At 30.9% G+C, this 72,089-nt stretch overlaps 1 protein-coding gene across 2 annotated transcripts; it reads right to left on the bottom strand.

Moving 5' to 3' along the window:
- Positions 1-27,144: 27,144 nt before the first annotated feature.
- On the bottom strand, positions 27,145-52,057 carry LOC132952865 (protein dissatisfaction). 2 transcript variants are annotated; one of them, XM_061025339.1, is made up of 9 exons: positions 51,905-52,057; positions 50,836-50,925; positions 42,685-42,765; positions 42,438-42,599; positions 37,518-37,954; positions 35,715-35,831; positions 31,661-31,744; positions 30,655-30,895; positions 27,145-29,914 (listed from the first exon to the last, which is right to left on the bottom strand). In XM_061025339.1, the coding sequence occupies exons 2-9, from the start codon at positions 50,843-50,845 to the stop codon at positions 29,661-29,663; spliced, it is 1,386 nt and encodes a 461-aa protein (XP_060881322.1). In that variant the 5' UTR covers positions 50,846-50,925; positions 51,905-52,057; the 3' UTR covers positions 27,145-29,660. The 2 variants fall into 2 exon arrangements, with proteins under 2 accessions (XP_060881322.1, XP_060881323.1); XM_061025340.1 differs by having other exon boundaries at positions 51,901-52,054.
- Between the last annotated feature and the right edge of the window lie 20,032 nt (positions 52,058-72,089).

Genomic DNA, 72,089 nt, shown 5'->3' with positions numbered 1-72,089 from the left:
ATAATCATTCTTTAATTAACTAAATATTTTGAATAGTTTTTTCTGTTTAATATTCTGGGCATTTTAGTTTGAACTTTGAAATGTATTTTTCATCCGTAAAATTTTATCCAAATTTTTTTTTTGGTTTCTTAAAATTCATTTGCCTGCGGGTGCCAATACTTTCCTTCAATTTTTTATTTATGATTTTACCTTTTGCCAATTTTTTTAAACATTGACAATCGGGTACCCTTGAATAATCCTTGTTTTATGAAATAAATATTTTAAATAGTTTTTTCTGTTTAAAATTCTGGGCATTTTAGTTTGAACTTTGAAATATATTTTTCATCCGTAAAATTGTATCTAAATTTTTTTTTTGGTTTCTTAAAATGCATTTGCCTGCGGGTGCCAATACCCTCCTTCAATTTTTTTTTATGATTTTAACTCTAGCCAAATTTTTTAAACATTGACTATATGGTACCCTTGAATAATCCTTATCTTTAATGAACTAAATATTTTAAATGGTTTTTTCTGTTTAATATTCTGGGCATTTTAGTTTGAACTTTGAAATGTATTTTTCTTCTGTAAATTTTTTCCAAATTTTTTTTTGTTTTCTAAAATGCATTTGCCTGCGGGCGCCAACACCCTCCTTCAATTTTTTTTTTAGTTATGTAACTCTAGTTGAATATTTTGTATTGACTTGAAAATTGAGAACTCGGTGCCCTATGAATAATCATTCTTTAATTAACTAATTATTTTGAATAGTTTTTTCTGTTTAAGATTCTGGGTATTTTAGTTTGTACTTTGCAATGTGTATTCCTACAATTAAATTTTTTCAAATTTTACAGAAGAAAAATACATTACAAAGTTCAAACTAAAATGCCTAGAATATTAAACAAAAAAAACCATTTAAAATATTTACTTCATTAAAGATAAGGATTATTCAAGGGTACCCGATTGTCAATGTTTAAAAAGTTTGGCTAGAGGTTAAATCTTAAAAAAAAAATTGAAGGAAGGTGTTGGCGCCCACAGGCAAATGCATTTTAGGAAAACAAAAATAAAATTTTGAAAAATTTTAACAGTAGGAATACACATTGCAAAGTACAAACTTAAATACCCAGAATCTTAAACAGAAAAAACTATTCAAAATATTTAGTTCATTAAAGAATGATTATTCATTGGGCACCAAGTTATCAATTTTCAAGTCAATACAATATATTCAACTAGTTACATTACTAAAAAAAAAAAATTGAAGGAGGGTGTTGGCGCCCGCAAGCAAATGCATTTTAGAAAACAAAAAAAAATTTGGAAAAAATTTTACAGAAGAAAAATACATTACAAAGTTCAAACTAAAATGCCAAGAATCTTAAACAAAAAAAAAAACATTTAAAATATTTAGTTCATTAAAGATAATGATTATTCAAGGGTACCCGATTGTCAATGTTTAAAAAAATTGGCAAGAGGTAAAATCATAAAAAAAAATTTGAAGGAAGGTGTTGGCGCCCACAGGCAAATGCATTTTAGGAAACCAAAAATAAAATTTTGAAAAATTTTAACAGTAGGAATACACATTGCAAAGTACAAACTTGAATACCCAGAATCTTAAACAGAAAAAACTATTCAAAATATTTAGTTCATTAAAGAATGATTATTCATAGGGCACCAAGTTATCAATTTTCAAGTCAATACAATATATAGTCAACTAGTTACATTACTAAAAAAAAAATTGAAGGAGGGTATTGGTGCCCGCAGGCAAATGCATTTTAGAAAACAAAAAAAAATTTGGAAAAAATTTTACAGAAGAAAAATACATTTCAAAAATCAAACTAAAATGCCCAGAATCTCAAACAGAAAAAACTATTAAAATATTTATTTCATAAAACAAGGATTATTCAAGAGGTACCAGATTGTCAATGTTTAAAAATTTGGCTAGAGAATAAATCATAGAAAAAAATTGAAGGAGGGTGTTGGCGCCCGCAGGCAAATGCATTTTAGGAAACCAAAAAAAAATTTTGAAAAAATTTTACAGAAGAAAAATACATTACAATGTTCAAACTAAAATGCCAAGAATCTTAAACAAAAAAAAAACATTTAAAATATTTAGTTCATTAAAGATAAGGATTATTCAAGGGTACCCGATTGTCAATGTTTAAAAAAATTGGCAAGAGGTAAAATCATAAAAAAAAAATTGAAGGAAGGTGTTGGCGCCCACAGGCAAATGCATTTTAGGAAATCAAAAATAACATTTTGAAAAAATTTAAATGTATTATTACACATTACAAAGTACAAACTAAAAAAAAACCATTTTAAATATTTAGTTCATTAAAGATAAGGATTATTCAAGGGTACCCGATTGTCAATGTTTAAAAAGTTTGGCTAGAGGTTAAATCCTAAAAAAAAAATTGAAGGAGGGTGTTGGCGCCCGCAGGCAAATGCATTTTAGGAAACCAAAAAAAAATTTGGAAAAAATTTTACAGAAGAAAAATACATTTCAAAAATCAAACTAAAATGCCAAGAATCTCAAACAGAAAAAACTATTAAAATATTTATTTCATAAAACAAGGATTTTTCAAGAGGTACCAGATTGTCAATGTTTAAAAATTTGGCTAGAGAATAAATCATAGAAAAAAATTGAAGGAGGGTGTTGGCGCCCGCAGGCAAATGCATTTTAGGAAACCAAAAATAAAATTTTGAAAAAATTCAAATGTATAATTACACATTACAAAGTACAAACTTAAATACCCAGAATCTTAAACAGAAAAAACTATTCAAAATATTTAGTTCATTAAAGAATGATTATTCAAGGGGCACCAAGTTATCAATTTTCAAGTCAATACAATATATTCAACTAGTTACATTACTAAAAAAAAAAAATTGAAGAAGGGTGTTGGCGCCCGCAGGCAAATGCATTTTAGGAAACCAAAAAAAAATTTTGAAAAAATTTTACAGAAGAAAAATACATTACAACGTTCAAACTAAAATGCCAAGAATCTTAAACAAAAAAAAAACATTTAAAATATTTAGTTTATTAAAGATAAGGATTATTCAAGGGTAACCCGATTGTCAATGTTTAAAAAAATTGGCAAGAGGTAAAATCATAAAAAAAAAATTGAAGGAAGGTGTTGGCGCCCACAGGCAAATGCAATTTAGGAAACCAAAAATAAAATTTTGAAAAAATTTAAATGTATTATTACACATTACAAAGTACAAACTAAAAAAAACCATTTTAAATATTTAGTTCATTAAAGATAAGGATTATTCAAGGGTACCCGATTGTCAATGTTTAAAAAGTTTGGCTAGAGGTTAAATCTTAAAAAAAAAATTGAAGGAGGGTGTTAGCGCCCGCAAGCAAATGCATTTTAGAAAACAAAAAAAAATTTGGAAAAAATTTTACAGAAGAAAAATACATTACAAAGTTCAAACTAAAATGCCAAGAATCTTAAACAAAAAAAAAAACATTTAAAATATTTAGTTCATTAAAGATAAGGATTATTCAAGGGTACCCGATTGTCAATGTTTAAAAAGTTTGGCTAGAGGTTAAATCCTAAAAAAAAAATTGAAGGAGGGTGTTGGCGCCCGCAGGCTAATGCATTTTAGGAAACCAAAAAAAAATTTCGGAAAATATTAAATGTAGGAATACACATTACAAAGTACAAACTTAAATACCCAGAATCTTAAACAGAAAAAACTATTCAAAATATTTAGTTCATTAAAGAATGATTATTCATTGGGCACCAAGTTATCAATTTTCAAGTCAATACAATATATTCAACTAGTTACATTACTAAAAAAAAAAAATTGAAGGAGGGTGTTGGCGCCCGCAGGCAAATGCATTTTAGAAAACCAAAAATAAAATTTTGAAAAAATTTAAATGTATAATTACACATTACAAAGTACAAACTAAAATGCCCAGAATCTTAAAAAGAAAAAACCATTTTAAATATTTAGTTCATTAAAGAAAAGGATTATTCAAGAGTACCCGATTGTCAAAGTTTAAAAAAATTGGCAAAAGGTAAAATCATAAAAAAAAAATTGAAGGAAGGTGTTGGCGCCCACAGGCAAATGCAATTTAGGAAACCAAAAATAAAATTTTGAAAAAATTTAAATGTATTATTACACATTACAAAGTACAAACTAAAAAAAACCATTTTAAATATTTAGTTCATTAAAGATAAGGATTATTCAAGGGTACCCGATTGTCAATGTTTAAAAAGTTTGGCTAGAGGTTAAATCTTAAAAAAAAATTGAAGGAGGGTGTTAGCGCCCGCAAGCAAATGCATTTTAGAAAACAAAAAAAAATTTGGAAAAAATTTTACAGAAGAAAAATACATTACAAAGTTCAAACTAAAATGCCAAGAATCTTAAACAAAAAAAAAACATTTAAAATATTTAGTTCATTAAAGATAAGGATTATTCAAGGGTACCCGATTGTCAATGTTTAAAAAGTTTGGCTAGAGGTTAAATCCTAAAAAAAAAATTGAAGGAGGGTATTGGCGCCCGCAGGCTAATGCATTTTAGGAAACCAAAAAAAAATTTCGAAAAATATTAAATGTAGGAATACACATTACAAAGTACAAACTTAAATACCCAGAATCTTAAACAGAAAAAACTATTCAAAATATTTAGTTCATTAAAGAATGATTATTCATTGGGCACCAAGTTATCAATTTTCAAGTCAATACAATATATTCAACTAGTTACATTACTAAAAAAAAAAAATTGAAGGAGGGTGTTGGCGCCCGCAGGCAAATGCATTTTAGGAAACCAAAAATAAAATTTTGAAAAAATTTAAATGTATAATTACACATTACAAAGTACAAACTAAAATGCCCAGAATCTTAAAAAGAAAAAACCATTTTAAATATTTAGTTCATTAAAGAAAAGGATTATTCAAGAGTACCCGATTGTCAAAGTTTAAAAAAATTGGCAAAAGGTAAAATCATAAATAAAAAATTGAAGGAAGGTGTTGGCGCCCGCAGGCAAATGCATTTTAGGAAACCAAAAATAAAATTTTGAAAAAATTTAAATGTATTATTACACATTACAAAGTACAAACTAAAAAAAACAATTTAAAATATTTAGTTCATTAAAGATAAGGATTATTCAAGGGTACCCGATTGTCAATGTTTAAAAAGTTTGGCTAGAGGTTAAATCCTAAAAAAAAAATTGAAGGAGGGTGTTGGCGCCCGCAGGCAAATGCATTTTAGGAAACCAAAAATAAAATTTTGAAAAAAATTAACAGTAGGTATACACATTGCAAAGTACAAGCTAAAATACCCAGAATCTTAAACAGAAAAAACTATTCAAAATATTTAGTTCATTAAAGAATGATTGTTCATAGGGCACCAAGTTATCAATTTTCAAGTCAATACAATATATTCAACTAGTTACATTACTAAAAAAAAAAAATTGAAGGAGGGTGTTGGCGCCCGCAGGCAAATGCATTTTAGAAAACAAAAAAAAAATTGGAAAAAATTTTACAGAAGAAAAATACATTTCAAAGTTCAAACTAAAATGCCCAGAATATTAAACAAAAAAACCATTTAAAATATTTAGTTCATTAAAGATAAGGATTATTCAAGGGTACCCGATTGTCAATGTTTAAAAAGTTTGGCTAGAGGTTAAATCCTAAAAAAAAAATTGAAGGAAGGTGTTGGCGCCCGCAGGCAAATGCATTTTAGGAAACCAAAAATAAAATTTTGAAAAAATTTAAATGTATAATTACACATTACAAAGTACAAACTAAAATGCCCAGAATCTTAAAAAGAAAAAACCATTTTAAATATTTAGTTCATTAAAGAAAAGGATTATTCAAGAGTACCCGATTTTCAATGTTTAAAAAAATTGGCAAAAGGTAAAATCATAAATAAAAAATTGAAGGAAGGTGTTGGCGCCCGCAGGCAAATGCATTTTAGGAAACCAAAAAAAAATTTAGAAAAAATTTTACAGAAGAAAAATACATTTCAAAGTTCAAACTAAAATGCCCAGAATATTAAACAAAAAAACCATTTAAAATATTTAGTTCATTAAAGATAAGGATTATTCAAGGGTACCCGATTGTCAATGTTTAAAAAGTTTGGCTAGAGGTTAAATCCTAAAAAAAAAATTGAAGGAGGGTGTTGGCGCCCGCTGGCTAATGCATATTAGGAAACCAAAAAAAAATTTCGAAAAATATTAAATGTAGGAGTACACATTACAAAGTACAAACTAAAATGCCCAGAATCTTAAACAGAAAAAAACCATTTAAAATATTTAGTTCATTAAAGATAAGGATTATTCAAGGGTACCCGATTGTCAATGTTTAAAAAATTTGCCTAGAGGTAAAATCCTAAAAAAAAAATTGAAGGAAGGTGTTGGCGCCCGCAGGCAAATGCATTTTAGGAAACCAAAAATAAAATTTTAAAAAAATTTAAATGTATAATTACACATTACAAAGTACAATCTAAAAAAAACCATTTAAAATATTTAGTTCATTAAAGATAAGGATTATTCAAGGGTACCCGATTGTCAATGTTTAAAAAGTTTGGCTAGAGGTTAAATCCTAAAAAAAAAATTGAAGGAGGGTGTTGGCGCCCGCAGGCAAATGCATTTTAGGAAACCAAAAAAAAAATGTTGAAAAATATTAAATGTAGGAATACACATAACAAAGTACAAACTAAAATGCCCAGAATCTTAAACAGAAAAAAACCATTTAAAATATTTAGTTCATTAAAGATAAGGATTATTCAAGGGTACCAGATAGTCAATGTTTAAAAAATTTGGCTAGAGTTGAAATCATAAAAAAAAATTGAAGGAGTGTATTGGCGCCCGCAGGCAAATGCATTTTAGAAAACAAATAAATAAATTGAATGGGGAACGTGAGAGAACCTAGCCCAGTCTCTTTTCAAATTATATATTATGTACACAGGTACTCAGCGTACTCCCATGTATAGCCGGTCAATCTTGAAAAATTTTTATACAAAAAAATCTACTAGAGTTCAATGAGGTGAAAAAAAAATTGTTTGAGAAATCTGGGTGAAATAAAACTAAACAAAAGAATACGCTGGAAGCTAAATACTACAATACACATTAACTACAATCCAAAAACTAGGTGTTGTTTACATTATAATTATGCGAACAGTGATTATGATCAGAGGTGTATCATGGTAATTTATATAATAGAAAATGTATAAAAATGAATGTAAATTATAAAGGATGCAAAGAAATTAAATGATAAAATGTCCTGCCTGGACTCTACTATGTTATTGTAATTTATAAAGGACATAACACGTTTAATTTAAAATAATATTGTGTTTGTTGGGTCTACAGTCAATATTAAATTACAAACTATAAAGTCTAAATGCAAATAAAAACATAGTCAGATATCTGTTTTAGTCTTTGTAAATATGTGCGGAAAAAAGTTAGATTTAGTACAATGTAAAAAAATGTGAAAAGGAAACCCTGAGAATTCTTTGACAATAGGATATTAAAACACAAAACCATATATTAAATTAAAACTATTGATTTTATACATTTTCTATTTACAAAAACTCATAAGTATTGAAAACCTTATAAAACCCTAATAAAATAATATTTTGTTGTATTTTAAAATACATTTTATAATTTATTGTGGTAAAAAAATCATTATTTAAAGTTGGCTGTATTTAAGTTTTTAATAACTATACTGGTACAACTCTTGCTGACAATTTTTAAGACCGTGTTATAAACTATGATAATTAGTTAACATCTAATTTCCTGCCCTATCCTAACCTAACCTAACCTAACCAAATTAATAATATTTAAATATTTTCTTTCATTGTTATGTTTACAATATCGAATACCTTGATAGTTAGTAGGAAAAGATCATCGCAAAGCTCACGACCGGTGATGGTAGTCATCTATCATTACCATAGCTTTAACTAACCATAGGTTTACCTAACTAACCTTCTTATGACTTATTAGGACACTACGAATAAAAAGATCCTGATTTGCAGGTTGCTGAACTTAAGTGTTTGATTATTAAGTTGATCCTTAGATTGTTGACACCTTATTCCGTGCTATGGATGAAGCCCATAGATAATACAGATATGGATAGTCCACGCCTATGTTAAATACATTTGAGGCCGCGTTCCCGCGGAAGGCAATTGAGGCTCCTTTATATTGATAGTCGATACTCGATTTAGGTATACTTTATTTGGCCTCAATTGTTCCCCTCGATGACCGCTGATAAGACAATTATGTTATATCTTTATTATCTATGATGGAGCCATACCCAGCTCACTCGTGTAAATAGGGTTATGAGTATGAAATATTTCACATGACATTTTCACTTTGAAATATTTCAAAATTGAAACTTTCACCCTCCTTGAAATATTTCAATGAAATATTGAAAAATATTTTTTTTTCAAAACGTTGTGTTTTTTGGTATGTCTATAATAAAGTCATAATTATATGATCACACTGATTTCATATTTATCATCCAAGACAATATCAGCTAATGAAGTATAAACATAGAATATTGTATAAATAAAATCATGATAATATCTACATTTTATTCGCCAATAACGGAAATAGAAATACTGCTACCGCATATTCAATAACACCATGTAACGGAGCAAACTAACAAAAAACGGCCCTTCTCAGGGCCACCACATTTGACATATACAATATAGCCACAGACCCAACGCCCGACCAATCAGAAATAGGCGACGCTTAAAGGCTGATTTCTAAATACGTATTTTAAGTACAGACAAGAAAAGGATATCTATGAATAGAAGAGATGACACCGATTACGTTGATACCATTTTGACCTTTGTAAAATAAATTCCGGCTAAATTACAAAAGAAACCGTGCCGACTGTAAACACACCAAATCAGCATACAGGTTTACTAGTAGGTGCACGCTCATACAAAATCATCAGTCTTCTTCCAGGTTTACTAGTCGGTACGGCGACGGGTATATATACGGGTGCACGCTCATACAAAATCATCTCTAGGTAAAACACACCCTCCCCCAAATACTAAACGTAAATTGAAACCCTACCCACTCTCTTGGGCAGACCAATAAGTCTAACCATTTCTTCTTAATTTCCATCCATTAGTAGAGGCATAAGCCTGGAATAGTAAACGGCATAGCCATTCCTTTCAATGCAATGCAATGCACAAAATCATCAGTCTTCTTCCACCTTTTAACACAACACTACACACCAACACAGTAGCGGGAAAGAGGAAGACAACAACCGGGAGCGATTAGAATCATAAGCAGCGGAAGACAGGCGATCCAGCGAAGGCGAAACGAAGAGCAGTAGATACAACACAAGAGAATTATTGTGACGGACGACCAGCAGCAGTCATATTCGGAAATACAACCCGACGGAAAATAAGTAGTACCAGCGAATCAAGAAGTAGTATTCACACGACGGAGACGGTTAACGCACATCGCCGGCGAGCCAAGAAACTATCCTACGGCAGTAGTGAGTGATTACCAGCGGCTTTACACGCGGTTTTCCTCCGCTACCGTTAACAGTCGATCTACCATTGCGACTACTAAAAGGTCCTTTTCAGGACCATTACAAATCCAGCGTGCCTGTCTAGGTGTTCGCCCCGAATCACTCGACCTAACATTGACTTGTCCAAGTTCATAACTAGGTAGTCAGATTTCATTTCCCATTATATTTATATAATCTACTATTGATTTATGCCCTTAATATTGTTAAATTTAAATCGCGCCTCCTTAGGCCCGATACCGCCCGACACGATTACTTACTTAAGTCAACCGTGCGGCCCGGATTAAACAAATCCCTAATAACTGTAAATAATTTATTTTAAAAACATTGTACAATAAATTTTATGATATCGTAAACAATATTCTTATTTAATAAAGAACAGTTTGTCGAGCATCGGCGCACTGTTTCAACCATTGGCCATTGGGTATTTCACTATTTGTGACTTGTGTGTGTTTTTGCTAGCGAGTAGCGACGTTAGCGTTACAAAACGTATAAGGTATAAATATATAAAGTTATTACGATTAACGTGTTAATAAATTATCTATTATAATTTATGAGTTAATAGTTATATAATATATTATAATTTATAACTTAATATGGGTAATTGGGTAAAGTTAAAAGTTTAATTCACAAATGTTTTCGTCAAGTGACAATGAATGAAGGAAACAAAAAAGTTACAAAAAACATTTGCAATTATTGCAATTGGGGAACTGTTTTAATGCAACTCGTCAAAAAAAGCACATTAGAAGTTGTGTTAAGTGTCCTATGGCTGTAAAAAGCAACATTTTACAAATGAAAAAATCTTCTCATGGTAAGTTACATATTTATATACTTAAATATTAAATTATTATTTAATGCATATTTTGAACTATGAATATAATTATATTATCAATTAAAATAATTATATGATATCCATTATTCACATCATACATCCATAGGTACCTTCTAACCTACCTCTGATTACTATGGAAAAAATTACTGCCTACAGTCTATACCATAATTAATAATATTTTAATACAAATTACAAAATATTAGTGTACTAAATGATAGATAAATAGAATTTAATTTTGTGATTTTAAGGATTAAAAATTAATGTCATAGGTTTAATGTCATAAATGATTTACTTGTAAATGATCCAACTCCAGATGTAGAAAATTTTGATCATGAATTAGCAGAATTACAAGAAAAAAACTCAATTAGTGATTTGGAAATAGAAACAGATTCAATTGATTCAAATGATGAAGGATCAAGATCTGGTATAGATAGTTTTTTTAATGAGGTATCATCCGAATTAAAAATAAAATTTTAAATCTCAAAAATATTAACTTTTAGTTTTATGCCTATTTTATTATATATTTTGATTTATATCTAATATACTATAGGTTTTATTTTAATTTTATATTTATTATTTTAATTTTTAAATCATACACAGTTGCCAAAGAGAGGTTTATTTTTGTTAATATTTTTAAAGTTTTATAATTATTATTTATTATTTATAAATATAATACCAATTATTATATTTCATGAATTTGTTTTTTATTTGAACTCAAAAAACAATACTTTAAGTGATATACTGATATTGATATATCATAATCATTATATCAATATATTCATATTTCATATACATTACATTATAATAAATGTATATATATTTTAATATTTTATATCTTATATATTTATATGTATACATTAAGATTCATATTGTATAGCCATATAGGTATATTATACTTATACACAAAGGCAATAAATATCTACCTTACTAAGTAAAAATTAACTATATTTCTTACTACAATTAAAAAAAAATATATTTTATTTAATTTTTCATTAAAATGAAATATTTCACAAAAATAAATTTCATGAATTTTTAGAACCCTTATGTGTAAACAATTTGAAGCACATAAAAGCGATCAACGAGTCTCTATTGATGATTTATCAGCATCTAAGCCCAGCCCACCTTCATATTATTCTCTATGCAAAAAGTAAATTTAAGACAAATTTGTAAATCAATGCACAGTCTCTCTATTGTACTAATATTTGTGATTTCATTAATTTTCGGTATTTTGTATTATTAGATTGGGAAAACATAAGACAATATAATTTACACAAGATTGTGGCTAACCCAATCATACTTTGATAAAACTATATGATATAAGAACCTTCTATATTTCCTCAACTTACTGAGGCAACCTTGAGGCATTTCCTTTTAGGAAATTAATTAAATCCTCAAACATAACTCTTAATTCAAGAGTTTGTAACTAATACAATATATGTTATGATATTTATGGACGACACTTGCACCATGGCCCCTCGATATAGTAATGTGGCGACCCGGCACATCTCTTTTAGATAAATGATTAATTACTTAATCAAGTCTACCAATTTACTAAACATTTATATTTGTAGATAATTTGAAGAAAAATTTAAAATTGAAGAGAGACTGTGTGAATTAACAAAATTTTTGGTATGAAATGTTTATTTGAACACCTGTTATAATGTATTATATTGAACTTAAGTTAATTTTTTATAATGTACTATAGTAAACATTTGAACATTTATTGCAATATACGTATATTATACCTACATAGATTTAAAGTATGATTTTTTTTAGTTTTTTTTTTTGGAAAGTTACCTACGTAGTACAATACAAGACATTTTATTTTTATATTTTGAAGCAATATATGTTTTGGATTATTTAGATCTATATAAACTAAATTTCAGACCCATAGTTTAGTATTTAAAGTTTGTATGATCAAAGTCGTGGAACCAAATTTTATCAGACTCTACTAGAATGTTGTAGTTAAATTAAACTCTAATAAGTATGTGGAATAACAGCACCTAACCTTCTATTTTAATTTGTTATGAATATAATATTTTAAGTAATAGCTCAAATTTAGCACTTTTACGGTACTTAATACATTTTCCTAATATTTTAACAGAAATTATGGAGCTAAAAATATAGAAATACCTATATTATGTCACGGTCCATAGTTCATAGTTTTGTTTCATTTATAATAATAATAATGCTTTTTAATATACTTTTTCATGAATTAATATTTATTACAGTTGGCTTTTATGATTTGTTTGAACTATTATCCCTATTATTACAACACCGTTACCAATATGCGTTTTTTTGAGTTAGTTAATATAATTGCATGTTTTTATGATTTCTTCGTATTTATGCTTATTTTCTTAAAATGTTTTTATATTTTCGGTTCATCCGTTACCTACCTACATACCTACCTACCAAGTGTGTAAATAAAGAATTTTTTTTGTAAACCAATTTGTATTATAATTTATTAATTTAAAAAAATTTTAATAAAAACGTATTTTTTTGAATTTTAAGTGCATATTTTTTAATATTTCAGTGCATATATTAGCCTGTTTTTAGTGCATACATGCAGGCAAATATTTAACACTTTTTCATTGCATTAAATTCACAGCCCTGCTAATTACTTTTACTTCCAATCATAATACCTATACCACAGTTAATGTTAAAATTTAACAAGAGCAAATGTGTCAAACGTTCTATGTGCCAAAAAAATGAAAAATTGTTTTATGTCTGATTTATGTTCTATGTGCCAAAGGCAATAATCCTGTATGGGTTCCAAGTGCCAATTCGATTTATTACTAGTTCAAAATTGCGTTCATAGATATGGCGTCCGTTCCATGTGGTATGCCTATTGTCACATGTGCGTTCTATGTGCCTTGTGCCATAATATGTTCTATGTGCCCATAAATTTTAATTAGATTTGTTAATTTATTATGTCTATTATTTGTTATATTCTGAAGTGAAGAAAATATGTTTATTTTACGTTCTAAAATGTATCGAGTCGATATAAAGTTTAATCAAGAGTTTTTTTTTAATTTTTATTCAGTTTGTTATTTTATTTATCAATATGTGATACTTAAAAAGTTAATGTTTCTTAAATTTTCAATGACCTAATGAAGAAAATATGTTTATTTTACGTTAAAGGCGTAATTTTGTTATATTAATATAATAAAGAATAATTCTCTGTTATTTCCAAAAAAATATTGTTACTTGGAACAATAATCACACCATTTGGCACTTAGAGTTTTAATATTATATGATTTGGCACTTGGAACTGTCATTAGCAAATGTTCAATTTTAACTAATATTAAATGATAATTATAATAATTGAACTTAACTAGGCTATAAATGTTATGTAAATATATAACATATATTTTTACACAATATTATAATATATATTATATTGAATGTTGTATTGTTTTTTGTGTTTCCTGAACATTTTGGTTTTTGGCACATAGAACGTTTGACACATTCGCTCTTCAAATGTCAAATTGTCAACAATCAACTGCTTCTTGAACTTGATAGCACTAAGAGGATGTCAGATTTTTAGCGCACTATTTATTTCTCTCTCTGACCCAATCATTTTAGTGTTTTCTTAATCGTACATTTGGTATGCTACACGTGGGTCAAAGATGGAAAACAAATAGTGCGCTGACATCCCAACCGCCAACAAGTTTACACGAGTGAGCTGGGTATGGCTCCATCATATCATGGTCTTATCAGCGGTCTTCGAGGGGAACAATAAATTGGGGCCAAATTAAGTATACTTATATCGAGTATCGACCATCGACTATCAATATAAAGGAGCCTCAATTGCTTTCCCCTGTGGACTATATGATCCATATCTTAATTATCTATGGGCTTCATCCATAGCATGGATTAAGGTGTCAACAATCAAAGGATCAACTTGATAATCAAACACTTAAGTTCGGCAACCTGCAACTCAGGATCTTTTTATTCAAAGTGTCCTAATGAGTCGTATGAAGGTTAGTTAGGTAAACCTATGGTTAGTTGAAGCCAAAGAGTCAATAGGGCCTTTGCAATTCAAGATCTTTTCCTACGTATTCGGCATTGTTAACATAACTATTCTACCTTTACACTTTTTCTTCCCCCGTCTCTCACAGCTATATACAGGTTCAGCCACTCTCATTCCACACCTCCATATGATCGGTATTCTGTCTATCCATCTCTTCTTCAGTCTTCTCGCCCATCATTTCTCCGTTAAATTAACTTCTATAGCCACTCTCACTATCTCTTATCATACAGTGACCGAACCACCTAAACCTATTCTCTCTTGTTCTCACTACAATATGTACACTACCCTACACTACCCTTAATTAATTAATTTCTTATTCTATCTCCTTTGTACCTTAACACCTTACTTATTATTCTCATATCTGCTACTCTCACTCCACTTACCTACCCTAACCTTACATTTCTTTTTCATCTTTCCCTTTCATACACCAAACATTCTGAAATCCTGTTGACCCATTTCCTTATCTTCGCCATATCACACACCTCCTAATTCCTATTCACTCAGTCTCTAGTTACCTACAAGTCATCGTACTTGATTATCGGTGAAAATATTTAAATATCATTGAGCGAATTCCCTACTCGAAAGAATTGCTTAAAAAAATATCATACCTCACCAATTTTCTAATTTTGAACACGACTTTATTGATAGCCCGAATAGTGTTATACCAGTATAGTTACAATACAAATATCGAAAATTTTCGGGCGATACATCCCCTGATCAATTAACTATAATAAAAAAAAAACCTACTGAGAAATAAGAAAATACATACCCCGTGATGGAATCAAAATCTACTACGAAACTTAGTCTTCGAAACACTGAAACGTTCACACATTTCAGTCTGCTTATGATATATTATTCCCAGTTTGAAAATGTTCGCTGACGAATACCATTTCTGAAATAACACGCATCTTATGCAGTAAAATGTTCTACAATATTCTAATTACCTATGCGTTACAGTCTACAGATATTATATAAACCTACCAATAAATACCTAATATTAATTTTTATTACACAGAGTTTGTATTTTTAAATGTTGTATTCAAGGATTTATTAGTTTTATTTTTATACCTAACAAAAATTACATTTATTCCCAAGTCAGTTATCAACTAGAACTCGAATACGAGTAAGACAGCGTTTGGATTGTTCGGACTGGCGTATAATTTATTATTATTATACATTGCACCTTTGGTAGGCAGTAGTAACCGTATATGCTTCTACGTTACTTAGTCAACAGATTTTCCGCGACAATAAATATTTAATTCAAGTATAAAAAGTAAATGTAAGACCAAAATAATATAAAAACAAACTTACGCATAAACATCGACTCTTCCAGTGAAACCTAGCTGTACTGCAGCACACGCTGTCGTCGAAGAAACAGCTATCTTCATCCGTCTACATCTCGCTCCATCTCCATCTCTCTCTACATCTCGCTAATTGAAACTTATCTAGTATACAATACTAGTATCTTTATGATCTGTAATATATAATAGTGTTCGATGAAAAAGATTGAAATAAGATAAAAATACATATTTTTTTGGTTTTGAATATGAAAGCTGTGAGATGATCGATATGAATTTTGTGGGAAATCTAGAGGTATTTGAAAACTGAGACGAGTGTGTTGAATGAAATAAATTAAAAAATTGATTAACACAACAATCGCTTGAAAATTAATTTAATTCAAATAATAAGATGAACCTTATTAGATCATTTAAATTTTTTTCAGAACAAGCCCCAGTTGTTGGTCGCATGCCAATTTTAACCATATACTAGACCACAAGTTTATAGACATTCTATAATGCATTCTGCTGCCGGTGGCCCTAGACACTGTTGGGGAAATTATATTTCTTTAGTAATTAAATTACGATACGAATTATAAGTTACGTAGGTACTTGTCCAATACTCGACTACCAGAATTTAAATTAAAGAATGTGATATACCTAGGTAACATATCGATCGATTCTAAAACAGAAACATAACCTAGGTACAAATAATATCACAATATCAGATAGTTAAATGTGAAAATTTGAAGAACATTTCCTATAGGTATATCCCGTAAAACCCCCAAAATAAAACGTACGTTTGAGGTGTTCTCTTAAAACCCTGTTTTGCGATGTATGCGGAACGAATATTAGAGAATATCGTAATATACTAATGAATGAAAACGAAAAAAATTTAGTAGATACACATAAAAAAACAAAATTCCATCATATAAACAGTTTAAAATTAGCTAATCTGAAAAATGATAATGAAATGTTAAACTATGATAATGTACTATATATTGACAAACAAAACACGGACGAACTTGACATAAATCCGAAACCAACCCAATTACAACAGACACAATTAAAAATAATTTTGAATATATATTATAAAGATTGCTTTGCCAAACACTCAAGGGAATTAGGGGCGATAGACGTAGGAGATATACCTATGTCAACAACAACAACAGAACCTGTTAATTTACCACCATTTATATTAGCGTTAACAGAACAACAGGAACTACAGAGGCAAATTAATGAATTATTAAAATCCGGTCTAATAACTCTATCTATTTCCTCATACATACCACCCCGGTATTTCTAGTGAACAAAGCAGACAGTTCAAATAGATTAGTGATCGATTAAAGAAAATTAAATAAACACGTACCAAATCAAAATTTTCCAATAACTCGTATGCAAACGGTTTTCGATTGTTTAGAAGGAGCAACATTTTTTAATATAATGGACATGCAACAGGGATTTCTGAATATTCTATTAGGAACAACAGATAGATACAAATTAGCATTTATAACACCATTCGGGCTGTATGAATGGACACGGTTTCTATTTGGTTATAAAAATTCACCACGACAATTTTCAAAAGCAGTAACAAAAACTCTCGCCGGATTATTATATGTTGGAACTATTAACTATTTTGATGATATTATAAATAATGCAAAAACATTTGATGACCCATTAATAATACTACAGAAATTATTACAACGAATAAGAGAATCTGGATTTAAATTAAAAACTACCAAGTGTAAATTTGGATATTTCGATCTTAAGATACTCTGGCAAATAGTATATCAGGACAGAATTAAACCGAATCCCGAAGGTCTGGTTGCAATAAAAAATTTTCCAACTCCCAAAACAATAAAACAAACACGGAGTTTCTTAGGTTTGTGCAATTTTTTTAGAAAATTTATCCCTCAATTTGCAGAATTAGTTTCACCGATAACTGATCTAACGTGGGGACATTATGTCACAATAACATAGGAGACGAGTTACCAAAATTACTGGAGGAAAAGTTTCTAAAAAATAAAATAAATTATGATTCACGCAAAAAACAAATCAGATTACAAATAGTAGGGGAAAAAGTATAAGTAAAGATAGAAAATAAAGGGTCAACATTTGCATACAGATACAAATATCAGATGTTACATATGTAGTAGAAATAACTAAGAATGGTAAATAACAGTTAATTAACGACTATAAAAACGTTAGTCAACTAAAAAAATCGAGAAATAAATAAATAATATAGGTAAGAAAAAGGTTAAGCGCATTATATTTCTATTTTAATTCGTATTTATTGCATGTTAATATAAATATACAGTTTAGATACTTAGTAATTAGCATAAGATGTACAATATATAACCACACAAGTGTTTAAAATATAAGGAGATCGCACTTATTACATTAATGATATATATATTTTTTTTTTGTCACTTGAAATTTAATATACAAGAAGTCACACTGCACCATAATTTTAAATATGTCACTACTTATGATGATAAAATATCAAATTAACATTTGGTAACGTGACTCTTATGAACAATTGTACGGGAAAAATAAAAATTATAATAACGAAAATAATTACAATAAAAAACGGCTTTAATTAACTCTGGTTCAACTATACAATAATTCTAAGGATATTTTTATAACGTTAACCTAAAAGTCAAGTTTCAGATACCTACAAGAGAAGTCAAATACCAGTATAGTGGAGTTACCAACCTAACTTAACCAACAGTATTCAAATTATATAATTAAATATAGATTAAGGTTATTGTATTAAAACTATGATATTAATTATGGGATAAATGTTTATATCTTTTATTTTTATTTTTTTTTTAATATTATATTAAATTATTTCGGGTATTTGTATCATCAGACATACTCATATTGTCGATTATAACTATTAAATAGAAAAATTATCAAGTAACAAAATAAAAAATAAAATATAATCAAAATATGTATAGAGTGTAATACAAACACTATTTGGATAAATAAAAAGTATTGGCCTCTGGCATAGTAGAAATACTTGCAAGCAAATACTTGTAATACACAAATAGTCTGCACTTTGTTAATAAAGAAATATTGTTTTGGAGGGACATCCAGTTAAAATAGAGTTTAATAATGATAATTGACAATATGGGGAATATTAGTTAAGAATAGAGATAGTAGAGTTTACTAAAGTATAGTATATAGGACGTGAAAAATAAAATTTATTGTTGTAAAATATAATGAAAAAATGTAAGTTTTCAAACATATCAACTAACCAATCCATGAAGAAGCATTGTTCAATCACAAAAAAACTTCAATCAACAGTCCACCTTCACCATATTCAATCAATCCAGTCGGACAAGGGATAAAAACAATGTTTATATTCAAAATTTTTTTTTGTTTCTAAAGGGAGGGGGTAATGTAACAATTATAAATATAATTATGTTACATGACACCTATGTATATAATACGAACTCTATCGTATGTACGATTAATTGCTGACCGATACATTAATATTAAAACACACACATAATTGTAAGGCCCATGGCCAACACACACAATGTATTAGTAAGTTAGTTCGGTGTGCACCTTAGACCTCAATACACACTACGATTACCGGACTCCGTATGACTACGATACAGTTACATAGTATAATAGAACATAGTTGATGTATTTGTGAGTATTAATATTTGTAAGTGTTTAGTAGACAATAAAACATAATTATAACTGATAGGAATCCTAGTAATTTAAATATATTTAAGATCCTGATATCTACATATCTGCCCCTGGCTACGGTATTTATATCTATAGGATCCTACGATTCTCCCTGGATATCTTATATTTAACTGGTCGTTCCCCCGACCACGTTACATCTTAAAACCCAAATATTTAATGCCCGTATCCCGTATGCATAGAAAATGTATGTTCCACATTTAACGAAAACTAAAACTATCGTGACGGAACTGAATTACGAAGAACGTATAAAACAAAAATAATCGTCACCAAGTGATAGGTATAATCTGCTATGTACTTACAAATCATATTAAATAACATTAATCATTATGTATTTTCTTATTTTGTTAGGTAGGTATAAAAACCTACCTTCCTACTTATAAAAGCATTACCTAAACATTGATTTAAAATATTAAAAATTATTCTACTATAACAATAAATTAACAGTTGTAGGCAAAGTATTATAATTTAAGGTATTTTTCATAATATCCTAATTTTTGTACACCTATAACAACTGGATTTTAAAAACTACTCTACGTCTAGCGGGTATATAAGTTTGTCTGACAATAAATATTTACATTAGGTCTACCGCCTCAACAGAGTAGAAGGATAAGACTTACGTAATTATTTATTCTTCGGGCGAAACGCGTTCCCTTCGAGTGTATAATATTGTCTAGTGTCAGAGCTGTGCATCTCCGCCAAGGAAAATGCAGCGCGCGTCTTCATATCTCCGATCCAAAAGTTCAGTCTGGAAGTATTGAGATTAATGACATTTATAAAAATAGGCACCTAGTTTAATAACCAGAATGAAACGAAATATGTGAGTACGTATTGGAATCGCTGTTCGTCTCAGACGATTGTCATTTGCCATAGATTATTTATAATTATAACCTCACCGTCCTAATCATAGAAAATATATATATGGTCCTAACCGATGGATGATGGATATTTTTACATTATCTTCAAAAAAACATGCGGTAAATTGAATTCAAATTTATAATATAGATAACGGTTTTTTTACTTGATAACCATTTATTTATTACTTGGTTTATAAACAAATTCTAATTGATATAAAATAGTAATTATATAAAAATAGTTTTATTGATCCCAATATTTAAAAATAATGTTTCAAATAAAATAATAAAAAAAATTTAAGAAATACCTATTAATTAATATGTATTACCTAAATAACAAAATAACTAAATAAATTCGTGTTTTTTTTTTTAAATTTTCACGTCCCCCCCCCCCCCCCTTACGAAATTGTGTCACTCCTTCTTAGAGTGGTGTGCCCCTTAGGTTAAGAGCCCTTGAAACAGTGCATGTTAAAAAATCAGCCATATCCTCCCCCCCCACCCCTTGACAAAATCATTTGACTCATTTAGCTACTTTATGAATTAAGAACGATACATTGAACGTACAAAACTGTACCTACCTACATAATAGTTATCAACCTATTAACCCATCAATAATATTATATTTTTTATTGTGTACACTAATCGATTGGTATATACAAAATAACGTTAAATTATAAATAGGACGGGGATTTAAATGCATTAAAAATAAGAAAAATGCCTTAAAAATACGATTTAATGCACTTATATTACAAAGCTTAATAAAATGGCCAGAAAAATTAAAAGTCCAATTTAAACGAATATAAAATAGAATTTAGATAAGTGTATAGGTAGTGTATTCGTTATATTTTGAATTTCATTATAGCACATCAGTCGATCAGATGCTATTTAATATTTTAAAATAAAAAAATTCGACGGTAATTCCATATTGGCAAGTGTTGTTTTCTATAACTGAAGACTGAAGTTATAGTATCGAACATAATTGGTACGTTAAAAAATAGAAATATAAGAAAAAAAATTACCTTTATTTAATCGTATTTAATTTTTTTCTAATGAGTTTTTTATAAATTGACTTTATCCCATATAAATATTCTAATTTCATTATTCAATTCGTTGATAATATATGAAACGAATTCTTTGCTTGGAAAGCAATGTTTTAGAAAATTCAGAAAATGCAGTTTATATTTAAATATTATAAATAATAATTTCTGATGCATTGATGCTGAAGAGTGAGGGGGTGGACAATCAGCCGAACCGAAATCTAACTGGTATTGTTAGTTTTGTATTTTAATAATTTATACGTTGATATATTATTATTACTAATAATTATAGTAGTTGTGTTTATTTTATTTCATTAATTTATTTAGTACTATACCAATAAATTATATATTAATTAATATCTTAAACACTTAATATAAACAATTTTTCACACACGCGTCATGGTATGAAAATAAAAAAAATATTTATAACTCATATTTATACCGATTTTCTACCGAAAAAATAAATTACTTTAATCTCAATATTATTTATTAGTTAACGATATCTTTGCTCAGAATCGTTTTTCGTTTGTTCGTTTTGTATTTTAATAATTTATATGTGGATATATTATTATTACTAATAATTATAGTAGTTGTGTTTGTTTTATTTCATTAATTTATTTAGTACTATACCAATAAATTATATATTAATGAATAATTTTTAAAACATTGTGTTCAAAAAAATAAAAAAAAAATGTGATTTTAATTAGAGTTTTGTAACGTACCTACCTATATTTAAAAAAAAAATAAATATAATAATAACTGTTGAACTTTTAGGGACATAATAGGTAACAAATTCGTGTATGTAGTATTACACTATTTATATACCTATACGAGTATATGAGTAGGTATATTATTCATAAGTGCGCACACGTCAGGATAGGCAATTGACCATTCCGTGAATATAATTTTATGTGTACATGGTTATACATCCCTAATCCCTATGATATAGAATATAGATATTAGGTGAACAATAGAAGTTAAGTATGTGACACTAAATTAATAGTTACCTATAACTTATAACGTTGTATTTGGAAAAAAAAATTACCAGTTATTAATTAAAATTGTATCTTATGACTATTATCAGTTATAAGTTATAACATATATTTCTATAAATTAAACCAAAATATTTATATATTTATATTAAGTACCCTGTATAGAGGTATGCACCTATTAATTATTCTACAAACAGGGACTGGAAAAACGACGACGGCGTTTATATCTCGCGTATTTTATACATTTCTAGTCCGGAACTAAAATATGCGCCTACAACACTTGGATAGCACATTTTTCGTGACATTAAATATTTGTTTTAAGTCTTAAAAGTAAATTTAAGCCCCAAAAGAATATAAAAACAAACTTACTTTAATTATCGACTCCTTCGGCGGAATCTGTGACGTGTGTGAACTGCGACGCCCATGAGGAAACGCTCCAGAATACATCCAGAACTAAGAATATTGTGATTTATGAAAAAAAAAATTATACGAAACGCAGTAAGTTTATTGCTCATATCTTCTTTGCTTATTGAAATTTTAGAATTTTTAATCGACTGTGTCTTCTGCAACGACTTTGAGATATGCCATAGATTAAATAAATAAATGATAGATATTATACTAGGTACGTCAATATGTTGAATCCACGGATATAATATAATGCAACTTTTTATATCAAAGAGTTCTGTGTTAAGGACCAATTTGTTCATTGAAATTTGATAAGACAATAAACCAAAATAGTTTATAATTTTGAATTTGAATTATAATAATATGATATAGGTATTATTTAAATTATTATTTTCGTTTATCAATTTAATTATTGATTATGTTGGTGAATAGATATCAGAAGCACAAGAATATTTTGATAAGAGCATATTGTATTTTATGAATTATTAAATAAAAATGTGATTACTGGATTTTAGAGTTAACATAAAGCCATAAACGTATACAGTAAATTCATTAAATACTATAATACCAACTATATTTTTACAATGATGTGTGTTTTTTTTTTAATATTTTTAATTATTTTTTCTTGTGGTCTGTGTAAACGATAAGTATTCGTAATAAAGATTCAATTTTCATATATAATATTATATTATAGGCACTCAGTATGTAATCATATGTTTATTTTTAGTTTAATTTAATTGTAGGTATTTAGTAAATAATAAAAGGTATACGAAATTGTGTTTTCGAACAACAATTTATTGTTTGTATTAATACCTACACCATAATAGGGAACTAAAATTTTGTAAAAGATGTACAAATGTATTTTTGGTGTTTTAAGGCTGCTGTAAAGATCAATTTATGAGAATCCTTGCATTAAATTGTTAGGATTATTTGATATGAATAATTATTTTATTACATATAGGTTTATTACATATTGGTAAGTCGATCAGAAACTATATTTACACTGAATGTTAATAGTAAAAAGCTATTAAAAAATCTATTATTTGTATTTATTTGTAAATAATAATTAAGACTTAAATATTATCAGTAATTTTGTTCCTTTTACAAAATGTTTTTAATTATTTTTAATTTAATTTACATTTATCCCAAAGTGATCTCTGAATAATCATTCAATGATGAATTTAATAGTTACATTCTCGGTTACATTAATTGGATTATAAATTAAAATAAACTACAATTTCCTGCTTCTACTACAACATTATTTTATATTTTATTTTATGTTTTTAATTTTTTAAACGCAGTCTGCACCTTGTGTTGGTGATTTTACACGTAATATAATAAAATTGATACTAGTGATGAGTAGGTAAGTACCTTATTGTTTAATCAAATTATTTACACGATTATTACCTAAAAAAATATCTATGAAGTATAAACATCCGCATTTCCATTAACTATAAATTCATAACTGTATGAGCTATACATGTTACATATATTTTTCGAAAAAACTATTTAAAAAAACAAGAATAATTCCTATTTGATATCACACGGGTTGATCTATTAACTGACTGCTACGACAACTGTGCAATTTATTTTAAGCATAATACGTTTTGAAAACGTCCAGAAAAGAGTTTGTTTTAAGACTGTCTGTCTTGATAACAACTAATTTAATTTAGAGTGTATTGTTATATTATAATGAAATTAATAATTATAGTAAAATATATAATTATAAGACATTTAATACCTATATCTATAGCCATCTAGGGTATAAACTACACTAAAAAAGGTGTAAGTATGCTAATAAAATATATGAGGTGTATAATGTATTTATGTATATAAAAATATAAAATATAAAGATTAATAACATTATATTGTTTTAAATACTTCGCGCAAACCTAAGGTGATACCCGGCGTATAGTATAACATGCAAAAAGGTGCGTATTAAACTTGGCGTGGTGAAACGAAGACGGTCTCGCGTATTTTATACATTGCGCTATTGGGATTAAACTTATAAATGCTTCTACGTCACGTAGTTAACAGATTGTCCGTGGCAATAAATATTTAATTCAAGTCTAAAAAGTAAATGTAAAATAGTAGGTAATAATATGAAAACAAACTTACTCGTAAACATCTACTCTTCCGGTGAAACGTATAGCTAGAGTGCCGCCATTGCCGAAGAAACAGCTATCTTCATCCATCTTTATCTAATCATCTCACTCCGATGAGCTGAAACTTGAAAGTATCGAAATATTTTATGAAAAAAACGAAATTTGCGAGTGTGTGTTACAACTTATCCGGTTTAACGAACTGTCCGTTTATACCTATTTGTGGCCTATTATTTTTTTGTTCACTGAAATCAAAATATACAATATATTATATTTATAATACAATAGTATTGCTGAAATTATTAGAATTGTTGACCGTCGCCGACGAATTTCGACAATTGACGATTGCCATAGATATCATAAAATATATTATTTACTATGATAAATCCAAAGAACTTATATATTATTATATAAGTACTCAGTAAACCTATACGGTATATTTATAAATCGTATGTTCTTTTACAGAAATCTTTGTCATCTGCAATGCACCTATTCTGGTTTTCTATTTCAATTATAGTTCGCATGCCAAATTTAACTATACAAACTGGTCCGCAAGTTTATAGACATTCTAATACATTCTCCCGTCAGTGCTAATAGACAAAGTGTTTGAGAAGTTATATTTTTTTGGTACCTAATTAATTTACAATATGAATTATTATAAGTTACCTATGTAGGTACTTGTCCAAAACTCGACTACCTGCAAATCATTGGTTTTTATGGTATAGCCTTACGAAGTTCACGATTTTCGGTGTTTTACGCACCCGTACAACGCTTAAAGTTTACCGAGCTTAAGTATTATAAATTAATTTTTTTTTTAATCTAGGTAAATCAACGTTTTAGGGATGTTTTTTATTTTAATTGTTCGAGCAAGCGCAGTGTGGTACACCGGGTACATATGAAAATACCAAAAATTTCAATTAGTTATAATACATATAACTTAAAAATAAGACTGACCGCCAAGTTCAGACTTCCCTGTCGTTTTCAGTTAAAAACTAATGATTTCCGGCAATTATTTTTTGCAATATTGTTCTTAATTCGTTGTGACTTGTAATATATACATATGCGTATTTACCGTATTACCTCAACCTTAATAAAAACAAAGAATGATTAAAAAATGGCAACGGAATTGGCCTACAAATCTGAAAATAAGTTTATGGACAGATAACTTCTCAACGTAATATTATGACCGATCCAATAATAACTTTCCATAGGTACATCAGACCTATGTGCGATGGCTGCTCACCAACGTATCGACATCCACCAGATAACTTTGGTAAGTTTTCAAACTATACCGCTCATTCTTGCGGAATGCTAAAGAAAATTAATTTATTATATAAATATACTATAACAATTTTTAAATATAGACGTTTTCAACTCACAGTTATGCAGATGGATGTCGACCGGTTTGGGAGCGACGTCTGATACGCCATTGTTCTAATGGATTCAAACATAAATAATATATTATTATAATATTTTTATATGTATATAGGTACGGTTAGGTATATTAAATTAATTAAGTAGGTACTATATTAATATAGTCTATTAATTATTTTTTTACTATGCTTTTATTGTATTATAATATACACAATGACTTATAACTTACATTATTGGACCGGACATACAGCAACGTCGAGTTGAGGTACCTGTCCATAAACACATTTTCATCAGCAAAATATAATATAAAATATAAAGTAAAGAAATGCATAAAGAAAAAACTGTATTTATTCATACAATTTTGAAATCAAAAACATTAGAACAAGATAATGCTTTCTTGATAAATTAAAAATATTTGAATATTTTATTTGTCATACGTTTACATGGCAATAGTAAAATTCTATTAAACCTATTAGGTACGTAAACAACATTTATTAATATGACAAATATTTAAAATTTCAAAAAAGGGGGACCCTCGTGTTAATACCCCTCACTTTTTTTTTTGGATAGCGCTGGGAGTTTTTGTGCACAAACGTCGGGACCTGGTGCGCATTTCTGCACAAACGATGCACAAACGTTTGGCACATTAAAAAATCCAATTATTCAATGTGGAGGGCTACAGTTTCAATGCCCCCCCCCATTTTGTTTTAGGGATAGAGCTTTCAGTTTTTGTGCACAAACGATTGGACTTGGTGCACATTTCTGAACAAACGATGCACAAACGTTTGGCGTGGTCAGAAGTTCAAATTTCGAAAGTGGGGGGGCCATTGAAATGGACCTGTTAGTAACTACCTATATTATTTAAGTGAACTTTTTTTTCCAAGTACCTATGATATAAAGTAATTTTCACACATCTGGAGGAACCCTTGAGATTGTTCCGCGGAACACACTTATTGGGAATCGCTGCATTGAACAACAATAAATAATAATATTTTTATATTACGGCAGTAGGTATATATACAATAATAGGTACAATTAAAACATAATATATTATTGGAGCATAAATATATATAATATATTATATTCATACATGTTTATATTTGTATAAATAGTTACAATAATGACTATATTATAGTAATTTATATAATTATTAACTGTATTATAAATTACAAATTGAGAAATGATGACAATATGAATATAAATATGAGATAGAAATGAGGGCATAGATTACTTTTAAGTTTCAACTAAAGATTAAGTTTTTAACAACGACGTGTTCAAATATAATTTGAAATGGTTATAATAATATTATAATGATACATTTTCTATAATACAAAATTATAGGTAGGTGTTCGCAATATGCATTGGACATAGCAGAATATATGATAAAAGACTCTTTTAATATATTAAGTTACAAGTATTGATCGTTTAAAATGTATAGAAATTATCAACTTACAAGTTACAAGTATGCAAACATTTAGGCAAACAGTTATATTTGTAAATAAGCTAATAAAACTATAAGAATGATTTTATAAAATTCAATATTTTAATAGTTTGATTAATATTCTTATTTATATTTTAAGACATTCGGCACATGCAGTAATAACTAATACCTATCAATATATACACGAAAATATAAAGTATTTTAAACAAATATAAATACATACCAAATGTCTAAGTAATAAACTAATAACTAATAACTATATAATATAATAAATAATAATAATAATAAATATAATATAATATATTAAACGATTTGGTAACAAAATAAATCATGACTAGGTAGAGACTCTCGTGAGTCGTGACTATATCGCTTTTATGACTATTGACTATATTATATAAATATTAAATGGTAGGTCGTAACCCGTAGGTACACATTTTATTTCAAAACTTTTGGCTGATTTCAAAAAAAAAAAAAGTTATATATATATATATATAATATATAACATAAAACATAGTTATAATTTAAGTAACAGGAATTTCTGATGACGAAATGTGTTGCAGACAAATACTGTAATACTATACGAATAATTACGAATAGATAATTACACCCAATTCTCTATAGGTGCTTACAATATTTAGATAACTTTATTGGCGCAATGAAACTAAAAGAAAACAGCGGAAAATGTCTAGTGTCCACCTAAAGTATTATTTGTGTGTAACTGTGAGAGCTCTTTAAAATGTGTCGTTTTACTTTATAAATCATAACATTAAATATTAATTCTAATTTTTTTTTATCTTTGACAAAATCGAGAGTAAGTATACCTTATACGTCCTTACCCCGTGTTCTAGTTATGTTTAATATGTACATTTTAGTTACATAATATAAACAGTTGCATTGTATGTTATATTTAGCTGCAGAGGTATAGTCGTGAAAGAAGAGTTGTAATTCGATTATAAATGTGCAGGTTAATATAGGTATAATATAATATAGACAAGTCGGTTTTGAAATGTGTGTGTATACTTTTGGTGTATACATGATATAAGGTTAACGGTTTTTTTTGGCGATTGCTCAAATACCACTTAAAGCTTAAACGGTATAGCTGTGTATAATATAACCTATGGGTATACCAGAATGCCGAATAATATCGCAGAGCGTATGTTAAGAGAACATTATGACGCACCCGCGGCGTTTTTAAAAGGGTTATTTTCACATTTAATTATTTTGAAGTGATATGGTTGGTACTATTGGTAGGTAATCGTATTTTATTATACTTCAGTATTTGAGCTAATATGATGGTATTATTGGTATGATCAGTATATTACGGTGAAGTGTATCGTTATTACGACGTATTTTACGGTATTCTAGAATGTTTCGAAAATGTAATACTGGTATTTTGGTACGTACCAGTATCAAATTTCAATATTAGTATACTGTATACTTTACCTATGTAAACTGAACATAATATACCTATAATATTAACACTTAAAATATATTTTAATTAATTGCAAGGACTTAATCATTAAATTGAAGTATTTTAGAAATCTGGTGTGTAATAAAATTCGAAACTCTTCATAACAACCCCCACTTTGTGAGTTGAATACTTGGACACTATCCTTCAATATTCCTATATACACAGTATACTGTATACAGCCGTAACGCTATATAGAAGATTGTATATCAAATACATTTAAAAGCGTAAGTATATAATTAATACAATCGCACAAAGTACGCCTAAAATATAGTGTATTATATATAGATACGGGGACCTTGTTAATATATTTTCAGGACTATATAGTGCTTATTAATAACACTATATGCTATTATATTATATTATATATTTAGTCTTAGACTAGTACAATAACGCACTAATGCACTATGTAATAGTGTAATATAGTAAAACTTCCATAGGTACCAAGTCTCATGGGCAACAGAAAAATTCGTATTATAAAGCTAGGTATAGAGAATTTCGGTAATAGTATAATTAAATATAAATTAGGTTCAATTTGGTTTGGTTCTCAAAAATGTTTTGTCAAACAGATAATTTTGTTAAATGGAAGTTGGTTGTATGGAAGTTTCACTGTATTATATATATTAGTATATTATACACATATAAAGATTTATATTATGTTTGGTTAACTACGCGTACGACTTTTCCATGTGATACATGTCGCCTAGCAGTCTCTGTATGGGTATGTCGCCAATGGTTTCCTTGAAAAACAGCCTCTCGATGGTCGCCTGCCGGACTGCCCGCAGATTGGGCAACATTAGCAACAGCCGTCCGAACCTTGTGGGCTGTCTCGCGTACCGGCCCCGCACGTAATCGCCCAATATGCACTGCGCCTGGTCTTGGAGCATTTCCACCGGTTGCGCGTCGATCAAGCCCGGTGTTTCTACACAAAAATACATTTTTTAGTTATTGAATTTTGTACGCGGTAAAAAAAAAATTATAAACAGAAACACATGTACCTATGCCTATATATTATAATAGTTTCTTTGGGGGACGGAGTGGCCGAACGGACTGAGTCGTCGGCTGCGACGCAGACGACCCGAGTTCGATACCTCTGCCGCGGGCGGCGTTTTTCTTCGGGCAAGTCACGGTGTCCGGAGAACAAGTGCCGCCATCCCCCCCCCCCCCCCCGGTGGCATGGCAGAAGCCTACGCGTGCCCCATTAGAAATTCTGCCTAAACACAACACACACGTCTACCAACCTACCCAATTTAAAAACCTACAGTTGCCTCCCCCACACCCAATGGCCCTATGTTGCCACGGGTTATCCAATAACAAAATAAATAGTTTCTTTTAAATATATAATATTATGTCTTAGGACTTAAGATTATGAGATGTCTGATGTAGGTATATTGTTATCCATAACTTTTTATCAAAATTTATATATATGTAAGGGTTTTTTTATACTGTGAACAAAATTTTAGAACAATAATTTACTTTCTTTTTTTTTTAATAATAATTTATTGTTTTTACTTGTATGTAGAAGTAATAATTGTATATTTGCATACCTAATATATTAGTATAGGTAAAACACATTTTTTATAAAATATTTTTGAATAATAAACGTTTTAACGTTGAATGTTGATTATCATTCACCATATTATATAGTAATTCACCACTCACCTGGGGTGAATAAAATAACTGCTTTCATGCAACCGCACTCACTGCCATCGGGTGACAGTTGCCGAAAACGTGCCAATATCTCTTGTATAATTTTCATTTCGTTGTTGACCTTTGTATCGTCCGCTGGCAGCCTTTCGCGAGCCTTCTCTGAGTTTAATAGTGGCGATAAGTCCCAAGGAATGGACCACTGGGCCAAGTGTAACAGGAACAGTTCTTTCCACGATTCTTGTAACAGTAGCAACTGTGTTACAGATAAAACAAAATAAAAAATTGATTCTCCCCAATTTTATTTTAAAATATGCGACAACTATATTACTAGTTATTATTATACCTATACGTAAAGTTGAAATACAAGAAAACAAAATATTAAGTTAATACTAGGACATAGCTAGAAATGTTATTATGAGGTGGTGAGAGGGGGGGGGAGTGCAGCAGTTAAAAGAATCACCACATATTATACAATCTGTAGGTGTATATTAATGAATAATGTATATATATATATAGGTAGATAGGTAGTCACATACAGTTTTGTTTCAAACTATAAGAAACAAAATCATTTTAGTCTATATAGGACCTATATTATTGGTATGTTAGGCTATACTGATATATCAGTGTGGCATATATGCATATAACTATTATATTTGGTTGGTGGAGATGAGATCTGCGGAAAAAACTTAGGTGTATATGTACGGAAAAAGGTGGTTTTGCATTTTTAGTTATTTATAATGCGTCAAAAAAAAAAAAAAAAATAGTGTATAAAAAATAATTGAGACTCTATAGCCCCCAAAGTATTTAGTGAACTTAATATATTAATATATATACAGGTATAGCTATAGCTAGTGCTTCACACGCGTGCAGTATTACCACTGCAGTATAATATAAGTATTACCTATATGTCTATATAGCCTATATTAAGTATTATCCGTAAAGACTATAAAGACAATTGATTATAATTACCAATCCTGACAATATACAATGTGTATAATATATTATTATTAGTTATTACCTGGTCATGTTTGGAAAGGGTCTGAAACGGAGCCAAGCATCGGACCCATCTAACAGCCATGAAGAGTAATCGAGCTGTGGTCTCCTGTAACACAAAGAACAATTCATTGTTAAATATCAAATTGTTTCTAAAATTAAGCTATTTCGTGTTTATCTAATAAATTTTTAATTTTCATTAAGAGGATGTCAGATTGTCAGCGCACCATTTGTTTTCTCTCTCTGGCTCACGCGCAACATGTACAAAACGCATTTACGAAGAATCATTTTTTCTATGTTTTTAAGTAATCTTAGAGTAAAATCACATATTACAAAAAAGATAGAGGATAATATTTTTAAGGGAATAACATATCGATTTGTCGAAATCTTGTACCAAAACAATTTAAACATAATTTAAATTTACAACATTTTTTGTTTATTTTGAAAGTCGAATACAAAGTCAAATAACAATAAAATATAAAATCGATATGTCATGCCCTCAAAAATATTATTCTCTATCTTTTTTGTAATAGGTCATTTTACTCTAAGATTACTTAAAAACATGATTGATAGAAAAAATGATTCTGCGTTAATGCGTTTTGTACATTTTGCGCGTGGGCCAGAGAGAGAAAACAAATAGTGCGCTGACATCCTCTTAAACAATTTCGGTGTTTTGTATTGTTTCATACTCGTGTAAGATGGCTGCTAATAAGATACATTAATTCATCAATTTTTATAATAATAAAAAACGTTCAAATTCCAAATGGAAACATTATATAATATGTAGGTGCGTATATAAGTTTTGAAACCTCTGAAATTATAAGTATTTATAACTTAGATAAAACTGTAGAAACTTAAGTATCCAAATATTCCATGAACTATTGTATAATATTATACCATATAATATATACTTCAACTCTAAACAAGTTCAACTTAGTATATAATGTAGTATAGCTATATTTCTAGATGTCAACAAAATTTAATATTTCAAGAATTTTTTCAAACTATTAAAACTTTGCACATTATTAATTAAATTTGAATTTAAAAAACTTTTACTGTGGCAATGACTTTATTTTTTTCGTCCGATCCCAATTTTTCTTATTTCTGTCAATCACATTGTACTATAGAAAACTAGAATATAAAAATAGCGAAACAAAAACCATTTATCTTTACAAAACATTATTATAACACGAACATACATTGTATAAATATATGAATTTGTTAAATGTATTCGTACTGGGTCGCCATTTTTAATCTTCAATCACAAGCGATTGGATAAAGGGGCACACCTTTTGCCACCCGCAGAAAAGTAGGCGGGCAGTCAAAAAGTCAACCCTCGCGTATAAAATATAATCCCTTACCCCAGTGCGTATACAATCGACCCGATGTGTTCAAATGTCAGTTATCTACAGACCTACAGACTATATAGTGCGTATAGCCAATGTCAATATTAGGTACATCTATTATCGAAAGTGCAATAGAATTCTGTCAATATTTACTGATTTGTCTGATTTGTCAAATCCTAAGCAATAAATTAAAATTGTATACAATATGTATTATACTTTATATGTATATAAGTCAATATGTTAACAAGTAACTATTGACTTTACCTAGGTACCTATACCTATTGGCTATTATATGTATTATAACAACGGAACATTAGGCACTTTAGATATTGATTAATTATGACTATTATAATTTAATAGGTGTCTACTGTCTAACGATTTACTGCATAATAATATATACTATATAGGTAAACTATATTATTATAAATTTCAAAATATAAAAACGTTAAAATAATTCATAAAAGTGATGTTTCATCGTATGCGATATTGATGATTGTAATATTACGATCATAGGCACAAATAGGGGATGGCTTTAGGGGCTAAGCCCCCCAAAAAATGTCCATACCCCCTCCAAATCCCAAACGCTATTTGCACATATGATTACGATTGAGTATATCACGTTTGGAGTGGTATAATACCTACCTACTTATTTAATAGTATTTCAAACATAAGTTTGTAAAATGTGATACCACTTGAATAATTACTTAAAGAAAAATATAGGTAGACTGCATACTATAATATTATGACAGCTATGCTATAATGCAGCGGTTCTTAACCTTTTGTAGATCGCGGACCCCCTTACCAAATTTTTTTTCAAATACCTTTTTTTTTACAAAACATCTCATGTTATCATAACCAAAATTATAATCATTATTTTATATAACAAATTACATAAGTAGACATAGCAAAACATACACATTTATAATTATTTTATTACATGTAATTTTTTATAAAAATGTAATATGTATACAACTTACTATAGTTGACTACGATCTATCAGCTGCACTTAGTGGCAGTAAATATTATAAGACTTCGAGACTATAGTGCTGTACGCATATACATTTGGTATGAACAAGAAAAACTGATTTTACTTAATAAATATTAATAATACAATTATTTGGTGTAGAATCAACATATTATTATATATATATATGAAAAAATAAATAAAAATAATCCAACAATATTGTAATAATGCATTCATGTCACTTATTGACGTATGTTATGTGTTAAGGCTGCCGCGGACCCCCGACATGAGTATCGCGGACCCCCAGGGGGCCGAGGACCACAGGTTAAGAACCGCTGCTATAATGTATAAACGATGCTATAACGATTTGTTGCATAAAAAAAAATAATAGGTTTTATAAATCCATATCATACATCATACTAATTACTAGCTGTTTACTTCATATTATATAATAAAATATATAGGAACCTATATAATAATAACCAGTGGCGTACGCACAAGGGGATGTTCTACCCTCCCCCTCACTGCAGGTATATTTTTACTATATGTGTAAATGTATAAAAATTGATAACATTTAAAAAATACATGTATGTATACATACTACATGGGTATAACATATTATTTTTTTTATGTAACTCTCCCATTGAAAATATCTGCAGTGTACGTCCTGCTAATGACTGACAACTGAGTTTCATCGCAATTGCGATGGTTAGGTTATAAGTTATAACTTTATAAGTTCGTAAACATAATTTTTTATCGTAATAAAATAATAATAAATTAAGTCCATTCGTAAATTTATTGATTCATTTTTATCATATTTTTTTTTTATCAAAATATCTACATTTGAAATCGAGTGAATATCCAATATTGTAAAAATTTGAACTTTGAATGCTCATAAAATTTTAATTTGACATTCCGGTAGACATTTTTTTTAATGTAATAAAAAATCTTATAAAAAGAAATTGTGACTATGTATTTTAATATTTTCATTTCTATTGTAACAATATAATATTAGAAATCTTGTATTAAATTTTCAAGCTTTTAACCCAAAAAATACGATTTTATTGACAACTATAGAAAAACACATATAAAAATTGAAACTGAAAATGTCCGTAAACAGATCAAAACAAGTTAAAATATTTTGAATATCAAATATTTTACGGTGTAAAGAAAATGCTAATATAAACATTCCGTGAAAATTTCATATATAAGCGATCATTTGTTTAAGAGTTACACCAAAAACCAAAATTGATTTTGTCGAAAACCAATTTCGCGTAAAAATTCCTGGTTTTCTTTAATTTTTTTTTTGGTTTTTCCTGGTGCTTTTGAAAACTACTGGGAATTTTAAATTTTGACCTTCCCAATGGACCAACTAGATTCATTTTCCCATCGAATAAGATACTGAAGTTAAAAATCGAAGCATTATTTTGACTACTGATGAACACAGACACAAAGAATAAAAAAAACACACATATTATCATCATTGTAAAATAAAATATACGCCCCGCTCAGAATCTAAAATAAAAATATTTTTTTTTTATATTATGCGTTTAACGCAAGTGACTACTGACTATACATTATACATAAAAAAAATTTTAAATATTGATTAGAAAAAAAGTTATTTCATCCGCCAGGTCATCATGTTACACCCTGTGTGGCTGCGTATATACGTATATTTATACATATTATAATAACCATGCAGTAACGATGTTATATAATTAGAGAAATCTATTATACGATTAAGACAAATTGTTTTAAATTTTAATTACCTGTAGGACTTCCCAAGTTGGTGACAACGACAACGATAGTGAACTCTGAGGACTGGTCGGTTGCGGTATGCCAATAGGTGACGAGGCTTCAGACATTTTCGCGCTCCATATCAATTCCTGCGAGCGGGAAAACGTTTTTTTTATTACGAATTAATTAAAAAATAATTCGGAGTGAATTATGTTACATCAACTATATATATGCAATGGTCAAACAAATACCATATAGTAGGTATAGCAATTATGTGTATATAGGGTTTATTTTGAATACATATACCTAGCTGAACAACAGTGAACACTCATATATATACAATACGACCTAATGTCATAATTTATTACATCCCAATTAATTGTCGTGCAAAAAAAAAGTTTCCAATAACTATTGAGAGTATTTTTTTCATAACTTGAGAAAATGTTTTGGAACAATTACATTTTTGACATGGTGGCTTTTAGGTTTTTACTTTGTAGTGTCTTTGAGCAACCGATATTTTTAATTTCCTATTATGGTGCAGCCTATTTCGTGACTCGCAAGTACCTATATATTATAATGGTCGCTATATATTTCTGTTTATATACTCATAAAACAACGTGATTACCCGCGATTACGGTTGCGTACTCGCGCGTATACACCCTACGGCGGGACGCTGGTATTAAAATATATACGCTGCAGCACGAGGATTGGGAAGCCATAATATAATAATATAATATATTATAATATAACGTACGCATATTGTATTATAATTATACACACACATTATTATGAGCGGGCACGAGAGAAAATTTTCCGAGTCAACGGCGTAAATTAAAAAACCGAAAAAAAAATAAATCGAATATAAATATAAAATAACACGTGCCCATATATATATTATAATGTTATATTATATACAGAGCGGTCGTACATGCGTATAGCCGGCTCGTCACCGCCATCGCATCACACGTCGCCGCCGCACACCGATGCTAATAGCGATAAAAGTCGAGCTTAAGCCCGAGGGTCGACACAATGTGATGTGTAAAATACTCGACACACATTCAACGTTGTACATAATATAATATATATATATATGTGTGTGTGTGTGTGTGTGTACGGATGTATACGTATTTATACATATATATTTACACGATCGTACGCGTCCGTGTGTGCAGTAAACGTATAATACGGTAAAGCCAGAGGGCGTCTTTGACGTCCACGCGAACAAAGGGTTCGATTGCTGCTAAAACCCGCGAGGACCATGTGGTCCGGTTCTCACATCAAAACGTCCACGCGCAGATGAGGGGGGGGGGGCTGACTCATCGCGCGAGTGCGCACTCTTCCGCCGCCGCCGCCGCCGCCGCAGCATCGTCCTCGTCCGCTCTGCACTGCCGGTCCGCTCGCCGCCGCGCTCCCGTGTATTGTATCTGCAGGACGACACACTATACACTCCTTTAGCGGCAGTATGTGTTACACATGTCCTTATTATTTGCAGTGCGCGCGATACGTGTGTATCCTAGCCAATAATATTTCTATATAATATAGTTTCAACACTGGAAATGCAAATGATGTGTGGCACCCCGCACCTCCCGGCTTTTTTGTATATACCTCGGTGCGGGCGTATTTACGGGAGGATCGAGGCGATCAATCCCCCCCTTCCACCTCTTCCCCCATAGACTGTATATAATATAAAGGTTTAGTATAAAAGTTTCCGTAGTCCTAACTTAAGGCCTCTAACTTTAAAGGCGGGGTTATACTGGATAAAATTTAATATCGTATACCTAATATGTATATTAAACGAATTGGATATTAAACGAAGACACAACGATTTCGTTTACCTGACATTTTTCGGCCGACATGAGTATCTGCAAGAGCCCGGGCGGCGGCGGCGGCTGTTGTTGCCCCAAGAAAACGTGTCCCTGCGGCGGCGTGGGCGGCAAAAGCGTGGGCGGCGGTGGCGGCTGCTGCTGTTGCTGCGGAAGCGGCGGCGGCTGTTGTTGCTGCTGCTGCTGTTGCTGTTGCTGTAGATGATGGTGGTGTTGCTGCGACGGCGGCGCAGGTGGCATGGGTGGCAGGGTCGTGTCCATCGGCGTTTTCGGGTAAGCCGAAGACGTTTTTTGGATCATGTTGCTGTGGTCGGCGGTCAGCGGGATTTGGCCGGGTGGCCGCTGGTGGTTGACGGCGGGCTGCGGCGAGTCCTTCATCGGGTGGTGATGGTGATGGTGGTGGTGATGGTGCAACTTTGGTTTGCGTGGTCCTCGCTCGTGTTGCACCGCTATATATATATATATGTACATATTATAATGTAAAAATATTATGATAATGTACATCATAACAATATAAAGTCTCGCGTCATTACGCGCACCCTGCACATCACCCCGCCGTCCACGCGTATAATAACAATAATGATATTATATTTTACAGGGGGTGGTATATATTGGTAAGAAATAACGGAGGAGTAAGGGGAAATATAGACAAAGGAAAAACAATTTGTTGCATATCTATTAATTAACACTTGAGTAATAGTCATAGTCGAAAGTTTAAATTTATATTCGCAGTGTATACAATTTGAAATTATAAGTTTTAAGTATTCATAATTACCTACTAACGTCATTTCAACTATACATGCCAATATTCCATAACTATAATATTCATACATATTCTTGATGGTGTGTGTTTAGAAATAGTTCTAAGAAAATGAATTAAGTATAAAGTAAGGTAAGTACTTAAGTACTAAAGTCTAAAGACGACTGCTTGTGAATCCAGATACTGCATTAATTATTATAGATAAATACATATTTATTAAATTCATTTTGCTTTAGGCTTTTTTTCTTTTCAATGCAATTTCAACCTATACGCATCATCATTGCGATACATAATTTTCAAGCTCCACTCTCACAATCTAAATTACATTATGCTCACCATACTACTATGTATGTACCATTTTGTTTAACATTTTGATTTCACGAATTTTGTTTCAGAAACCGGGTTTCACCGCAATTATTTTTCGGTCACGTTATTTTTTCATTTCCATCAATCATATTATATATACCTATATGCAGGTTAACCATACGAAAATCACAGAAAACTGTACGTGCCATAGCTTTTGTTCTGGTTTAATATATTTTTTTTTTAATCCGAGCTTTTCAAATAGCTTGTTTTTATGAAATAACCATTATTTATTTTTATACTTTTTTTTTATGAAATCGGACTTGAGTGAAAAAACATTTTGTAAAAATGTTCATTTAAACTCAATTTATGATATTCAAATACCTGGAAGCAATAATAATAATTCATCATGGGATTACACATTTAAATTGATAACTATACACGTTGATATTATGTTCGAGGGTTGTTCAATTGTTCACGGATATTTACTGCTGATTGAAAACTGTCTCCCCGTTTATAGTTCCTATTGTCGCCCCAATTCTTTTGTTATCATACACAACTATAATACAGTGAGTGTACCTGTATCAATATAATATCATCTGAATCACCTGCAGTTCACCGGGAGGCGCCCTGCACATCAATCTTCTTGCTAGTTGTATATTCAAATACCTTATTTTATTATTATTTATTATCATCAATAATTTCCTGTTAATATTATTTATTTTTATTATTCGTATTATTATTTTTTTTTAATCAAAATTAAATTACCTACATTTCACCATCTGGTCCACGGAAGCTTGTAACATAAGAAACTTTGTGATTTTGCAAATTAGTTACGCTAAACGAAATCCGAGAATATGACGTGACCCAGATGATTTATTTTTATGTTTAACTCAAGAAAACAACCCGTATGAAATAAACCCTTCTTTTTTTGTATTTTTTTTTTTTTATCAAATAATCCCGGCTACGCTGTACCTTTTTGATCCTTGAATATTCAAAACGAGCATTTTTGTTGTTTTAGCTAACGATCCCCAGACATACGGGCATTTTATTCAATTGGTTTTTGGTCGAAACAACTTATTTCTAAGCATATACAGCACTCTAAAAAATATTTTAGATCACTCCCGTATAGGTTGTTGGTTGTACGTATGTTGTATATACATAGTTATATTATACATGTATACGTGTAAAATCTAAATGTGCAAATACAAAATAACGCACAATAAGTTTTTATCAATAATTGCAATAAAATTCTAAATTATTACTAAACTATCAAAATGTCTTAGTACCTAATAATATTATCCTGTGTTTTTAAATTACTTTATATTATGCACAATAATATTTTTGACAGTTTACATTCACAATATTTTTTCGTAAATACATATTATGTACTTGTACAACCAAACTTGTTTTTTACACAGTAACACTATTTATCTACTTAAAAAAATAAAAGTTTATTGATATTATCAAAAACAGTTGGTTGTACTTGTATATCATATTAAATATTATTCAAATTATTCTCAAATATCGACGCTAGGCAGGTATAGGTGCTCTGAAAACTTATATATCACAACCGCATATAATTGATGGTATTATATATTATTTTATTAAATTTATGCTTTGAACAAACGTATACATTTTGCAATTGAATATAGCCATACATGCTACATGCATTATAATTTATAACGATCACGCAAATATTGTAGGACACACGCATTTATTTGTTGTACACATACTTCTTGTTCTTTCGTCATTACTTCGATTGAGTGCGGAAAGGAAACCACTCCTTATATATTTATTTAAATGGCTATCGTTTTCCGAATTGCACATTTGAATCGCATCAAGTCATCGACCCCCTCCTGTCTATTTTACACTTGTTTTTCCGTTGGTAAGTCAGTTAATCCAGCTATCAGCTGTCAAAAACTCACACGTATATATCCCAGCCAGCAGTCGCCAGATACAACACTCAGACACACACACACACACACACGATTGGAGAGGCGTGAAAGGGATATATTATTTACGGAGGGGTGCGCGAATAGCTGCAGAATTTTCAATGAAGACCGAAAATTGGCTACGCTGTGCTGGAGCGGTAGCTTTTTGCACAAAACGTGGTTCATTTATCAAAGGCTGAGGAGGGTAAGGGAAAAAGAATTAAAGAGCGGGGAGATAGAGTTAAGAGAGAGGTTTTGCTTGGCGTGATTGAAGACTTCGCGTTAACGACATTATAAACTAGGCATTTTGTTTGGGGTCGGGTCATTATTCAACACTCGAGAAATTAGACGAACGAGAAAAAAAAGATGCAAGAAAATCTTTAGTCAGCCCTTAACGAGCAGCGGATAGCGGTCGAGTGTACAAAACGGCGAGGAATACAAACGGTCAAAGCCGTCGGTTTACACGTCGAAATCCGACGTTAAATTATTATAGTATCTTTATCACCTTCTTATTCTATGTCCCGGCCATTTTCTGCAGTACATTTTGATGTTGGTTGAGATAAACTAATTTAGCATTTCAGTATGTATAATGTATATTGTTATAAAATATATTATATGTTAAATTAAAACCAAAATTATTTTTTGACAACCCATTATGGCATTATAATATTTTTTGATGTTGTGCTATATAGTTTATACTATATAGTAATGTCCCTGCAGATAGTTAATAGATATAAATAATCGAGGTATAACACATAATATTTATTATATTATTTTATTTTTTGTCATCTCTAAAAATATGAAATTGTTTAAAATTTTATAAGAAACATAATTTATAGCTTTATATATTTTAAAATGTAATAGATTTACACTGGATGAGTGAGCACTGACGTCCTTACACGTTGATGTTAGAAGCTATAAGTTTCTTAGTATATATACACAACAAATTACAATAATATAGTTATCTACTTGACTACATGCACATTTTTGTAAATTGTAGTAACTACTAACTAATTTTCTTTTATCATTAAAATCACATTACAACTAGGTATAGTTATTTATATAGTTTCATCACTGTATAATTATTAATTGTATTATAATCACATACAGACATACAGTGAAACTTCCATACTACATATTACTACGGCGTAGTCTCGTGGGTAACAACTAACAAATAACAGATTGTATTAGAGAAATATAAAGAGAAATTCGTTGAATAGAATTAAATAAATTAAGTTCTTAGAAATATTTTTATAAACAGAAAATATTGTCAAACAGAAGTATTTTCCTTATTGCCTATGTTGGGGAACTCTATTGTCTCTATTAAACATACCTATCTACATTATTTTAGTATGGTCCTATATATGTATATTGTATATATTATAGGTACTCATTTCATATATTCATAATATATTTTGTATAATATGTTTCGTGAAATGAATTCAAAACCAAAATGCGTTTCCCCGAACATTAAATACTATGCAAACACGACGTGGCGCTACTGATTTTATGATCTGTCACGATATGGCACCGCAAAATCATGAGTACGCATAATATTAACAGTTTTGTTGGGACACCGTTGAAGTAGCTTCTGCGGTGTTTCAATTGGTTGTTTATAAACGCATAAAATGTATATTTGTATACCAAGGAAAGGAAACCTCCTACAAAATAACTATAATATAACAATTACTTTGACTGAGTACACTTTGTTTGGGTAATGATACAAAAATGGTCCAAAATGTGCACAATAATGTATGTATAAAGTATACTTTAAACATAACAGTATATATACATTATATATCATAATACAGAAGTGTACACAACCATTTTGCGTTGTAAAAACTTCAGAACCGCGTGGTGAAAATATATACATTATATACCTATACAAAGGGTGGAATCGAGCACAATATAATATCAATTTTGACACGAACTCACCATCCTTGTTCATCGCCGACTGAAAACACTTGTTGAGCCGGCAAGCCCTACACTGGTTTCTGTGGGTTTTGTCAATGGGGCACCTGCCTTTGAGTTCGCCTTGTGCTTTGCACGTGTACACCCGGTTCCGGTGGATGCTCCTTTTGAAAAACCCGGAACAACCTGCAGCACAATACACGCAATGGCATTTGTCAGTCTCAAACTGTTAGTATATAAATACCAAAGGAAAATTATCTACGGCACTTACCGTCACAGCTGTAAATGCCGTAATGTTTTCCAGAACTTCTATCCCCACAAACTTTGCACGGGATATCCAATAACCGATCTCCTATAAATAGAAAAAATACGTTTTGATTTACAAAAATATGCCCATAATATACGTACGTTATTTATGTACTTATAGATAGTATAATAGTATATATTATAGTAAATTATACAACTCATCTACTTATTTCATATATATATAATATATATATATATTCTAGTCATGTACTTGAGTATTCTGTAAATCGGAGTTTCCCGACCTTTTGTGTTTCACGCCTCCCATGTAGATTCTCAAAAATCTGGGGCCCCGAATCAATTTAAACAAAAAAAGTCTTTTTTTACAGATAATTGTATTTTGGAATTTTATTAACAATATAACTATTATTCTGTATGAGTATAAACCTACACAAAATATAGTGTGTACAATTCGTACTGAAAATGTATATAAAGTATATCTATCTGCAAACCGATATTAATAATTATTACTTATAAGTTATAATATTACAATAATATAATATATAAATTGAAACACATCGTAATTAAAGTAATACTTATAAGTTATATCAATAACATTTACATTGCGTGTACAAATAATACGCCATGCAATATTTAAGTATTTAACGTAGCAAATAGAATAAAAATCTCAATAATCGAGTATACGGACTGAATAAAGGTGTCCAATATGATATAGTATATCCGATATTAAAGTATATCGATATTCGATATTGATGTCGATGTCGTATTCAAATACATCGGAATCATGATAGAGTTTGAATTTTAGAATTCGGTATTCGATGTCGATATCGCCTGTTGTGATATCGATATAATATAAATATATATATATATATATAATCGAGTATAACAGAAACGTTATCGATACAAAAAAAAAGGTCGCGATACGACCGGCAAAGTCCACTGTGGAAAAATGTCAATATCATATTATGATGTGTAGACCGTAGGCAGGTATACAACCTAACGTCGTTATAATATATAATTATACCGCGCATCGCCCGCAGAGGGGGATGGGCCGGCGACGAGCTATGGTTAGTCGCGGTTAGTCGCTCGCGAACTTTGCCGCGAGACGACTGCGTACACGCCGGCTCCCTTCGTCGGCCGACTCGTTGAAAAGTTGTGGGCGCGGACACCTTTATTAAGTGTTCTATATATATGCGAGTTGTGCATAGGTAACGTTGAAAAGTGACGCTTTGGAGCTTTTGCGGCCTCACACGTAGTTATATACATATATATATATATATAAGATATATATTATATAAGGCGATATATGCTGTACTCGACCGTAAACGACGCGATCGCTGACGTGTATATAGGTACTGTATATATATATATATATATACTTCCCGGCGGCGCGGAAGGATCTAAAAGTTGGCGTGACGGGCTTATATTATAATGACGCACGTATAAGTGAGGCGATAGTGTATAATATATATCGCCCGAGAGACGACGACGGCGACGACTATACGATGGGCTCGGCGTGTGGTTTATTAATGAGCTTGTTTCGGAATCCGCTTATGAATACCACGACGCGCGCGCGTCAAGTGTCTTATACAAAATTATACATACCTATATAACTATTTGCGTGAAAAATGTTTTCTTTCGTATACTTTTTTACATGCGCATTATTTTTGTCCTTCGATATGCCGTTTACAATATTATTAATCATGTTTTTTTGTGTACCTATATGCGCACAGACGCATAATACTAATAATATTGTAGATAATGTGACTCCGTCTCCGTCTGCTGTTACGTTCCGCTGAACGGATTTTGATGAGACTCGGTATGGAAACAGCTCGAACATCGAGAAAGGATATAATATTATGATCTACTTATTATTTTAAAAATCAACTCCTAAGGGAGTGAAACTAAATAACCACTCTAATAAGATTGAAAGTCAACAAAATCGTTTAAGAAGGATTTTTAGAAATTCAACCCTTGAGGGGATGAAAGGGGTAACAAAGTTTTAGTTTTTAGTGATAATTTTGGATACGAATATTTTTTACTGTTTTTTATAAGTAAGCATTAATAAGTTAAGTATAAGCAAAGTTGGTTTTTTTAATTTCACAAAGTCCTGTTAAACCGAGTAGTTGTTTGCCACATATAGTTGTTTTTTCGTTTCTATAACAACATACAGTTGGATAGTTGTAGCAGTTACTTACTCATCATCACTCATCATCACTCATCATAATAAAACTACTGATATGCGAGCAGCGAACGCAGCCGCGGGAAATAGCTAATATACTTATATCATATAAAGTTAGCAGATAAGAAGTTATACAGTTCTCCCGGCACGAGCTTTAGCTTGTAGGGATAGTGCTGCGCAATATTGACGACTATTCTTATTTGTAAACATTACTTATTATTTTACTGTTGCAACAAAGTTTTATTATTACATATTATTATTTTAACAACACGCTAGTACAGGAGCACCGTTTAGGGGAGAGGGCATAAGGGACATGTCCCAATCCTAGACATCATAAACTACCTATAAATAATAATTTCTTTCAAAAATGTGTACGGAAGTTTTTATATGTTATAATCACTACTTACAAATTTTACTATTGGATAGATGTTCTTCCCATTATTGCCCAAGTGGGTAAATAGTTAAAGATGTATGGACCAAAAGTATATCCCCCCTTCCCAGAATCCGCTACTGCGGTAGTACCTACCCATACAATAATATACAATAAATATAATAATATTGTATATCATATTATTATTATAATGATGTGTCACGCCGCGGAGGTGCGCGTTGCGCGCTTAACTTCGTAACGCCGCCGCCGCTGTCCCGGAAACGTCACAGCCGACGTTCTTTCTTTTTCCGGAAGTATATGATACAATATTGTAGTATATAATATGCTAGCGTGTATATACGCGCGCCCCGAGGCCGGAAACTGCAGTGGCGACGGCGGCGGCTAATGGATGTCGGAGCGCGAGCAAAAGTGTATGATGCGCGGGGGGGGGGGGGATGTAACGCAACCGCCGCCACTGCCGGCGCGGGACCGTTGTTGTGAAAAAGCTATACGCGCCGAGTACATTACACGCAGCTGTGCCGCGTATGGCCCGCGGCCGTTTGGCGGCAACTATATACGACCAACTTTTGTCGCGCGATCGGTCCACCGTCGAGCGTTTATACCATATATTATTGTTATATGTTTATCGCTGCTGCTGCAGTTGTACGCGCGACGTGTGCGTCGAAACTTATTCGAATAATAATAATAATAATATAACAATATATTATAATAATATGTTACGAATAGCCAACACCCATGTCTACAGTAAAACGCGGTATTACACAGTAACGTGTTGGGGGAAGAGACGCGATGTAAGTCGTTTTTGGAAATAACCCAGAAATTAAGAGTTTTTGAAATTTTTTTTGTTCAATAATCAGAATTTTACGGCGTGATAATATAATATCTTATAATATATAATACTATAGTCCCGTGCCGCGGTCATTTTGGAATTTAAGGAATTTTTTTTTAATAAACGGGTATACTCAATATGAATACGGTTTTTTTTTAACCAACGCGCAAGCACCTGCTTAGTAGATATAATGCCATATGTCGGGTCAATTGTACCCAACGAATTATTTTAATATCTTATTATATTATTAAATCGCAAATTGTTTGTAATCATAGTTTATTTTTGTATACGATTCCGATAAATTGTTATGATATTGTATTGATGCGAACCACAGCAGCGGTACTGAGTCCGTGGTAGGTACCTGTATAAGTAATTACTAATTAAGATTTGAACGCGTCCGAAACACATATGTAGCACCTACGTATTATAGGTAAGTACAAGCTATAGGTGATTTCCCAAACACGCACTCACTTCACTTTTTCCATTATAATGACGAATAATTAATTCGAATTATGATTTTTACATTTTGAAGTACCTATACTTAAGTACCATATTTTAAATATCAAGGACAATAGTCTACGATTTTACTACAATAGGTTAGGAAGATGTATGGGAGACTATGCTGTTTTGAAAATTAAAAAAAAAAACAAATAATATATTATTAATTTATTACAATTTTATAATTTGTAAAAATTGTCCGAGTATAATTATAAGAACTAGGCTAAATATTGCATCTATTTATTTTAAGTAAAATAATTATCATAGACTATAATTACCCTTAATACTTTAAGTTTAATATCTCAGAAACAGCAATACTATATTCACTCAACTGAATTTCGATTTATATGCATCAACATTTTTAAATAAAATCGTCCAATTAATAATTCATACTATAAAAGAGTGGTTCTAATTTGAAAAAAATAAGTTTGTATCGCCACAGCCCACAGGTTACTTCATAATTGCTGAAAAAATTAAAGTATTTAAATGTACATTTATTGTACCTAGCTATACATATATTTGATTGTTTTTTTATTGCATATTATTTTAACAAAGTTAAATGTGTATCCTATTATTTCATATTATTATCACCCTGAATTATATATAATAAAGTTTAATATATTTTTTGTTCGGTTATCTTCAATAATTAACTTTCCTATAATTTGAGTGAAGACATTTAATATTTATGGACTATAAGGTCATTCTTCAGTTGAAATTGGAAACAGGGCGATTTCAGTGCTCTTATATAATGGTGTTTAAATAATAATTGATTAAAGGTTTAACTTTTTTTTCCTCTTCGTTTATTTATTATTTATCCTAAAAAAGAAATAAAATAGTTTTTTTTAAGGCTTTTCGAACTTTGCACGCTCTGAACGAGTAGCCCGTTTAAAGTTTTTTTTGTGTTCACCTTTTGAGCGGGATGCCTAATCTTCTCCGGGCTTTTTGAGTTCAACCGAAAAAGAAAGGCTTACGGTTTCAACGATACAAAAAGGTCAACAAAACTTTTCAATAATAGAGATTATGATGTGCTTTCGATCCTTTTAAAAAGGGGTTTGAATGGTTCTAAGGACCAGGCGCAAGTGTATTTGTCCGCGGGATCAACTGATTATAAAAAATTGAACTGTGGAGTAACGGCTTCAAGAGAACTTATTTTCAGAATTATAAGGATTTATTATGAGAACTTTCAGCATTACAATATATATGATTATATTTTGTATGAAAGTATAATAAAAGTAATCAAACTCGATAATATTACATTATTTTGTATAATCTGTGTATTAAGCAACACAAAGTTTATGTCACTCAAACTCACAAAAATGAATGCCTGATGAAATATAGGCATATAAAATATATATAATATATATTATGTTTTATATATTTTGTTTGATTATCAATAAATATCAATATTAAATTAACAATAATTTTTAAATTAATAAAACTATTCTTAAAAATTAGCTACCTAGCTGTATTAAATTTTAGCAAAAAACGTATAATATTCTCGCTTGGTACAAGTTTTGTATTTTTTTAGAACCAAAATACTAATTGAATACATTAATATTTAATATTATAGGATAACAAATTTAATTAAAGCTTAAACATTTTAAACTGGTATTTTTCTAAGTATCAAAAATATTATATGCACGGGAAGCATTTATTTACCTAAATGCCTATAAAACATTTTTTAAACACTAGAATTGTATTTTTCAAAAATCTAATTTTAAAAACGTTTAAAACTACAGCAATTACCTTTGGTTTGCATACTAAAAAAAAAAAGTAACCTTATAGCAAAATTATTATTTGGATAAAAGGTTGCCTCTCAAAAACGTGATTATACTTAAATTGCCTTCACACAACAATGACCCAAGTGCACGAAAGATTTTGTTTAAATAATTTTGTCATTTTTTTTTTGTAAATTGATTTTTTATGTTTACATAAACACTTCATTATACGATGTTATGTATACCAGTTAATTATACTTGTAACAACATAGAAAGACGTAAAATCAATTTCAGATGAGATTTTTTCATAATGGTAAAAGACACTACAAGTTTAACTTTTTGATCATATTTTTCTTAAACTAATTATCTTTTTTATATAATTTCAAAAGATTATAAATTATGACATAGCTATAGGGACCAACTCGTTTTTTTTATACACATTATTTTACTTTATTGGATTGAAATTTAAAAAAATATTTAGACTTTTATAATTTATAGTTGAATAGTATGTAATAGTATATTAGTCTATTATGTATAGAAATAACGTTTAACTATATAATCGGGATCTGCGAGTTCACAAAGTTCCTATGCACAGTATATTCTTTTTTAAACTTTTCTTAATGACCAGTAAGTTCCGAAACACAATTATACTAATTTACCAATGAAACTTTATAACGTAGGTAACTTTACTATTCTTCATATTTTTATGTTTAAATTTTATTATTTTTTTTTATTTTTTTCGTAATTTGTATTGTATTAACAGTGCATAAACTTTGTAATTATAAATTGAACGAAATCGAATGCAGAATCATAAACTGTTTTAACTGAAATTATAATGCAGATTTATTATATTATTATTATTAAATTATTTATGTATTATTGTAATTTAAATTTGTATTGTTGTTATTATTTTTAAATTAAACTTGTTTGCTTTATCTTTGTCGTCTGTTTTTTAAACCGTCATATCTGTACATAAATGATAAATGTAATAAACAATAACCAAGTTTAAATATAGTTATAGTTTAATAGTAACCATATCATTGTGTATTTAAAATGCATCTCTTAGGTATATAGTAGTTTATTAATATTTATCATGGTCCATGGAAATATACGTAGTTACTTTTGATCCAATTACAATTCAGAAATATTCTGATTTTCTACACATTTACACCTGCGCCTAATTGTATATTTAATATTTATACGTATAATTATACCGTATCTATGGAAATTTAAGCACTATACAATTATTTTATTTTATTCTCCATTAGTCCACTATATACTTAAACTATCCAAAATATGAAGAACGATTAATTAATCACTCGTGTTATTTACTGCTTTTTTACGCTTCTTATTCTCTGTGTGTGTGCATAATACGCCAAGAAAAAGTTTATAAAATCAGAGTATGTTGTATGTATACGTACACATCACAAACCTGATAAAGTTATATTCAATTACCTAATGGTTCCATTTGTACTTGTATTTGTATTGTGTCTATAGCGTCCATTAAACATGTAAAATAATTCATAGGCAATATTCTTGGTTTTTTAACAAGAATAAAAATAATTCAATAAATACAATAAATATTCTACTCATGTGCTACTATATATTTTTTGTCATAAAAAAATTTACCAATCAAGTCAACAAATGATATAGCTTTGTACAATATATTATAATATGTAGCTACCTCTAGACAGTGGCGGATCCAGGGCTTAATTTTGGGAGGGGCATTGGGGGGATAAAAGTACAAAAAGTTCCAAAATTGGTTAAACACAGTGTAAAACAAAGGAAAACTACGGCGATTGGGGGGAGGGGGGAATGCCCCTTTTTCCCTCCCCCTGAATCCACCACTGCCACTAGATATTTTAAATTAATTTTCGAGCTAATAATATATTATAAGCCAGTATTACCAGTGTGGGTATATACTTGTGAGTTGTGGCTGCAGGTTTATATAGTTATACGAATCTATATTGTATCGGTGTCGCATAATCACAAAATGTTCACAGAAAAAATATAATTGTGTAAATAATAAATTTTTTTAAGATTTTTAAATCTTTAAATATTTTATTTATCGTTTTTAATATAAGTACCTATATATCCTATATATCATATAAACTATACATACTATTTCATTACTATTCAAAGTTTCTTCATACTTTACGTATTCATAATAATATGTTACATCCATACCTATATGATCATTAGATCATTTAAATTAAATTGTAAATAACAATATATTGGTACATAACTATGTAACATATTTTATGAAAAAGACGGACATTTAACAAGACATACCATATTATATTATTGTGCCAAATCATTATTATTATTTGTCGTGAGCTTATATAGGTACGTATACCTAACAATCAAAATGTAAAATTTTACCGAATAATGGAAACCACGACGTGTATAATAATCGTGTATAAAAACCTGTATATAGGTGATAATGTGATATAATTCAATTGTACATCGTACATGACATATGTTTCAAACAATATAACAATAATTAATATATAATATGATGCTTGAACCTGGTGACTTACCTGTTCCCATTATCTGAAGACGTCAAATCATATTGCGACGGCACCAACTCTGGTATAGAATAGAACACTCGTCCAAAATGTCGCGACAATCTAAAAACAATTTTTGCAACGAAAATCGTATTTAAAAAAAAATATACAGGACATATGTATATTAGGTATTTAATATGATACACTGATGTTGATCAATTGGCCAAAAGTCGCAAGTCAAATTTTTCTCAAAATTGTCTTACAAACCCATCGGGTTAATATGGGGGCGGCGGTCGTTTGGACGAAGGTAATTATTTTTACCGAAAAATTAATAGCCTGTTTGGGCGAGTTTCATTTGTGAATTATTTTTACCTGCTCGGGGTAAAAACCTAGACACGGATGATATTATTGTTGCTAATCACTATATTAATCACTATTATTGAAAACCAGATTATACGATTCAGTCATTCTGTACAAGTTGTATACCTATGTTTAGGTATAGTCTTTTTCATTTGGCAAAACATCTAAAGTCAATGTCACGATTAAAATAGGTTTTTTCGATACTTAAATTTTTGTGTTTTTGCCGCAAGATATAGGTTTTTTAGTGCACACTTATAATAAGTCCTAATACTGCTAAATTAATATAAGACATACAATAAATATTTTCTCGTGATATAATAGTATTAAGCAGACAAATACAACAAGTCCGGACTTGTCAGTGTTTTGTCTAAGACAATTCAGTCAATTAATTCGAATTTTTATTCAACTAATAATTTTTCATACGTCTATACCAAAACCTCGTATGTCCACGTTAAAAAATCTATTATATGCGGGTAAATAATCTAAATGGCATTTATGATGAGTCCCAGAAAAACCTATGGCACCCTAGTCGTAATGCTGGAAAGCAAACCAGCTACAACACAAATTATTTGGTTTAAAATTAGTATATTTAATAAATTAGTATATTTAGTATTTCGGCGCACAACTCTTGGCCTCATAGCCATCGAATTGTGTAAATATATAGATCGATAATATAAATATTACAATAATACGATTGGTGTGAATTACATTAGTAAAACAATGTATATAAATACGTACGTACGTGTATATCGTGTGCCGTTAACTTGAAGCGGTTGTGGTGTGGCGCGCGGGTGTGCGGTGCGTCGGTATAACGGCGGTGGCGCAATGGTAGTTTGACCGTGGCCAGGGCCAAGAAGCGAATAGAGTGGTGTGTGGCTGATGCTGGTATAGTATATCCGGCGCGGCCGCGTAAATATGACGGCGGCGGTGGTGCCGTTACTAAGTCGGCGGCACAGGGCGGCGCTCGGCTAGCGACAATCGCGCGTGAGTGTTGGTCCGTGGGCGTGTCCGGGCCCCGGCCGCCGCGGGACCGGCCACCCACACGCCGAACGGTGGACGGCGGGGGCCCGCGGTGACCGGCGTTGCCGCCGCGTAATATAACAACGTGTCAAACACGGCAAACCCCCGCGGCTCGTGACCGGTGGCCCTAAAGTTATTAATTTCGTCGTAAGCTCCCGTCCCTGTACACGCGCTGTGTACCCTCCCCACCCGACAATGCAGCCCACACTCGCATAATGTATATACATGTATACGTACACAACCCTTCGCGCACCCGCCAACGCCACCGTGCAAGGCTTTTCGCGCGGTCCCGGCAGATCTCTGACCCGCTGCACACTCCGCTTCGTAACGTCCCGCTCCGCTACCCATACATGTAGGTACACACACACACGTTCCGCCGGCGCGCGCGTGTGTGCGTGAAGAAATTTCACGCGCGGCGGCGATTTCGATTAACCGGCGAACCACTACGTACCGCACCGCACCGCACGTGGTGTGTTTCCACTTTGTAACTTCATCGCGGGAAAAGTGCAGCGTGTATTACTATTGTACTATTTATACGTATTGTGTACGTGGATACCTTAGCCTGCATCGCTGTGTATAGCAGCTATTATGTACGTGAGCGTGCTTACACGTATAAGTATCGATATTATACGGCAGGTACGTGGCCACGTAAGTATCTTACAGCCATATGTAGCCATGAAGCAGTGTTGTTAAGGAACGGTTCCTGGAATTTATTCCTTTTTGGAGGAACGAATGAAGGGATAAATTCCATTATTTTTTTATAGGAATAGGAAAGTAAATCAATTCCTTATTTTTAGGAATAGGAACGTAAATAGATATTATAATTCTTTTGCTCTTCTCGGAAAAGTTAAAAAAAAAAAAACATTTGGGGAGAAAAATTTAGTCTACTTATCATGTTTTTAATCTATAAAAAAAATAATAGACGAAACTACCAAATATTTTGTTCGCATAATATTTTCTGATTAGTGATTAGATATAATAATAATTGATAAGTGATAACTCATGATCTACGAGGAACGAGGAAAATACCTAATGAGTTCCTTTTTCATAGGTACTAGGAATTGAACGAGTTCCTTTGAACGTTAAAATGAACGAGAAACTGAACGAATTCCTATTTATACTAAAGGAACGAGGAATTGAACAGATTCCAATATAAAAGGAACGTCAACAACACTGCCATGTATAGGTAACCGAATAATGTTTTAATGTCTACACAATATTGAATATTATATATATCGCGGTGACGATGACGTGTAAATATATTGTTTTCAAGTAATCTATACGCGCCTCAAGACGTATGAAGTATATAAGTTATACATCATCATTATATACAAACTGCCGTATACACCACGTTGTAAATATAGCTGCATGTTAGGTGTACAGACGCTACACTCCAGTGTTTACAAAATATTGCAAGTATGTGACGCTGCTAGACTATATACCTACCTCTTATTTCACACTTCTTGCACTATAGGTATTATGGTTGCTCTATATATTACTCGAGAATCATTTTGTAAGTCTTATATTTGTTCCAAATCCGCTATACAAAATAAACTGCAACTTTGCTGCTGTAGCTATAAATGGAAGTCTATTATCACAGGTAATCTCCACTCAAGCAGCTCAAGTGTCACAATGAAAATCACTAAAGTAAATTTGGTATACCTATAACGAATATACACGCAACTAATATTATAGTATTATACGATATAATTATATTATTGCTTCTATATTAATTATTATAACTAATTTAATAAGTACCTACTATTGGTTATAAATACTAGAATAGTAGAATTTTTAAATTATAATACATATTAAATGAATACAGGTAAGTAAATAGTAATAGGTATACCATTGTACAAATTTATTATTTATAACGTTTTACTTAAGTAATTATAAGTTTTAAATAGTATGTTTTCATAACTAAATGAAGTTATTTTAACTATTTAACCAAACCTATAAGATACTTATAATAATTTAATAATAATATTAATATACATTATTATATTAGATTCATTTCAATAAAACGGGTGGAAGATAAATATAAGTACTATATAGGTACCTATTTTTAATTAAATAAAACAAAAATATGAACTATATAATAGAGTAATGCATAGTACCTACATGAAAAATAAAATTATTAGAGGTAATTAGCAATCATAGTTATATAGTGACAATACTTAATGATAATTCAGATAATAGCAAATATTTCTCAAGATATTTAAAATCATGATTTTGTATTTCAAAGTTTGGTAAAAAATAATTTTTATTATATTTCCATTATACCTATTTCTGATTCTGGTTATGGTTATTAAATGCATTACAATCCTATTTTCAAATCATCCCTAATAGAAAATAAATAGCTATAAAATCAAATAGTTGAAGTAGCGTTACTGGACACCCCCTTCACTCAACACGTCGTCTTATACATTTTCTCATGAATAGTAATATATTGCTTGTCGTACTTTTTATCATACAGATTGTAAATATTCATTTTTCTTAATAAAAAAAATCAAATAGTAGTTAACTGAAAAGTAAACATTATTATATTGAATGTGTCTTTATACTTACCTACTTAGTTAGTAATCTTTTTCCTTCACCTATATATATAATGATAATTATTTAGGTACTGACGTACTGTTATAAATTTTAATCTGCACCCCAGTAATATAAAATACTAATTTCTATAAGTATACGTGCATGAGTCATGTTTATATAGGTATTAGTTTAGCTAATTTTGTCGTTAGTCTTATTGTTTGTATTGAAAAGAGAAGAATATCATCACATAATTTGGAATATAATACCTATATACATTACAGGTACACTAATACGATTAATAAATTTATTTTGAATTATTAACTCTATTGGTACGTCGTATATTATAGATGTGTGTGTGTGTGTGTGTGTGTGTGTGTGTGTGTGTGTGTGTGTGTGTGTGACATATCTACCATGCACGTACCTATATAATAATATATGTAGGTTGGACATTTTAAGAATGAGTGCTTTTAGCTTGTGACAACTTTTTTTTATACTCTGCAGCAGGGTAAAAAATGCATGTGTCGGAAAACAATACGTAAAAGGGTTTGCTGAATAAACAAGAGTGGTTGAGGTGTAGTAGGGTCGAAAACGCATTAAAGGAGCGTTTACTTTTCATAACAAATTGCCCTCTATACATACTGGTGTACCATATATTACAATACACATATACGTTGATACGTTTATATGAATATATGCAAATGTGAATGGCTGCGGGTGATCTTTCTTTCCATCATCTGCTCGATGATGGGTTATTTGTTTTTTTTCTTCTTTTCTTTATTCAGACCTTAATGTTTACGTTCAATATAACATTCATGTAACACACATACATACACGACACTTAAACACACATACTTACATATATATATAATATTAGGTATATATACTCGTATATTGGTGTACGTACGATGATGTACTGCAGTAGGTATATTATGATTATTTAAATATAAATTAATTTTTTTTTTATCAGTGGTTTTTTGAGAATATTATATGTACTTACATAACAGTGTAATATAATATACATTTATACAGCTGTATATATAGTAGGTATTGTACATACACTAAATAGTAAATAACTATATGAAGTATACCTATGTTGTAAAGCTTTTAAAATAGATTCAAAAATAAATGAAAAATAACAGAAATTATATAATAATATGAAAAATGAAACATGAGCGAATCTAGAGTTGGCCACCGTGTATATTTTAATTTATCTTCAAACCTTTATAGTTTAAAACCATCGTAATTATTTGAAAAAATAAAACCGATGAAGAAACATTCAACCATATTTTTTAAACCCCATATCAGTGGATCCAAATAAATGCAGTAATAGTATGAAATAAAATAATATAAATTTAACAATCATTTATATTCATGTAGTACCCGTTATTATTCGAGTATTTATAAGTGTTATGTAAACATTATATATAAATAACATCACGCCACGTCACGTCGGTCTCGATGAGACCGACCAGCTTGCGGAAATCCGTTACAAAATGCTCGACGACCTAATTACAAGATAACAGAAACGTTTTTTTTTTTTTTTTTGTCTCTCGTCATCGCTTATCGGTTTACCCTGCACCTCCCGGCCGGCGAGAGTAAATCTTCGAAAAGAAATCCCTTCTCCACCTTTCCGTCGAACGACGACGACGATGCAAATGTAATCTTCTCAATTTCAACGGTTGTTCGCGCCAAAACGGCGTGACAGTTAATGAGCGTCGGTCGCGTAATCCCGCGCGAGAAGATAATCTGGCCCGGTATTCACGCCGAAGGGGTAATTAAGTTATATATACACTGTATATACGCTCGCGCACATACAATTGCCCTGTGTGTATAGAGGGCGGGCGTATTTTCTTTTTGATTTTTCTTCCCACTGCCAGGCGGCGGCGGCGGCGGCGAAAACGAAAAGCGAACAGCCGGGTGTCCGGTTTCCCACGCGCCACAATCCCAACCGTTTGTGTAATAGCTTGTAGCCCAGACGCTTGTGTGTGTGTTTTCTGCTTCTCCTTTCCATCGGTTTTTTCCTTTACTTTTCCTCCACCCTCTCCATATCGCCGCGCGTCTTGCCACACCGTCTTACGCCGTGTATACAAAAACAAACAAGTTTAGCGAAACGTGTAGATTATAGAGCGTACAGAACACGATATCCGCTTGCGAACAATCGTCGGCCACCGTAATTCATCGGTCTTCTTGAAGCGCACTAAACGCCATCAAACGAAATTTCTATTTGTCCGGTGTACATATTATACATCACACTATCTGCTGCTGCAGAGGAAGCGCGAACAACAGTGTTTACCGGTCACGCATCGTAACACTAGTGGATCCCTAACCTGGCCCAACTAGGTGTGACGGATTTGTCGGGCGGTGGATTCGTCTATATGGGAGCTTTTGAATTTCGATTTTTTAAGATTCCCGTACGACATTAATATTCCACTTCTATCGGATTTCTAATATCCTCTATTTCATTTCTTTTGCACGCATAAAATATATATTATTATCCAAATCCAACACTTTGAATGTCCATGTTATAGATGTTTTATAATCAACAGATAGGTATGAATCATTACAAACTCTTACTTTAGACCGTTGTGCATAAAATAAATAATACCTAGTAAGTGTATTTGATACCGTAGCTGCAGCAGTGTATTAAATAATAACGATTTGATATTTTGATAATCCTGATGATTTGCGCTTTATATCATCCGAGAATATTGTAATAAAAATAGATATTTGTTACGGTAAAATTTTAAATGTAGGCACTACATAAATATGTCGTAGCTTATAAATATCGTGTATTATATGCATGTCATAGAATAATTGTTATATTTAATAATTTATACCTTAAAAGATAACAGTAAATTAAACACAACCCATTTGTTTAATAGGTACATAATATTATGTGTATACTGTACTAAATCATACTAAATCCTCCACTGCTTAAATTATACAATTTATAATATTGTAAATTATTCGTTGAGCCGACGTACTGTTGTAATTTTATCTACGTATATATAATATAATATATACAGCTATTACTATACCATATATTACATAATACATTGTATTATTACTAATTATTATGGAGATTAATTATCATAAAATTACAAAAAAACTGCAGTTATAATATCAGATCCTCTGATCCTCTGATATTACTATAATTAAAATTGATTAAATAGTTGTTGGCCGTTAGAAATTATAACACCTATTCTAAAAATAGATTACATATTTTTTTTTATTTTTTTACATATGTAACAGCAAATTTAATTAAAATAATAATCAATAGGTTTCAGTAGGAATATTATTTAAATGTTATTATATCAGTAATATCTATAGGTTTTCTCAGGGCGCCCTTCCCCAAGTAATATCATGACTTATCATAAAAAATAGAAAAATTAAATAAAACCCAGTAAAGATTGTGATGGTTAATATTAAAATATGCGCACACTTGAGGGACCCGCTGAGTTAGAGTCTAGATCTGGACACCTAGAAACGGCCAGACCTGCGGATTTTTCTCAGCTTGACACAAATTTTTTGTATATTTTATAAAGAGGTTTTAATATGGACTTCGCGAAAAATTATTCTTTGCCAGATCTATGAAATAGCTATAAAGTTAAACACAGAATACATTTTTTTTAAAGTATAAAAATTACACGATATTGTGTTTATATTTTATACTAGGAGCACATATGAACGAGGGAAATGAACCGTAGTATTTTCAGGACAAATATTAACAATCGAGACAAAATATTACTTCAAATTATATCATGTTGTTAACGAAAATGTACCTATTCAAATTTGACCTGCGCATTTGACTTGTAAGTTGTAACTCACGTTGTTACAATACATATACAACAGAGATGGATGTGGAAAATTGTTTAAAGAAACTCTGCAGGACTCAAAAGGTGTTCGTTGTTAAGTGAAAAAACTGACAAAAGGAAGCGGGGAAAGTGATAAATGTCACATGACGTATAATATAGGGTCAGTGCCGGTCGCTACGGCGACCGCAACGTAGGTTAGTATAGATAGGTAGAAACGTAAGAACTTTTCATTGCGTTTTTAACCATTTTCCGTGTCAACCAATATTATACAGCTCGATTATTGCACGGGCCATTTATTATGACAAGGCTTTTCAGCGGCTTACAAGTTTATGGGGTTCTTTCTTACACAGTTACACGAGAACAATATTATAACGATGTTTGTTTAAATGTTGCACTCTTCAAAGACCACGTAATATATATATATTATATATAATTATATAAATATATAACTAAAAAACTTTTGATTATTGTCATAAATCATAATGGACATTGTACATACGGTACAATATTAATTAGGCACATCATAACCGAATGCCGACAATATGAAGATTTAAGAAACAAGCACCACATACCATATAACAGACAAGAGAAGCATTTTAATCGAACATAATTAATATTATCAACTATAAGGAAACTAAATTTATAATTTAATTTAAGTCAAGTATAAGTAGTATGTAAATTAAAAATCAGATTTTAAACGATCGATAAAAAAACATTCTTAGATTATAACTATATTTATATAGTATATTAAATATATTAAGTACCTATATTTAGATATACTATATTATAAGATATTTAACATTAAGCCCGTAACTCCTTTATCTTTCATACGCGCGCGTTTCAGCTTACATTTGTGCACGTGAAATTACGCCACTCCTACAAAGGCATCATTTTTTAATTGATTCAATCAATGTTAATTTTAATGTTATGTTATACTATAAAATGTTTTATAAGTCCAAAATATAAATTATAAAATTAAAGTCCACCACCCAATACGCGTCTTCACTAAATATCTATCCACGTACACTGTAATAGATGCGCATCAACTTTTAATGCTATTATTGCAAATTATTGTTTATTACTAATACATGTACTTAATAATATAGTATTGGGCACATGACGTGCGATTTAACAACATATTCTATCTAAAAGTCCGAGTTTATCGTGACCATTATTGCAGGGTCATTATTATTCTGATAACTTATTGTTTTCAAAGTAAGATAATAATAATAAACAATAATAATAGGGCAGGTAAAGGAGCTACAAACTATATATATATATAGAAACTTTTCTGGCACAGCGTGTGGTAAGATGGCGGCGACCAAAGCTTAACGCCGCTGTAGAACTTTGTGGCGTGTCGGCACGGAAACGACTTAGCCACTGTGCGGCCCTCGTTTCCAACCCTTTCCGCCACCCTCAGGTAAATCGCATACGTAGTGACCCCTGCACAACGGTGGCCAAATCGTTATCTACCGGTACACACAAACACACACACACACGTATACACACGCTTTGCATCACGAACTCCATCATACAGGGTGTTACGAATGCGTTTCACGTTTGTCGTAAAATCAAAATCTATATTCACCCCGTAGGTATACATATCCCAGTTACCAAAACAATTTAAGTCAGCCGACTACAATATTATACCTATAATCTATATGTATTTAAAAAAATACGACGGTCGATGGTTTTACATATTTTATATAATATACTAGTTTTCTAGTTGTATACAGACTGCAGTCTGCAGTCCGTCTGACGCGTTAGTAAATCTCACTAATTCAACGAGGAGGTGCTATTAATTATGAGGTTGTATTTCGTCTCACAGGAATAGGCGATCGTATGATCGAATCCAATTATTCTAGTGCATATTCAAGTGGTGCGGCATATAGGTATAGGTATATTCCATAATATATAATATCAATTATATGCGCAGCTTCCGAAACTGCTCAAAACTTGATTTATTCGGTTTAATATTATATATAATGTATAGGCAGGCGAGACGGCCATATTTTAGAGGGGAAAATATCCGATGATTGAGCATGCTGTTTATACCGTTTATACATTCGTGCGATACTTGCGTTTGACATTTGCGGTGAGGTGCGGCAATTTCTTTACCATACATCCAGTGTATATATCTATATAATATGTATTATGTGCGTGCTCTTAAGCGATCGAAATAATTTCCGAATACGTTCGAGCCTCCACGGCAAGATGTTAAACCGCTTGCGGAGGATTCGGATGTACCACCGCTGGTACATCCTGTACGCACAACAATGAAAAACCATTTTATCGAGCCCAGCGGGTGCGCGGGTCGGGGGTCAGGAAAGCGCGCGCCGTTCCGCCACTCGGTAACCATTGTACAGACTACAGGATTACCGTTGTCCGTTTTCCACCGCTTTTCGTTCGCCTGACCGCTTGACATGATACGGATCAACCCATCAAATCCCATGTACGTATACACGTCGAGCGCAATGATTCTACGTAGTATACCTATAACAACCATACTCTGACGCGTGCAGCCTCAGTGGCGTAGACAGTGGTGGTAGGGGGGGGATGGGGGGGTTGCCGGAGGGTCGGCATCTCTCCCCGAAATTTTGAGAGAATAAAAAAATTCATTCTGCAGTGTTTTTTGAACGAATTACGTAAGACACGGGCGTATAACCCCATATGTACCTAACCGCATATTATGTATTTTTTTTATTTTTTTTAAAATTTATTTAAGCATATTTACAATCTATACAATTTGTACAATAAGTAAATTCGATAACATAGGTAATATTAAAATGACTTGAATGTCTTGAGGAGCATATGTATTAAAATATAAAAATATCATGCACACACGCGACACTAAAAAATTGTTTTAAATCATAATATAATGATAATAAACCTAATATATAATATGTATACAATTGCATTTCATCACATAATTTACAGCAATGTATTTCATTATAATACCTAATTGCATTAAAAAAAATATATTTAATAAATTACAGTAAAGTTATACCTAGTTTAATGTATTAAGTATAAATATAAATATTTAATTATTAATAATTATTATGGTTAGTAGGTTTTAAATATATAAAAATATATTATAAATAGTTGTATTTCATAAAATGCAACTTTCAATTTAAGCCATACCTATAAGTACAAGAAAATGATTGTTTTTAAAAAATCACTTATCGTTCATATAAAAGTATATTAAAACCTAATGATAAAAATAAACATGCCTATAGGTCAATTAAATATACAACATTACACTATAGTTGTTGTTAAAACGTCATACGTATTTAGTTTATTTATACTTGTACTTGCTGCCATTATCGACTGTCATCATATTATTGTACAGTTTTCGTGATTATTTACATATTTCAAAGCACTATTACAAACTACATTATAGTGCATAATAGTACGTTGCTTAAAAATCAAACTGATTGGTTTCCAAAAAATGTTTGGCTCCACGCGTGTGGTGTATATTGTGTTAACGTTAAGCATGAAATTCATCACTATAAATGTTTAATATACCTATAATATTATAATATATCCAACAAATGACAAACACTCGATATCTATATACTTCGTGCAATAAAAAAATTACAATACATATTAAATAGATAATATTGTCTACTTGATAGTAGCATTTCTATACTTAAAACCAAGTGCTAACGAATATGATGTATTGCGTGTAATACATATTTTCTTAACGTCAAACATAAATCGTTATTAATTATCTAATTTACGACACAAAATCCGAATCAAAGATACGTACATAATGGGCATTTTATTCGGGCCACGATGTGGAGACGGTCTTCTCTACATCGTGATTCGGGCCTACAACTTATAAGCATACCTACCTGTCAATGCCAATGGCTATATCATACACAAATGTATCTTTCGGCGCCTCGTGATAACCATTTGTACACATAATAATTATGCTCCCGGTAATAAACCTACGCTAAACGCCGCTACATTTCGGCGGCCGAGTGTGTACCATCGACGGTGATATCATGACATAAAGTATGCAGGTAGGTACCAATATATTATTATCCAACCCCTAATACCTCATATCAATCACGCGTCAAATGAAAGACGTCTCCGCCGCGGTGCAATACAAGGTTAGGGGTTGGATAATATATTATAATATACAATATAATATAATGTCGCGTGGGAAAAGCGCATATTCCACATTCATATGTACGGCGTATTATACACGCAAGTTTAGGCGGTGTACAACTTATATAGTTATCAACGTAATATTGTGAACGTGTACGGGGAAAAGCAATAATATAATATTATGTGGGCGGAAGGAGCGGTGAGATAAATAAGTGAACGAGAAACGGGTCTGCATCGCGACGTATAATTATTTATCACTTCGCCGGGGACGTGGTCTTTTGATTTGGGCCGCGTCACGGCGGTGGCAGTATACATTATATTATAATATGTATATTATACTGCAGCAGTGACGACGACGAAGACGACGCCGCCGCCGTCGAGTGTATATATTTGTCAGCGCGAAAGCTTGATTGATTGCCGCCGGGTGTCAGGTGACACCGCGGTCGTTGTCGCTAATGAATCTATCCATCGCCAAGGCGTCATAATCCCATTTGCGCGCGCCCTCTCACCTACATAATATTATTATTATTATTATTATTATTATTGTGTACGTCGGGGCACGACACTGCTACTTGATGTACACGCATATATATATACATATCTATTTACAAATGTATACTCGACTAGGTATTATATAATATGGTACACCGCGGCGGGGCTGTGTTGCGCAGCTGTTACGTTCGCGGCTACCTATCTATACATATGTATATATATAATATTATAATATACGGCGCCGTGACGCAACCCCCAACCCCATCATCCCTGCGCGCGGCCAGGGCATCCGACCGCGATTCCCACGGCATGATTAATATAGACTGTTTGATCCAACAATAAGTTACCTACTGTCAACTGTGCGCGGATCGTGGGCGGGTGGTGGTGGTCGGTCGGTCGGTCGGCCGGTCGGCCGGTGAGGGTGCGGTGCGGCGCGCCGAAAGACGCGACGAGCCCCCGCGCGCGTAAGGGATGATCGCACCGCCCGCGCCGTCTCACGCGCGCGCGACAACCGTAACGAGGACCGATTTATCGTCGCCGAGAAACCAACAAGCAAATGCGCCCGTGCGCGTTTGTATGTTTCATCCGCGGTATATAATATTACGGTATCTATGTATACATTATGTACATATTATGTACATTATATGCCTTGCTTTACCTCTATACCTATGTCTTTATCGTTTTTTATCGTCGACTCTGACGATCCTTTACAAGACTTGACATCGTCCTATACATTATACGGTGTATATACTATCCGTTTTGTCCCATTCACCGCAAAATCGACGATAATAATTATTGTTAACATGCACCTATCTACGACCTTTTTTTTTATTATTATTTAGGCGAGTATTATACGCGTGAATTCATAAGACGAGTAAAATGGGTACAAAACACGCAGGTAAAAAAGTTCCCGAGAAAATTACCTATTGATTTTTCTAACAAAATCTGTTAGCATGGTTTTCATCATCACCTTTCTAATTTTTTTACTTGATGTATGTGTCCCCCCCCCCCCCCCAGGTTAGGTTAGGTAAACCCTAGGTTTATACAAACTGGATCTAAGAATAATTACTATGCTAGAAACCACTTTTAAAGTTGAAGATAGAAGTATTTTTTATTCTTCAATACATGATGAGTGATGACTACACTAAAATAAAAATCATACATAATTAATATCGATTCATTTATGGTGCAATACAAATCTAAAATTAAATATATTTAGATATATTTAGATATATTAATATAGATTATTAATATAGGCATAATATAGCTGCAATACATCATACATTTTAACATTCGATATCATGATTTATCAATACATTATAATATTATAATAATTTCTACAGCAAAGTAAAATATATGATATTCGAATTTGATTACATTACAATTACCTAACCTACGCGGCTACGCAATGATAAACATATTATTATAAGTATATCTATATATTTAAACTATTTTATCAGTTATATCGTCACGTTGTACTCGTTGTATTGGTGATTTTCTGATAGATCAGAGACTTTATTCCAACAATTAACAATTATAAATAATAAATAATACAAATTTTGACAATATATTAACATATTTTGCCTATACTCTAAAATCAAAGTTATAATTACAACTTTTGAGGGATCTTTTATTAATTTTTCAAAGTTTTTGACCAAGAAACAAAATGTATTCCAAGTATTAATATATAATATATAAAAATCATAATGGCCTCAAAATAATAATCAAACATAATGGCTACATTTATAATTACAATTTAGAATTACAAGTTGATACCTCACCCTGTATACTGTATACATAATATATTATATTTATAATATATATATACTATATGTATATTATACAAATATGAAATATTTTTAACACATTATATGTTGTGTATCACGTGTATATACATATAGGTAAAATTAACTAGATCCTGATACTCTTTATTGCTTTTATTTTAAAAGGTGTTATAAAATAGATAAGTTAGTACTGTTTAATAATAAAAATAAAAATAATTTGTGAGTACATAATGTACAAGTATTACACTACAAGTTTATTACATTACTTTAAAAGTGAAAAAGGTGGATAAGTGGATGTCGCTCTGCTGTACAGTAGGTTACAAGTGGGTCACTGTAATGGATGGTGTTAAATTTGAATTCAATGATATAATATCATTGTATAAGATAAACGATTCTGAGCGAAAACGGCCAGTCAGCCTATGATATTACCAATTATATTTGATGATATTATTTTGAATAAAGTAATTTATATATAACCTATTTACGTGGAGCCTTGTTTTAAATTTTCAATCCTTAGCCATAAAAGTTAAACATTTTATACATTTTTAACTACAAAATAATTTATAAATTATAAATTTGATAAATGTTGTCGAAATTTGAATTTTAAATGCTTATAAAAAAAAATTGTGCCTATGTATTTTTAATATTTTTTAACTGCTATTAGAACGATATATCAGGAGCCTTATATTAAATTTTCACGCTTTTTTACCCAACAAATAAAATTTTATTGATATTTATAGAAAAAAAAACTAAAAAAATTGAAAACTGACATGTCCGTAAACAACTCAAAAAGAGTCAAAATATTTTCAAAATGTTATGGTGTATAGAAAATGCTAATATAAACATTCAGTCAAAATGTCATGTCCCTACGGTCATTTGTTTTAGAGTTACACCAAAAACCAAAATCGATTTTCTCGAAAACAGATTTTGCATAAAAATTACTTAATACTACTAACTAAGCATAAAGCATATATTATATTATAATTCATTGAAAATATTAATAGTGCGGACTGCAGCTTCATCTATCTATTAAAATTTTGGAGTATTTGTACCTATGGTCACAATGTGTTACTATTTGTAAAAAGCAACTCAAATACCTTCAATAGTTGATATGGTTTTACAAGAAGTAATTATAAGAGTAGGTACAACTAATATAAATATTCACATACAGACACAGTGTCACAGTAGATACCTACATAGTATATCACATTTTCACCATGTCAGTACATTAACGATTCACACACAGTTAGGTACATTTACATTTGAAATATTTTTGAGTGACATAACATATATAGCTGAATGCGTATTACTAATATACTAAGTTATTTTATTGAAACATAGTAATAGAAGATACTATCAATTGAAATAAAATCTGTGTATCATATTTTGATAATAGTACCTACCTAGCTAACCTAACAATCACAAAAGGCGATGTCATTTTTTTCACAAATTAATGATGGAATTAATATTGTTAATCTAATCGTGTATTTGGCGTTGTGTACACCAGCTCCTTCGCTTGACATTTTAAAGAAGTAAATATATTATCAACTGTTCGCTGTTATCACTTTTCTTACGCATAAAACTATTATATGAATATAAAATGACAACATACATTATTAACAAATTATTTTTTACTTGAGAATGCTTGTGCTTTGTTGAATGTGAGTTTTCAGGATAATGATAAAATTTAATATTTACAAATAAAAGATTTAAATTTTTTTATTTAGAAACATCAAGTTTATGTTGTAGTATAATGACTCAATAGTAAATAATATTATGTGGATATTGGCCAATGTTCAAATAATTTATATTTATGTATTTAACAAAAACGTTTAATTTGATCGATAAAAATTTAAAGGAATGTATGTGCTACGAATGTAAGACGTACTTCGGGGTAGATTATAAAATAATTATTTTATAATTAGACAAATTCGATTATTAATAACATCGATAATTTGTTGCTAGATACCTACTGCAAAATACAATGTTTGGACGAGTAGGCAGATACCTACATAATATGAAAATTACATTTTTAATTTTTATTCATTTATATTTGTGTTTTACCATAAGATCATATTTTCCAATACCTACCACCCCAACGGATGCAGTGAAAAACTTATTTTTAATCCATTAGAATTATACAAAATCTCGGTTGAACGCGCGTGCCGACTATACACGACCTATACACAATATAAATAGTGACAAAACTAATGTTTTGACAAACGCCAGCACGTGTATAGCACGCGCCTAAAACGTCTGTTCAGCGTACCCGGAATATTTATTTAATAATTCACAAGTGTTTTATTAGGGTGCCAAATCAATACGTTACTGCATTATGCAAGTAGGTACTTGTTGCTGGATTGGTATATAGCTAATAGAATGCATTATTTTTTTTTTTAAATATAAAACTATTAAATCAACGATTGTCACCGTGGGAGAATCGGCACAACAACCTACTTGAACTGTTTTTTTTTTATAATATTATTGTTGTATGTTTTATCTGAATGTGTTTTTTGTTACATAAATATTTTCATAAACTTAAATCTCAGAAATTGTCAGCATAAATTATGTGTTACAAAAAGTAACTATTATAATATTAATATTAGTTACTATGTAAGAAAGTACATAAATACATAGTATAATATAGTAGTCCTGTAGATAAACTATATATTTTATGAATTAAAATTCTGAAAAGAATTTGTTAGCAATGGGCGATGGCCGATGACGTTATTGCATATTATCACTTAGGTATTAACAATGTACTTTCATAATATTATTTATAATGTTTATGGGTTTTCTACAAACAACAGACCAGCGTCTATTAGTTGTTATTAAATAATTAGAATTAGAAATAAAAGCTCTGCAGTTAATAATTCACTATATATTATATTATATAGATACCTTTAGAGTTTAGGCATTTACCTACCTACCTATTAATTACTATAATAATGAAACATTTGAAATAATATTTTGTATATTATATAAGTTAGTCGTTGCATTGTAACTATTTTTGTTATCCGAGTGAATATTTAACCATACGTTATATCCGTTCTTTTCATGAATGTCTAATAGACGTGGGAATTTCACTATTGAAGTACGATGTTTGACCACAGCTTTTCTTGATAAGCGTCCAGCGCAATAAAAAGATTTGAAAAGACCAATAGTCGTAAATCGGATTAAATAAAAGCCATCCCGTCTTACAAATATTTCTTAAATCCTGCATCCGCGACTTCCGAATGAACGACTTCAATACAATAATAACATTTCCTTGAGTTTTAGTAACCCTAAACGGCTAAAACTGTAAAACAACTTACATGTTAAAGGAAAAAATAAGTCCACCTAAAGTGAAATTGTTGATACAAATTTGTTAATTAAACTGATATAATATTATGAAATTATAACTACCGGTGATAAAACATAATATATTTAGGCACTGGTGAAATACTTAACCTTTTAATATCTGTTTTATTATATTATAATTTAAATAGTGTAGTTGTATTTTGAACTCCATAATATATTGATAAATTATAATATAAAAATATTTCAGCGAAATGTATAATTTTAAATATAATTCAGAGTTTCCATATTAGTTATTTCTTATGTAGATACTTATTAAGTTATGTGTAATGTGTGTGGTGATTTTTATTTTTACATAAATACCTAATTTAAAAAAAATCGTGCTATTTTGTTTTCAAGCTTTATTACTGCACAATTTTGAACAGTGATTATTTTATTTTTAATAAACCACTCTGTAATTGTTATTAAAAACGATTATCTATTAATTTATCATTGATTTTTTCTTTAAAATGTCAAAGCTTTAGATTACAATAATGTACCACCCCTCATGGAAAACATGTCTGCCTTCTACAGGCTTATTAGTTATTGTTATTACAATTTTTATTTCAGCATCATTTAAAAAATAATTTATGAATCATACATTCATGTACTATAGCAATTATACCTTTATGCATGCCCAATCACCATATTAGACCATACTATGAACAGTTACAATTACCCTACTATCATTATTCTATCTACGGCTAGCTATGGGATGACCATTTCTATACAAGCTGCCAGAGGCCTGGGGATATTGCAGGTTTTCCCACCCTATTCTGGCACTCTATATATACTCGTGCTCCCCAGTACCTATTACGTTAAAAATGATCTCTGAACATGCAATGGTTCTCACCTGCTCTTACACACTGTTGTTCCTGAGTTTTATTAATTGTCTCATATTATCGTGAGGATGACTATACTTACAACGAGAGGGAGGGAGAGAGAGAGAAAACCGCTTTGTCAGCTTCAAATTTCCCCTTACTGTATTGCATGCGTTGTACCTATATATACGCACCTACTCGTGCGTTAAAAATAAGTAATAGAAGTCGTTATTCATCTTCGACGGCCAGTGGCCGGTAGTACCTCATAATAATGAGGGCCAACGATTATGGACGTCTTACTTAAGCGAAATCTCGACGGAAAATGATGATGTCATGGAGGGTGTAGAAACATGTTTTCCAAAAGGTATCTGAAGTTTTATTTATTTATTTCGTATTTCATTAAATACATCTTCCTACTCATGAAAAAACGTAAAAAATGTCCACAGGTGTTTGTGTATTTATAGAAAAGTACAAACATTGGTACAATAAACATTATACTTTTCCTAGTAGGTATAATAACAATTATGTTAAGTAAAAATTATAGTTTTACAAATATTTCTTCATTCGTATATTTATAATGGATATCTATGAAGTTTTCCAATGCTCAATGATCATAAAATACAATTCACCAGATGGTCTTTATTTTTTTATAAAATTGTAATCACCGAATAGATATAGAAGATAATATAATAATTAATATATATAGAATAGATGATTCCCATCAAAATATATCAATATGAATCTCCGTATTATTGTTGTAGAATGTTTTATTTATGCCTTATGATGATAAAGTTTTCATATTAATATGTTTGTTTTAATAGTAATTATTATACGTTTAGCCCGTATAGGTAGGTGATGTTAGTTTGTGTAGGACGTAGGTGGCCCGAATAGGAAATGTACCCTTTCGAAGTAATAGTACGAGGAGACGAGAGTATCTATTACAAAGTTCGATCTAAACCCTTTTGTTTACTAAACCGTTATAATCGGTTTATTCCATTGATACCCTTTCATTCACTGACCCTCTTCGCCAATGTCGGTGACCCTTCAACGCGATAGTTAAGCTACTTTAAAAAGCCCGTGTTTACGCCGTCCTTGCCTTATACTGAGTATTTGTAAGACTATTAAATTATCTGTGAGTGAAAATTGAAAAATAATCTAAAATAGATACTCCATATTATTATACTGTAATACTGTACCTACCTATGTTTATAATAATTATATTATAATTTTTTCAAAGACTAATTTACAATCGCTAAGATTTTGCATTTTTTAAGGAGCGATTATTAATCACATTTTTATAACTCAGAAACTTCAGCTCGTTCGAGTTTTAATTTAAAATCTTAAATATAAATCCTCTGCCTATAGTAATCGTTTGGCAAAAAATAATTTGTATCACAAAGTTTGCCACAGGAGTACAGGACCGCACTTCATATAAATGATATTAAAAATCTAAATAACTTACTGAATGTACGTTTCTTGGGTAATACATAAAACATCAGAATTTGAATAAATGAAATATTAAAAGGAAATTGGAAGTGAACAGCCCCCGGAGGTGCTGGTTGAGGGGGGGTGTGGAGTGACAATAGTGCCCCCAGTTAAGGCCATCGAGTGCGCGCAGCCAATCGTGATGATTTCAAAATTAAATATGGTATGTACATATTATTACTATTCCATATTTCCATCAGCAGTGATCGACATGGTACTATTATTAACTGTACCTGGTCCGATGTGTTTCCGATACTTGACCACCAAACTGATTGCATGAAAAATTATGTTTTCACTGGGCCGCATAAAACATGCTTGCACCACCCCAACCCACCCCCCCACCCACCACCACTGATTAATATACCTACAGAGGCGGCTCTGAATTCGTCGAGGGGTTCGTATTGCGCGCGTGTTAATATTATATAACAATATCGTCCGCGTATATACATAATCGATGGGCGCGAGAACGATGATCTACGCGGGGCGGGCGGCGCGGGGGACCGATTTCAATTGCCACTTTGTCCGTTCCCCCGCACTTCACGTCCGTCTGCGCGCGTACCCATCCGCGAGCGCGGCGGCGGCCGGCCCTTCGCAGAGACGACGTATAAACCACCGCCACCGCCGACACTGTATATTCGCACCCGCGTGACATATTGTTTTAAAATGCACAGAAAGAGCACCGCCGCCGCGCACGTAAAGCCCAAAAGTAACGACGCCGACCCTACACGGGAATATTGTACTTAGGGGACGGACGGCCGGCCGACGGTGGCTGCGTTTTTTCCCACTGCAACACACACACACACACACGAGAAATAATAATAAAAAAATAATAACGATAATAGTAATAATAATAATAATAATAATAATAATCAAATAAGAACCGGATGAAATGTGTTGGGGAGTAATATAATAATGCAACCACGCGCTTAATGGAGAGTGGCGGAACGCGTCGAAATATCGAGAATTATATGCGTGTTGAAGGCGTAATAATAATACGCTCGTATTACAATAATAATATAACCATCATAATAACTATGGGTAGTATAGCTGTAATGCATTAGTACAATATAAAATGTGTAGAGGTGCGTAAATAACTATACAAGTATGAACAATTTAAGACATCATAAGTTAAATTTATTTATAGTTACGATATAAGGGAACGGTTTGGAATGCATATTGAATTTTTTCTGAATGTCCGAAAACATTGCTTTTCAAGCACAAAGTTCATTTCATACATGAAGGAATTAAAAAATGTAACTGCATTTTTTTTTCATTTTTATATTTTTAAGTCGTTTTATATACGAATGGATATATAACATTTTATAAGAATTTAATTAAAATTCATTCTATAAAATAAAATAAAATATTATTTATTTTGACTTGTACTTTCATTTTTATTATTTGTTATATTTTCAATGATCAGATAAATATGACGCCATCACCACCTATAATACGATTTGTATAATTAATTTTTTGGAAATAATTTCAGGCTAAAAAGAAGATAAGAGAAGACACAGTGGCGGGAC

This window comes from Metopolophium dirhodum, chromosome 9 (genome assembly GCF_019925205.1).
Source record: "Metopolophium dirhodum isolate CAU chromosome 9, ASM1992520v1, whole genome shotgun sequence".
Classification (NCBI taxonomy): Eukaryota; Metazoa; Arthropoda; class Insecta; order Hemiptera; family Aphididae; genus Metopolophium; species Metopolophium dirhodum.
This window is presented reverse-complemented; position numbering and strand designations above follow the sequence as displayed.

Bases quoted from the DNA above. Each gene is read 5' to 3' on its own strand.
- LOC132952865 (XM_061025339.1), bottom strand. The intron at 42,600-42,684 runs GTAAGTGCCGTA...ATTGTGCTGCAG, and splicing joins CGGCATTTACAGCTGTGACG to GTTGTTCCGGGTTTTTCAAA. The intron at 31,745-35,714 runs GTAATTAAAATT...TTTGTGTTACAG, and splicing joins CAACTTGGGAAGTCCTACAG to GAGACCACAGCTCGATTACT.